General features: G+C 39.5%; 1 protein-coding gene and 1 long non-coding RNA gene across 2 annotated transcripts; both read left to right on the forward strand.

Annotated features, from left to right (window-relative positions):
* Nucleotides 1–8,786: 8,786 nt before the first annotated feature.
* On the forward strand, nucleotides 8,787–21,772 carry LOC108704325 (reticulophagy regulator 3). Its single transcript, XM_018240821.2, has 9 exons — nucleotides 8,787–9,417; nucleotides 11,370–11,476; nucleotides 13,722–13,752; nucleotides 15,203–15,329; nucleotides 15,942–16,026; nucleotides 16,439–16,576; nucleotides 17,070–17,140; nucleotides 18,168–18,300; nucleotides 19,075–21,772. Exons 1-9 carry the CDS (start codon nucleotides 9,179–9,181, stop codon nucleotides 19,518–19,520), a joined length of 1,377 nt encoding a protein of 458 aa, XP_018096310.1. The 5' UTR covers nucleotides 8,787–9,178; the 3' UTR covers nucleotides 19,521–21,772.
* Nucleotides 21,773–24,599: 2,827 nt separating this feature from the next.
* On the forward strand, nucleotides 24,600–36,265 carry LOC108704326. The gene is made up of 5 exons (XR_005964149.1): nucleotides 24,600–25,927; nucleotides 29,600–29,782; nucleotides 32,078–32,158; nucleotides 33,442–33,669; nucleotides 35,576–36,265. It is a non-coding gene; the product is annotated as an uncharacterized LOC108704326 (long non-coding RNA).
* Nucleotides 36,266–72,089: the final 35,824 nt, after the last annotated feature.

The raw sequence follows: 72,089 nt of genomic DNA on the forward strand, positions 1-72,089 counted from the left end.
ACTGTCTGTCTTCCGTAATGAGGTATGCCTTCTTCCCTACATTACAGTCGAGCGTGCACTAACAGACGGGACAGTAGCGAAGAGCTTAGCTTCTGGCTTGTGAGTGTAAAAGGGTTTTTTACTTTAGCAAGGTATATAATCATTAAAAAAAAAAATCCTACCTTCCGTACTTCAGGCGTGCCCATTCTGATTATTTTCCCTATGTCTTATGTCTTCCTTTTTTTTATTTCTATAGCGCCGCCACATCATCTTCCCATATCGTCTGGCTTCCTTTTCTTATTTCTTTAGAGCCGTCACATTTTACGCAGTGCATTACAAAGATTATATTTCATTCACATCTGTCCCTGCCCCACGGGAGCTTACAATCTAAGTTTCCTATCACATTCACTCACAGTTACTGTAGGTCAGTTATATCTTAATCTTTTGGCTCACACACACACTTTACGCAGTGGTTTACAGAGAGTTTACATCATTCACATCAGTCCCTGCCCCACAGGGGGAGCTTACAATCTAACAGGCACTACTGTCTGTCTTCCGTAATGAGGTATGCCTTCTTCCCCACATTACAGTCGAGCGTGCACTAACAGACGGGACAGTAGCGAAGAGCTTAGCTTCTTGCTTGTGAGTGTAAAAGGGTTTTTACCTTACAAGGTATATAATCATTAAAAAAAATCTTCCTACCTTCCGTACTTCACGCGTGCCATTCTGATTATTTTCCTATGTCTTCTGTCTTCCTTTTCTTACACTCGCCAAACTTTTTTAAATCAATAAATGGGACAAACAATAAGGAAACCTAATATGCCATAATCCTTCTTGCAAACATTTACCCATAAGACAGTTTATACCGAAGAGATAACTCAAAGAGAATAATTGCAATATTCAATATATTTGGTCATGTGTGAAAAAGATGTGGATGTAGACAAGGCGCAACACTATTTAAAGTCAGAAGTAAAAAAAAATTAATAGCGGGTCTCTTCACTTTGCTCTAGGATGGTCCTAGAGCAGGGATCCCCAACCTTTTGAACCCGCTAGCAACATTTAGAAGTAAAAGGAGTTGGGGAGCAACACTAGCATGAAAAATGTTCTTGAGATTCCACATGAATGCTGTAATTGGCCCATTTGGTAAGCCCCTATTTGGGATTGTCACCCTACATTGAGGCTCTGGGCCCCCCCTCCAGCCGCTAGAGGGGGAGAGAGGGCAGCAGCGAGCAGCAGCAAAGCCACCCTCAGAATTGGCCTTGATCACCATTTATAGATTAACAAGGTGCCCCCTCACATTAACAGAGTTGTGTATAAATCTCATAAGTGAGGTTGTAAACTGATTAAGGCAGTATAAAGAACTAGCAATTTAGAGAGTCAGGGATAAATATAATAAAGCATAAAAATAAAGCTTGCCACAGATCACTAGTTCTCTTTTCACTTACATATCAAGGGTTAAAACTAAGTTTACTCTATACCCCTTTCTGGAGAACTAAGGTAAATTGTATTTATTCTTTGATAAATATAACCATAATGTGTTTTTTAATTATTTAGGGGCAAATATAATACACCATAGTTTCGCCAGTAAGGAACTTCCCAGCTCTCTATTTACCTGTGTAGGATTATGAATGAGATATGCTCTGTATAAATATGCTCATTAAACTGCACATAAGTGAATAAAGAGCTGTATATTCCATCTGGAAAACTAGGCTGAGCTCTGCTTTTTCCTATTTGAATAAAGGTTCCCAATTGTATCCCTATTTTAGAGAACACAATAAACTTCATTTAGGGGTATGTACAGATGGTCCATTAGTACCTGAGAACACAACAATTTGAAAATGAAGAAAAATTGGTCCTAATTCAAAGAAATGGCAGGCACTATAAATGCCAGTAAAGCACTAAGGCCTTTAGCATTTTCTCTCAGGGGAGAGCACTGGCAGACAAATGCCCCTCTCCACCTGTCACTGCTCCTAAGGGCATGGACACACAATGTAGATCTTTGCCAAGTTTTCAGCATGGTTCACCCGTGGTTTATAAATAAATGCTGGCCGATGCAAAGATACGCTAGCAATTTAAGCTTAGGTAATGGGTAACTTACCTCTAGCTTATTTATGTGGTGGTCAGCTTTTTTAAAAACCGCAGGCAAAAATCTGCATGTGTGTCCATGCCCTAATACTAATGACAAGCCTTTAACTGAACACAGATTAACCCCTAGGATACTAGGTTTTCGGAAAGAAAAGATTCTGACTAATACAAAATGGGTAAATATGTCTTTCTACTCCAGAAGTTACAGTTCTTTGCTAAAATTATCAACTTTTATAAAAAAAAATTCTGAAATTTTTTGAAAAATATCCTCAAAGTTTCCAATTTCCAATATCCTATCTCATACAGGTGATTACGTAACCAGATTAAACATTCTGAATATGAATGCCAGGGGTCCACTGAATAGATTAATACCCAATTTGCATAGGTTATTCAAAGTATGTGGCATGTACATAATCCATATTGTGGCATGTACATAATCCATAATTAAAAATGATTGCATAGGCTAGCCTAGATATTAGCAGGTAGGGGGGATAATCTGTTCAACTGTCTATAATGTCTGTTTAACTCCCCTGCATTCCACTCATAACTAACCCATGTTTTGAATCAGTCCTTTTGGAGAAACTGTGGTGTGGGGAACACTGGATCCACTTTTAGCACAATACCTAAGTGGTGTGAATGGCCATGATGCTCTCATATATTTAAAATCTCATAAAAATCAGAAAATATTGAAGGTCTCTTACCTGCACATCTGCACTCTTCAGCTTCCTCTCTCACACTGACACAACTGACAGATACCAGATATTGTTTAACTGGAGCAAGCATTATGACATCAATGCCATCATTATGACATCATTGAGTAAGCCATTATGACATCATTGGTCACATGATCAATTATAGAAAAAGCTAGTAGGAAAATAGTAGAATGTATCTAATCAAAACAGTTATAAACCATATACTTGTTTTGGGCATATCAAGGAATATTATCGATCAGTGCTTCTTCATAAAGGAAAGGGCCACAAGGCCTCTAGCCTAATGTACTATCATGCCTATTGGATCTTTAAACCTTTGCCTTCTAAACCACCACACTAACTAGGCTCGGCTAGCATAGATATTAGCAGTTAGGGGGGGATAATCTGATGCATTCAACTGTCCTATAATGGCTGTTTAACTCCCCTGCAATTCAACTCATACCTAACCCATGTTTTGAATCAGTCCTTTTGGGAGAAACTGGGTGTGGGGCACACTGGATCCTCTTTTAGCACAATATCTAAGTGGTGTGAATGGCCATGATGCCCTCATGGTATTTAAAATCTCATAAAAATATGAAAAATATTGAAGGTCTCTTACCTGCACATCTGCACTCTTCCAGCTTCCTTTCTCACACTGACACAACTAACAGATACCTGATATTGTTTATCTGGAGCAAGCATTATGACATCAATGGTCACATGATCACGCATTGAGTAAGCCAGTTGTTGATCTGCAGTGAACATTATGACATCAGTGGTCACATGGTCAATTATAGAAAAAGCCGGTAGGAAAATAGTAGGATGTATCTAATCAAAACCATTTTAAATCATTTACTTTTTTTTGGGCATATTAAGGAATATTATCTATCAGTGCTTCTTCATAAAGGAAAGGGCCACAAGTCCTCTAGCATTAGAATCATTAAACAGCATGGGAAGCAATCCTGGGCAGGTAGTTGCATTCTGACCATTGCCACAAGCCACAGCAATCAAAACACAGATGGTCTATTTATTATGCTGTGTGAATAAAAAAGCATTCAAAATTGCCACACATTGGCAGGCATTGCCACATTAAAACTTGTTGAACTTTTGGCTAAACAAGTTGTATTTGGTGTTACAGGCAATATAATAATACATTGTATGAGATTATGCCTCCTTAGTATGGGACAGGTTAAGCCATTGTTGCCCACTCTCCTGTTTTGGTAATAGAACCAAAAATCACATTAAGTATCATAGGATTTTTCACATCATGCCAAGTTTGTGGCAAACAGCCAAGATAGAAGGAGCATTCATAATACTTTCTTGTGCCATGATAATGCTAGTGATGTCAACAGGGCCTGCAAGTCAGGTTCTATTGTAGCTGTGATGCTTAGTGCCACATTGCATTTTCTCCAGTAGTGTATATATGCTGGAGATAACTCAATACTCTTCTGGCCAGACATCAACATGTGACACTACCCTTAGTCTTCTTTGCCACACAACCCAGACAAGAGTGGTAAGAAGGGCAGCTCACTTATATGTCCTATACTCTTGCTGCTGGTACCAAGTACTTTGCCACTGTGTGTCTGTACATGCTGTCTTAGTGCAGTTTATCTGGATCTCCTGTGTGCCTGTATGGATGGCACAATACTTCTTCTTACTTAATGGTGTCCTTCCTCTTCCTTACTGGTGTCCTTCACAAATATCAGAGCAACAGACTGAAAACCCAGGACAGACCGACCAACCAAGATTGCACAAACAACCAGGGAGTGGGACTTGCACCAGAGTTTCAAAGGAAATCCAACTGCTTAATACTGGCATTAGAAGCAAATGAACAAGCTTTGAGCATGTGTTGGTAGATCACTCTACTGACATCAATAGATCACATTAAATGTAGTTGCATGTCTAAAAATAGGTAAACTACATATAAAAATTGTAGTTTGACTATCGTGTATGAGGGGAATACTGCCTACTACATTTTTTGTTTGAGGAGCTATAGCCTGATAGATTCTCGTTATTATTTGAGGAGATATAGCCTGACTTTTTTTCTAACTGCTACACATTGACTACATTTTACTGTCATAAGTAGGTGTATATGAACAAAATAACTTTATCTTTATCTGATCAGATTTTACAGTAAAGCAGAGGATTTGATTTTGGATCAGCCCACAAACTCTTGTGCTACCTGTAAGGAATTATTTTGATCATGTTGTATTTCTTCTTCAGCATGAAGTTACTAGCACATGGCGATACAGCAAATACCACTGGACTATACAAATGGAAACACTGATGGAATTTAAAATAATTACAATCATTTTAACAATGTTCTGGATAGTTGTTTTATAGCAGTTATTTAGCTCCTTTTGTTGCAGGCAATACCTGAATTTCTGTAAGACATTTTTATATAGATATTTAATTACAGAGCATGGAGTCCCAGCAACTGCTGAGGTGCCCAGGGTGTGTAAGGGCCCCAAGAAGTCAAAACTTCTGAACTTATTCTCAACTGTCCATAATATAGATATTTAAACAAGGAATGTGTAAATCTAATTGTAATGTATGTTTAGACTACATTTAAGTCTTTGGAAACCTACTTGTCTATATTATAAGTTTATTTTAAATTTGTTATAAATATTAAAAGTGTGATATGTCTCAGTGGCTCTTCTAGAAAACATGACAACTTGTGTCACAGTTGTAGTATTTTTTTCCTTTTCAAAACTCCCTTGGTTTTAGATAAAACATTTGTTACTTCATAGCAGGAACAGGAATACAACGACACAAACAATTTCTTTTAATATTTATTTTGACTCTCACTTGCATTTTCCTTCATGCCAAAAATAACTTTTACTATTGAGATTACTAGCCAACCCTGATAAGCAGTGAACAGTGACACATTTTAAAAAAATTATATCAATTTATGTCTCCCTGGAACGATTTTTGTTACTGTAAATTTGGCCTTCATGGCTGGGGAAGGAATACCTACTTGGGTTTTTGTTAGGGCTCCACACCAAAATAGATGAGAACCCAATAAAACAAACGAGTCAACACATAATGCTTATTCATTTATTTACTGAGTAAAATGTAAAGGTACATATTTGTGAAAGTATGGGAACCTGTGGGGTTCTCAATTCATTTGATGGGGATAATAATCAGGTGTTTCAGTCAACTGGATGATAAGCAAGTGTGAGTTCTTATTTTAAAATTAAAATATTTTAAAAACGGAAACGTGGCTTTTTACTATGCAAGTCTTCTCTTAGCAACAGAGGTTAGTTAAAGTGTGTCATGGCTGAAACATATGAAATTTCTTTGAAAAACAGAACTGTTCCTAAAGAGTTTGGCCTTCGTCAGTTCCCTGTCAGGCAGATCATGAACACATGACAATTCAGTCCCACTTTTCCCCTCCCCATGTGTGGTCGACCAACAAAGAACTAATTTAGAGCATGGCAGGTTATACTTCAGAAGATCTCAGGCTAAAATCTAAGGAACCAAAGGCTTCTCTTGCATTTGTGAATGTCAGTGTTCATGGGTATACTCATCAGGAGAACATTCAACTACAATGACTAGCACGGCAGGATTAAAAGGAGAATGCCATTATTAGCCAAAAAGAACATTGCTACCTGTCCATACTAAGCTAAAGACAATGTTTGACCAAGACAATTTAGAAGGATACTGGATGAATGTTCTATTGACAGGTGAGGACTTTTTGGCTTCAATGATAAGATTAATGTTTTGCATGTCCAGGACAGCTTTCCATCATTAAAGAAACTCAGTGATCCAAACTTATCTGAAGGCAACTTGGAAACACCTGCCCCACCATTATCCTGCCTTCTTCTGCACTCTCCACACTACTGCTTCGGGTGATATTGGAAGCCTTCAGATTACGATTCTATGCATTTCAATGAAGCAGGTAGGTTAGGTTTCACGGAAAACTACCGACCCTGGATAAAGTGGGAGAGGCCTAAATCCTACACATACAGTGGAGTTGACATGTATGGGAATTCTGAGTTCTAATAGCAATTGCCTCAGGACAATGTCAAGGTATGGCCCACGAACTGTAGAGTCATGCACACTTGACCCTAGACAATGTTTATCTACAAAAAAAATGGTTAAAGCAGAAGTTAAGTTTAAATTGAAGTCCGTAATTCCTTAGAAATATTATGGAAGGACCTGAAAGTTGGAAGTTAATGTGAGGAAACCATGAACATCCTTGAGCTGAAGCACGGACTGGGTGGTACGCTATTATGCTCCTCCAGGTAGCAGCAAGTCCACTATTCTGGTCACAACCAGGGCCATATATACCATATATGTGTGTGAGGGCCAGTGCCTTAGGCATGTAGGCTGGCTGTCCTGCGCATGCACCAATCTCTGGCACCAGGGGTGGGATGAGGCCTGGTGCCTAGAGCAGAACCTGATTTAAAAACAGCCTTGATCACAACCTGTAGAGTAGTACTACTACTACTCAATAATGTGAACGGGGATGTTCCTGCAGTTGATTATTAAACTATAACTCTCTGGATCTGTGGGGGTTGTTGGCGTTGTAGTGTATCACACCTATGTGTACAGAGACATTAGTTAACCCCAACTTTTCACTGCAGACAGCAGTTGTAAAACTGCTGGGAGTTACAGTTTTGCAGTAGCTTGAGACCATTATTATTCCCTTTCCTGTGGAGGGACTGGGAGACACTAGGAGGAAAGCAATGACGAGACTGTGCCTCTATAACATCACAATGTGCTCCCCTGAAAGCTGTATTTGCTAAATAGCTGAAGGGCGGCATGTTGGATATCTCAGGCCAGAGGAGAGAATCATATCCTTAAGCAGGGTCAGAGTGGCCTGGCGGGATATCGGGAAAAAAACGGTGGGCCCTTAACCTTAATGGGCCCCCGCCAGGCCAGTCCCCTCTCCCATTCGGATACTACATAAAAAATGTTTTTTAGGCGTCGTGCAGCGCCATCTGCGCATGGCACCATTCATGCAGTTGGCCGGGCTGTGCCTTCACGCAGGCGTGCTGAGTGGCGCTTTCATTCATGCGCGCTCGGTGCGTCACAGTAGGGGGCCCCGCCACGGCATTAAAAATGTCAAGTTCGGCCAAAGCCCAGACGTGAGTGTCCCAGACTGCTCCTGACATATGGACACAGCGGGTAACTGAAAGACCTGGCCTTGTGCCAAGGGAATTCCCATCCCACCCAATGATGTGAGCGCTGCTGAGAAATATATATATATATGTATAGAGACATGTGCACTAATATATGTGATTCTCCAAGGGAGAAGGACATACACACGGGTGTGAGTTGTACAAACTGATACATATCTCATATACAGGATAATATTGTTACTTCACTGTTGGACTGAACTACTGGAGGCCAGGTCTGGACTGAGAATTAAAATAGGCCCTGACATTTCAGGTACACAGAGGCCCAATCAGCCCACTAAATACTGACTTTCTATGGGGGCCTTATAGCAGCCCCTCTGGCATTTGCCAGACCCCACAGATTGCCAGTCCGAGCCTGCCAGAGGCCCCAAACCAGCTGCCCCTATCTGTCGTCCCTTCTACTACTGTCAGTTTTATATGACTTGCCTTTATATATATGTTCCCTGCTTTAAAGGGAATCAATGGAGGGGGGGGATTATGATTCGACACTGGGTGGCTCCTAAATAAAGCTCTGGCATAGTGCTGAAATATTACTCAGGTAACGTTCCATTATTCACATTTCCAGAGACCCGAGTCCGAGGGGTCGAAGGGGGACCTTGGGCAGCAGTCCCGGTGGGCTCCGGCCACCCCAGCCCGAACCTGTCCTTAACCCTTAAAATGATATCTGAAACTCCAGTCAAACTGGCCCTTTAAATCTCGATTTGTCCCACACAGCCCTTACACATCGGCTACTGCACATGACTATCGTATTTAATTGGTAGCGGCTAGTTCCTATCCTCAAGGACCTGACATCACGGTCATGTGATCCTACCATGTGACGGCTCCACTGCGGATTTTACCCATTAGGGCAGGTAGTAGTCGCTACCTTGTGTGCAGCCAGCAGCCATGTGTGAGGCGGAGACAATCAGTAAAGTCTGCTTGACGTCACCTAGCATTGAGTCACAAATGTCTTTGCGGGCAATTGTAATGATGGGCGGGGCCTTTGCGCTTGAGTCTAGTGGGTAATTGGGCCAGAACCAGTGACGTAACGGCACAGAACATAAACAACAAAAAAGCCCAGAGAGGCGGATATGGTAAATGACAGGTGATGGCATTGCGCAGGCGCAGTTGGCAGCGCGATGAGAACAGACAGGGGCAACGTTTAAGAAGTACTTGGCATTTGGCCGTGGTCAGCCCCTGTCCTCAGTGTGGTGCTGGGCGCTAGGTGGCACCTGTTTCCCCTCATCCAACTCCTCAGTAACTGGTTGATGTCAATGGCGGTATCTTGGTGACAGGCAGGGAATGCAGAAGATGGCGCAAAGAGTGGGGGAGGAGGAGCAGGGAGCCTCTGGGCTGAGGAGAAGCGGCGCGCAGTGTGTAGAGGCCCGAGAAAGAGACGAGCGGGTCCGAGACTTACAGGAGATGTTACAGCAGAGCCTGAGCAGCTACGAGCCGGTACTTAGTTACGTGCAGGCCGTACTCGTGTGGGAGAAACCCCGGCACAGTGCGCTGCTCCACCTGGGCCTCAATGCAGCTTTCTGGTGAGATGTTGCCTGTAATAAAGAATCTGTATTAATAATAATAGTGGGGGCGGCGCTTGGGCAGGGGATCCCCTTTATAAAAAACTGAGCAGGATCTGTAGATTGAACATTCCTGTTTCACACGATATGTATCACGTGACGCTACAGTGTTGGGGCCACGCTGGCCATTATATATCCGCCAAAACCGGGGCCTGCATTCCTGTCTAAAAGTCTTTTCAGTCTGTCTGCATTTCTGAGCCCTCACTTCTTGTATAACCGACCCTGTGACCCGCACAGCTCATGAGCAACAGATTGATGCGTCACTTGTCAACCATTGCTTTCTGGGACTTGTAGTTCAATGGCTGCAGTGGTCATGGACCCTTCCTCCCCCCAACACCACGTGTCTGACCTTGACAGCTAATGTGTAAAGCTTCTTTCCCTTTTACTGTCCAATGTGGCAATGAAAGTGATAGAGATCTGTGTAGTGTATACAATTACTTTATTACCTTTTCTTTCCTTTTTCCTGTTGTTTCTCTGGCCTCTGACCATTTCTCAGTGTATTAGTGTTCTGTTGATGTATATTACATGATACAAAGCATAATAATGGGGTCCGTTTACTAAAGTGTGATCAATTGGACTTTTAAGTTTCCGCATGTTTATCGCTGTGTCTTTTTCTGGCAGAATATTCGCAGCGACTAAGTTTCCTAACATCGATGCGCAGAGCAGTCATTGCGATCATTTGCGGAAACTACGTTAAAGGGATACGGTCATGTTTTATTCAAAACGCATCAGTTAATAGTGCTGCTCCAGCAGAATTCTGCACTGTAATCCATTTTTAAAAAGAGCAAACAGATTTTATTATATTCAATTTTGAAATTTGACATGGGGCTAGACATAATGTCAGTTTCCCATCTGCCCCATTCAGGACCCCAAAATATGTGTATGTGTAATGTGGTTTCTTTAAAACAAACAAGTGAATATTTGCCCGTTTTAGTTTTTTATAAATAGTACATGGATTTTTTTTTTTTTTTAATTTTGTTAGAGCCTCGGAACAAACTGTAAAATAGCACACCGCAAACCTCTTATACCCTTAGAAAATAGTTGTAAAATCAAATTTTCCCAAATTAATCAAAGTAAACAACTAGGGGTTGCACCGAATCCATTATTTTGGATTCGGCCCATCCCCCGAATCCTTCGTGAAAGATTCGGGCAAATACCGAATCGAAATCCTAATTTGCATATGCAAATTAGGGGTTGGAAGGGGAAAACATTTTTTACTTCCTTGTTTTGTGACAAAAAAGTCATGCAATTTCCCTCCCTGCCCCTAATTTGCATATGCAAATTATGATTCGATTCGGCCAAATCCAAATCAAGCTGAAAAAGGCTGAATCCTGAACCGAATCCTGGATTCAGTGCATCCCTATAAACAACACCCTTTCACAATCAAAAACTAACATTCCCAGAAGTGGTAAAACCAGTTATTAAACAAGGTGCCTAAAAAGGATCCCTACTAATAATGCAATCAAGGATTAAAAAAATAAATGTATGTATGTTTTAATTACTGCCTAGAGCGGGGATCCCCAACCTTTTTTACCCATGAGTAACAATCGGATTTAAAAAGAGTTGGGGAGCAACACAAGCATGAAAATAGTCCCTTGTGTTGCCAAAAAAAGGCAGTGATTGGCCATTTGGTAGCCCATATGTGGACTGGCAACCTACAGGAGGTTATGTTTGGCAGTACACCAGGTTTTTATGCAAAAAAAACTTGCCTCCAGGTCAGGAATTCAAAAATAAGCCCCTGATTTAAGGGCCACTGGGCACAACATCCAAGGGGTTGGTGAGCAACATGTTGCTCATGAGCCACTGGTTGGGGATCACTGGCCTAGAGCAACTGCAGTTGGTAGGGGCTAGAAAAGAAAATGTAAAAGGTGCAACACATCTAATTATTAAAATATAATTTTATTTATTTGCAGGTTTTTTGCTTTGACCTCACTCAGAATCCTATTTTTGGTAGCATTTGGGCTAATGATAGTCATTTGTGCAGACCAGTGGAAGAACAAGTTATGGCCTGAACTAGGAGGTAAGAAGGATTCTAGATATGATCGTACATTACGTGTGTGCTTCTGTCCATTCACATGAATTTATGTAGTTAAAGGGATACTGTCATTGGAAAACGTGTTTTTTGTTTTTTTTTCAAAACACATCCATTAATAGTGATGCTAAAGCAGAATTCTGCACTCAAATCTTTTTTTCAAAAGAGCAAGCTCTTTTTTTTTTTTTATATTCAATTTTGAAATCTTGACATGGGGCTAGACATATTGCCAGTTTCCCAGGAGCCCACAGTCATGTGACTTGTGCTCTGATAAACTTCAGCACTCGTTACTGCTGCACTGCAAGTTGGAGTTATATCTCCCCCCAACCCCAGCAGCCCATCAGCAGAACGATGGGAAGGTAATCAGATAACAGCTCCCCGGTAGATATAAGAACAGCACTTAATAGTAAAAATCCATGTCCCACTGTGACTCCTTCAGTTACATTGAGTAGGATAAACAACAGCCAGCTTTCTGAAAGCACATGACCAGGCAAAATGACCTGAGATGGTTGCCTACACCAATATTACAACAACAAAAAAATAAACTAATTGGTTGAGTAATTAAAACATTTAGGGAAAAAAAATCCATACCATAAAAATTGTGACAGTCCCTTTAATGTATTGCTGGTTTTACCCACAGGGTAAGGGTTCTGATGTTTTCAGTATGATTCATGTATCTGCTCAGAATTATGTGGAATGAATATGCAACACTTTTTTCCTATCTGAGCACTCTCACCCTCTTTACATGCCAGGGCAAAACTGAAAGTAAGTTCTAACTGCAGTTTTCCAAGAGAGCTTATCGGCTCACAGCAAAGCCTTCCCTGGGTCAGGATAGGCCAGGATAAAGACAGTCCCCATATTTCCTACTCATGCAGATAAACCACAGGCTGCTTCCTTTTTTATGTTTTTAGCATGATCATATATTTTATGAAAATTATCTGTTATGAACATGCAACATAATGTTCCTATCAGAGCACACACACATGCTTTATTGGTCTGGAAAAAATTGAAAGACGATGATTCTGCCTAGCAGATCATAGTCGATCAGACTCTGGGTCAAAAAGTCAAGCAAAATATAGTATATCATTTTTGTTCATGTTCTTGTACTGGGATAAAGGTTTCTTATACAAGTTTGTCAGGATGCAACAACCCCCCCCCCCCCCCCGTGCATCCAAGGGATGATTATTATGGCCAAACCACCCAAGGAGTCATGATGGATTTCTCCATACCAGTGTGATTATTCCTGTTCCCAAATTATTCAAAACATCCTGTGATATGTTTGTGAAGTGTTGAAGCTCTCACAAGGTACATTGGTCTTTTTTTGGCAATGCATTGATTTTCCATGTAGGGAATTGGAGGCGTGTATCCTAATTTGAAAGCCTTTGGCTCTACCACTGGGTGGGTCATGAGCAATACTTGATACAGCCCCTTCTAGCAGTGCCCCACTGAGGACTTTCTCTGATAAGGCTTCTTGTAAATGCAGTCACCAGGCTGGGTAGAATAACTGTTCCTCTAGACAGCCAGAATATGTGCCTACATATGTGACTACAGGCCACATCTTTGAGTAGTCAAGTACATTGAGGTCCTTGGTAGATGTTTATAGTATATTATTATACACTATAATAAATGTAGAAATGGCCATGCTTTGGCTCAGTGCATTCCCTTGCATAACATAATCACAGAGAATTAGTGAGCCTGACCTTGAGAAAGTAATATTAATTAGTAAATTAATGAAAAATGTATTTTTTTCTTTGTTCCATTCCACAACCTGCTACATAATGTATTTTAGTGACAATTGTCTCCATTGTCCAACTAACTAGTCATTTAACCATTACTTTTTTTAAAAATATTGTATCCTTTATATTGCATGCTTTAAACATTCTCCTCCATGGAGAGGAAATACAGAATATATATATATATATATATATATATATATATATATATATATATATATATATATATATATATATATATATATATATATATATATATATATATATATATATATGAAACTTAATAATGGTAAAAATAGTTGCAATAATCCAGGTACAGCACTCACATCCAGTAGAAGCCAAGAGGGCCTCATTGAAGCAGGAGTTGGTACATAGAACTTGTTTGAAACCCATGGAATCAAATTGCCAGTGCAATATTGGCCTAATTTTTTACAATAGTTTTGCCATATTATCTGCATTGCGTATTCACTTTCTCACCATTTCTATTTGTGCCTTTTCAGCTGCGAAAGCCAACGAACTGGACAATGACAGGTGAGATAGTAATACTGTACTGCCTTATTGCTTTGTTAACCAGACTGGCGTTCTTTAAACTAGATGAACCTTACTACCTACCTTAGTTGCCAGCTAGTGAACATGGCAGTCCAGTGCTATTATTCCTTGACTAGAAGATGCTTCTGGGGTTTGAGAGGTTTAATGCCAGACAGCTGAAACATGTTATTTATGTTCATCTCTGTTTTGCTTTATTTTATATAGAAAAAAACCACTATATTCAATATGCACCTATAAACACTAATTCTATTACTGTGGATCAAATATGATTGACATGATTGTAGTTGTGCTCTCAGAAGTGTTGCTAGAAGTTCTGGAGTACATTATGCCCTTGGTGTACAGATCTGCAGAGACCTTATGAGGGAACAGGACATCAGTTTAGATTGTAAACGTATTGTGAAGGCATGAATTATTATTGCTGTTGGTGAGCCTAGGGAAGGTTTATTACTTCTTTATTCCCTGGCAACTAATGCAGAAATATTTTATTTCAATTATTTATTTTAAACCAAAACCTAATGAATATGGCTAAAAAATGTATATCTTTATATATACTGAACTGAGTCCAGAGGTTCAGCAGCCCTATAGCAGTATCAGGCCTTCAGATTTTTGAACTTTATAAACTGCCGTTTGTATGCCAATGGCATTGCACATGCCCATTGTGCTTTGGGCCTTTTTTAACTTAAAGGAGAAGGAAAGGTCTTCTAACTTGAGGATGCCAAATGTTAGGCACCCCCAAGTGATCACATGTACTTACCTGAACCCTGGGCTGGTGCTCCTATCAGAAGAAAACTGCACCAGCCCAGGATGCTTCCAGTGAGCACCACGGAACGATTAGCTTTTGGGTTTCTTTTTGTTTTTCTTGCGGCTGCACATGCGCAGTAGCGTGAAAAGCCGAACTTTAATGAAAAAGTTGTCTATTTCATTCTACTGTGCATGCGTCTGCCCTTGGAAATTTGAAGACAAAGACAATCGATCCATGGTGCTCACTGAAAAAATCCTGGGCCGGTGCAGTTTTCTTCTGATAGGAGCACCGGGGTTTCAGGTAAGTACATGCAATCACTTGGGAGTGCCTAACTTATGGCACCCCCCAAGTTAGAAGACCTTTACTTCTCCTTTTTAGGGCTGTCAGAAATTATAGCAAAATTATCAGAAAGTGAGGTTACATTTGGCATAGTAGCTGATGCTACAGGACTTAATATCAGTTAGGATCCAGAATGCCCTAGGGGTCTGTTCCTCTATACCTGTGGAGCATAAGTCCCCAGGGTTGTGTACTGAGAGCAGCCCAGAATGTATGAGTCTTGGGTATGTACAAATGCTCAAAACATAAGATCTGGCATGTTTAGACTATTTCTTCTATGAGTTTTAGTTGTCATAGTTTAATACATGTGTGATAAAAGATTTGTTTTTATAAATTAGTTTTTGTGTGTTGCAGCTGGGGCTTCGTGCATCCAAGGCTACTCAGTGTCCCAGAGCTATGCTATCATGCAGCTGATACATGGGTCAGTGTGAACAACTTTTTGAGGAACCTTCTGCTCTTCAAAACTGAAAACCCGGGCAAGGTAATTCAAATTTTGCATACTATGCTAAACTACTCAAACAATTTTACATGGCTTTAAAGTTTCTGTGAGATGTGTTGAAAACTTGAAATGGTGACACACACACCCATCCCCACAGCCATCTATCATGGAAAATAATTTAAAAGATAGTTTCTTGAATGGAAAAAGATTATAGAGTTTTGTCGGCTTTAAAAGTGACCAAACATAGAAAGATCTATTAGTTTGGCAGGGCTGCCAAACAAGATTTATGCCCAGAAACAGGTCTCTCGCTCCCAAAGAATCTGGCTGAATAATTGGGAATTATGTAATTTTGACCTATGTAACACCAATAATTGTTCATTTGCAGTTTGGAGTGGCTGAGTCATTATCCATTATAGGCCTGTGTGTGACCCACATGTATGGATTGCTGTTTATATCCTATAATAATATTGTGGCTAATTGTGGGGCATGCACCCAAATACACACTTTTGAGAATTGATTAATACTTACTATAAATAAACACTATAGAACAACCAAGAATTGGTTTGGATCAAGAAAAGTATTTACTGAATTCCTCCGTTGCATGTATTTATTGATGGATCTAAACATATTGCATGTTTCTTTTCCCATATACAGTTCTGCCTTTTGGTCTGCAGCTTCCTGACATTCCTAGCTGTTCTTGGTGGATACATTCCTGGTGTTGTTCTGTCATATTTGCTTTGTAAGTCGAACATCTTTGCTTGAAGTAATGTACATTTGTACCAAAAAAATTAATTTAAACATATTTAGGGAAAGACCTAGTAAATCAGTAGTTCATCACAGCATAATTCTAACAGTATTTCATTTACACATTAAAACCAGCTAATAATATTTAGTTCTGCCTTCTGCCCTCTATTCTTCTTCTAAGCTGGACCTGGGGTTCAGTACAGAGGTGATCATGTAGGAGACAGAGAAGTAGAATGTGATAAAAATAGATTTCACAATCTATTCACAGTGTTTGACAAGTGATATCCTCTTCTCTGTTTTTCAAACATCATGGATATGCCATGAGGTCCTTGCCCTATTGCCCTTGGCAAAACCCAACCCTCTGCACTATAACTCATTATACTGGTTTTTTTTTTTGCCACCCACAGTACTTTTTCTTCTGCTTTGGCCTCTTGCCATATATCACCAGCTGGGGCGGCGTATATACCAGAAGCTTGAACCAGCACTGCAGCGGTTGGACTTCAGTGTGCGTGGTTATATGATGTCCAAGTACAAGGAAAGGCAACGTAAGTAACTAAAATTAAAACCCTTGTACCTTGGATATTGTATGTGTGAAGCAGACTGCAGTATGGAGGTTGGCTTATGGACCTATTTACACAAGACCAGTTGATTGAGCTTATTTTTAATAGGAGTGTATGTTCCCCATTTAACTGCGGCAAACTGAAGGAACCAAGATTTGGGACTGAGGCTTATCTAAAGCAGGCCACACACTGTGGTGCTTCATAGTTAATGCCAAAAATTAACTTAGTTAGTTGATGGTCCCAGTCAGATTACTATAAAAGTACAGTCCAATTAAATAACACAGATACAGCATTTTGAGGCTTGAAAAGGCCACATGTACTAGACAATGCATACACTGCTATATAAATAATGTCACTGGCATAACCATTAGTGTGTGCCAGTGAATGAATAAGCTTACCTTATATAGTTTTGGATATATTTATATTTTGCTTTAGAAATAAATACCTCTTACACCAATTTCTGTATTTCTGTTTCCAGAGCATAATCGTGCCCTTCCTCCAACTGATGGTAGTGATAGTGAAGAAGAGCTTGCTGCGTTTTGCCCTTCGGTAAATGGCCAATTTTCTATTAAACATTCCAATGTTTGATATTTTTATACTTTCCTTAAATAACGTGGGCAGGTTGGCATAATAGTTATTATACATCTGTAGCCTTATGAACCAAGCATACTCTGGTTTCACATTCTATAAGCATGATCCAAAAGCTTAGAGCCAACATTGCCTGACCCACCTCCAGTTTCATGACCATAAGTTTACTATTTGGTCAAAGGGTCTTTAAAAGAGAACTATAGCTGAACCAAAGAAGTAGCCTAGAAATGTTGTACATTATGTTTAAGGTTTCTGTACCAGCTCAAGGCAACCACAGTCCTTTAGCAGTAAAGATATGTGTCTCCAAAGATGCCCCAGTAGCTCCCCATCTTTTCTGCTGATTCACTGCACATGCTTTGTGTTTCTGTCACTTACTGAGCTTAGGGACCCACTCACAATATACAGTACACATAGAATAGAAATTTCACAGTATAAGGCTGATTAGTACTTAATACAGATAACTACTACATGTCCGCTTAGAAACCAGTGCAGTTAGCATCAAAATGTAATAATCAGCCCTGTAGCATCAGCTTATATTACAGACAAACCTCATTTTCTGCTTGATAATTTGCAACGACCCTTAAGCTTATCTTCTCAACAGCCACTCAGAGCCCACTGAACATGTGAGTGTCACAGACACTTTCCAAGCTGGTGAACCCCTGTGACAAGTTTGAAGTCCTGGATCATTGCTGCTATTGAGAAGCTGAAACTTTAGGCTGGTGTAATAAGTGCAGTATATAAAATATGCCATTTTTAGCCACATTCATTTTTAGGGTTTAGTTCTCCTTTAAAGGTGTTGAGTCCTCTGGGAGAAATACATCTATAAATAGGGGAAAGAGCCTGAATTTTTTTGCAAATTTTAATTTCCATAGTTGGCAATTAGTAAATATGGCCCTTTTTTCCCAAAGCCTTATGGAGCAATAAGATGAGCACATGAGCATATTTATTAATAATTTTCCCATTGCAATATTTTTGTATTGATTTCCAGCTGGATGATTCAGCAGTAGCTAAAGAACTGACCATTTCCGACTCCGAGCATTCTGATGCAGAAGTTTCCTACACTGAAAATGGAACGTTCAACTTATCAAGGGGCCAAACGCCTCTTACAGAAGGTTCCGAAGGTAAAACAACAAGCAAAGAGATTTATTTCTCCAACTCTGTATTTTAGAATAGTCGCAGCATAAAGACTAAGAATGTAGACGTGCAAGAAGGACTTGCAAAATAGTAGCACTTTAAAATTTGGATGCAAAATACTGAGGTGAAAATAAAAACATGTTGCCTAGAAATGAATAATACTGATAAGGCTCCCTGCAGCAGATTGTGGTCGCTTTGGGGCAGATTTATCAAGGGTCAAATAGTAAATTCGATTTTTAGAGTTTAAAAATTCACACATTTGAATTTTAATCCCCCTTTTCGAATGCAAATTCGAATGTGAGATTTATCACACGTCGACATCTAAACAGTCCTAATTCGAATATTCCCCACCTAAAACCTGCCGAATTCATGTACAAGTTAATGGCAGAGATCCGATGAGCCATTTGGAGATGTTAATAGCCTTCCTGACATTCAAGTTTTTTTGTCGGAGAAAAGCTCGATTCTTACGAATAGAATACGATTCAATTTTTCCCGTCGGAACCATTCGATCGAATATTCGATATTAAAAACTTTTTCTTAAATAACCTCCCAGTCTAATTGTGAGTATATTCGAATTTAAAAAAAATCCACATGAATTCGAAATTCGACCTTTCATAAATGGGCTTCCTCCTGTACTATGTAACAAAGGTCAAGATTTCACTGGTTTCTCCAATGAATAGATCACTACACATACAGTATTTATGCATAGCTTTAAGCTATGCAGTTTACTACAGACAAATCTAATATTTCATCTTTTCCAGATTTGGACCGCCACAGCGATCCAGAGGAGTCATTCGCTCGTGATCTCCCTGATTTTCCTTCGATAAACCCAGAGGCAATGGGAATAGAAGATGATGATGAAACTAGCATTGGATTACCAAGCACAGCTCTTCACCCACGTCGCTCCTCTCGCCAACTGTATGACGAGCAAGAGTCGCTGGATGCAGAGCCATCACTGGGTGGCTTCCCAAGCACACAGAACATCACAGAAAACATTGCTGGACTTGTGACCAGGGGCATGATACAGCTGGCACTGGCAGGAGCTAGCCAGCAAACCCACACTTATGCTGAAAATCCAAGAGCCAAACCGTATCAGAGAAACTCCAGTTCTGAGCTGGACACTGATGCAGAAGCTGATGACTTTGAACTACTTGACCAGTCTGAGTTGAGCCAAATGGACCCATCAGGTTCACAAGCCCATCAGTAACGCAAACCATCATGATGGGATACAGACTGGAAGTTCTTCCTAACTACCCTGAAAGCAGTGTAGTATTATTATTATTATTATTAATATTGGTGGATTTGGAGTTTTGGTTTTTTTTGCCCTTCAGAAATCTTTATTTTATGCCACCTCGTTGGACCCAGGCGTGTGGACTTCATTTCTGATTGCAGACAGATATACTGTCTGCTGTTTTATCACTGTGAAGTCTGTACGCATAGTGAACCTAGAATAAATAAATACACACTATTTTAAAGGTGATTTCTACAGGATTAGGAGATCCATGCATTAGGTAGATGTGTAATTATTCTTTGGATTCATAAACAAGTAGTGTTTTTTTTTTTTTTTTAATTAATTGTGTTGGCCATTCAAATGTTTTTATAGACAAAATGTTCAGTGTTTGTTATCCTTATAGTATAATGGAGAGGAATGTGATATCTGGTTCCTATGGATTTGCACTGATAAAAAAATCTTGCTTTAGCACTTAAAAGACCAGCAATGAGAACAAATGAGCATTATCCATTTCAATACAAATACCATTTGCTTCTGTTCTGGACACATTATTTCTCTGAAGCAATGTATTTAATATCAGGTCTGCTTAGTTCAGATATCTTTTTCTGTTGCCAGCCCATGGTCTCATATATGCAATAAGCTGATGGCATATGGGGCATATTTTTTTACCAGTGTACTTCAGCCAGTGGAAACTGCCCCTGCAGCCTTTCATTCACTTGAATAGGAAACATCTGAATGCACTGGTATTAAGTCTTTGAATGGAAACACCAGTACTGGTGCTGTTGTGCATTTACGTTTAACTGAAAACATTATGTAAAGTTGTGTTATTTTTGGAAACAGAGTTATTGGCAATTTCTGAGCTTAAATGGGGGAACTTAATTCCTGATACACCTCTTGTTTCCCTTCAGGCAAACTGCAGCAGCCTCTCTTGCTTTATGGCAGAGTTTTTAGATATACACTCTGAATCAGAGTCTGTGTCTTATGGGACAAAACCGGATTGAATTCCTGAATAATGTTTACTTCTCTGCTGCTTTGAATACCAGTAGCTGAGGGGAAAGGAGATAAGGAAACTTAGTTGAAGGTATGCAAGATGCCTTCTAATTATTAATCATATACATACATACATACGATACATACATACATACATACATACATACATACATGAAATCTAAACCTCTAATGTAACAGAAAACAAGAGACCATTTAAAAGGCAACGGTGCACAGGGTGTAGTGTTGTTGAGTGTGTTCCATTGCCCAAAACTTGTGGTATTATGCACGGGTAATTTTGTAATGACAGTATTCTTTGTGTATAGAAGGCGGCGGTTACTGTCTTGGGCCCTTTTCTACTGGCTGAAATATACAAGTGGAGGAAAGTGTCTCGTGGGTAGGTGGAAAAAGTCCATTAGTTGAGGACCACATGAGGATTTAGGTTTCGTCCTGTTCTGAAGGTCTGACCCCATATTTGATTGGACCGTTGGCCTGGAGTCATTACAATGATTGGCCCCCACTTTTGGCTGAATGTTTTTTTTAATTTATTTTAATATTCCTCCAAATGTCCTTCAAAATAAGATTTATATTAACCAAGGTGGGGCCAAGCCGACTGGGTGCCCTAGGCAACCCGGACAGCAACCTGGCCAGCCACCGGGGGAGCGAGCAGAGTTGCGGAGAACTAGTGGCAACAAGAAGTCCCGGACTATAGGTAGGCAGAAGGCTTTTCATAAGGAACCTGCCCTGAACCCCCCTAGTCATTGAGCCCTAGGCAGGTGCTTCTTCTGCTTATCCCTAATTCTGGCCCTGATGTTAACATCATACTTTCTAGAAAACCCACATTCTAAAAAGTACACGTTGCATGAGCATTATGTTTAAATGCATTTGCGTCATTTCAATTTTCTGATGTTGTTTTTTTTTTGCGCACTTAAAGCTATAGCGCATGTTTCCAAATGTGTGCAATGATCCAGCCTGTATCTGGCATTTTAACATTACATTTCCATGGAACTAGGTAGGGTGAAACGTTGCTCTTCCAAAAGGTTGTTGATGGATTCAAAAAATCTAACTTCTAGAAGGTGTAATAGTGTTGTGCACACTGTGGCTTTAGATTTGTTTTGGTAATAAGGCTGAGCTTTGTTTTAGGTCTTTGTGAAACCTTTCTTAATAGAGGTCGAGTCTGGCTCCGCCAGTCTCTCAAGGTTAATGCACTTTTAATCCTGAATATACTTTTGATTATCGTTTCTTTTTTGTGACTCCGTTTCTTTCTGTGTGTGACATTCCTTTATCCCCTCTCGAAAAACAAAAAAATAATCAATAGAATTACTGATTCTGAGCGTTACACCAAAAAAAAAAAAAAATACACAACCTGAATTCAGTGGCAGATTTATGGCAGAAAACAAAGACAGAACAAAAACTTTAATATTTTTTCAAAAATCAATAGCATATTTAAGAAAAAACCTTGTTCATAACAATTGCAGTAAGTCTAGTGCAAATGAAAACAGCCATTTAATTCATGTCAGTGAGCCTGAAAATTCTCTAATGTTTTAATTGAATGCAAAAACCATGTACACTTTTGGAAAGCTTCACATACACATCGCTTTGACTTCTCAAGAAATTCGGCAGTTGCCAAGGTTATTCAAACACTTTTTCATTAGATAAATCTCAAAAATTAATGTTAATCATTCTCAAATATATTTGAGTTCACAGTTTTTTACACAATATTTATTATTGTGGGAAAATAGGAATTCCATAAAAGGCCGTATCTAAAACATTTCTGGTTATTAATGAATTTTGTTTTGTAGTTTAGACAATTCTGTCTGAAGCTTCAGTTTATATTATTGGGTTCCAGGGCAAAACACAGCAAAGCTCATGGAACAAGATTTATTCTTTTATACTTGTTTTTGTCTGTGTTTTCCTCTTCCCACACCCCATGGTTTATTTTTATCATTTTCTCACACCTCCTTTTTGCTTTTTTTTCAACAAGACAAATTCTATTGATTTCAAAAGAGAGAACCCATAGAGACTTGAAATTTCCAAAGCTGTCCACATGCGGAAATAAGATACATTCCATTAAGAGGATAGAGAACAATATTTGCCATTCTGTGGCTCCATATCTCAAAAGATTTTCCAATGCGAATAGTGGCGTAACTAGAGTTAGCCGGGTCCCCCTGCAAAAAAAAATCTTCAGACGGTCCTGGCGCACTCTGATCCCCATCCGCCTTACCGCTTCCTGCCTTTGCCCTGCCCATGTCCCGATTCCTATAGAGAAAGCAGACCCCACAGTCTAGGCCCCCCTGCGATTGGAATCATTCCCTGCCCAGATTTGGTTGGGCATTGTGGCCAATTTAGATCATACCCCCGACCATATTGGGATGTTTCAACATGATCCACAAGGATTGCAGGATTATCTGTCCTGGTGTAAGCGTTCCATTGGTCAACTGAAAGGCAGTGAAGAGGAGCTGCAGTTTTAGTAGAACAAGTGCCCAAACAACAAGCAGCAGTAAACTGTGTGCTAAAAACTGTGAACTTTAGATGTTAACACAAACCATTCACAAGAACTGTGAAAAGTGTTTATAATTGCCCTGCAGTATCCCTGATGGCGGCTGCCAGATGGCCATGTGTCTCCAGAGACCCTTACCAAGAAAATCTCCATATAAATATACCTACTGATTAAACAATTTGGCATGAGTATATTTGATATTGAACTCTGAACATAGTGCTGTAAAAATAGTGCATTGGCAGATGAAGTGAATAGGAGATGCTGCTCTTCTTCACTTCCAGATGCTCCAATAATGTGCTTCTTGCACAATAGAAAGGCAGACTATGCTATGTGTGGCCCCTGGTGTGCTCTCTGTCAGCCTGTGTCGAGGAGTGTGCTTCACTGGGCCTTTAGTTCCGCTCTGGAATTATAGTTTGCAAAGACATACTGCATTGTTTTCCTTGTAAGACTTTGCCATTAGCCTGCATGGTGCAAACTGGGTTCCTCCAGCCTCTAGGTTAGTCTGCCTGCACCTCCCAGTCCATAATGACAAGTAATTGTCATGTTGCCATCAGGTAGCCTCACCCTGTGGCAGGCAGGAGGTCTAAAAAAAAAACATAATAGCAGCAAGGACATGCTGAACTATTTTTCATGGGAGACATGATTCCCGTAGGGTTGTGCAAAATGTGGCTCTCCTGGCCTGCAGGAGTCTGCTTGCACCCTGATAGTAGCAGACATGTCAACTTGGAACTGTGGCAACCTGGAGGGTTTTGTGAAATTAGTGGATGTGGCTTATCAGAAGGGCTGGATGATGTCACTGAGGGCATGAGCCATTCTGACATCTTCGGCTGCCAACTGTGCATGCACACAGGTACATCTATGGCAGTTCTTTGCACATGTGCAAGTCTAACTAAGCTTAGGGAATTCCAAAAGGCGGGTGAATGTCCTATATTGACAGGAAGCTGCGGGTTGGAGGTCTGTAACCATGCAACTCAGGGTCATGCTGGGGTGTTTGAGGCCCATCGGCAGCTACCCCAGGGGCCCCCACACCCCCCTCTAGGGCTTCCGCCAAGTGGGAAGGCTCAAAAGGGCCAGGGTTTTTTCCAGCATTCCCTGGCCCAGTCCAACCCTGACATAACTCATGGGAAACCCTACATTTATGTAGTACAGATATCTGGAAACCCGGTATCCAGAAAGCTCCACATTATGAGAAGGCCGTCTCCCATAGACCCCATTTTATCCAAATCTAATTTTTAAAAAAGATTTTCTTTTTCTCTATGTAAATAAGACGGTACCTTGTGCTTGATCTAAGCCAAGATATAATTAATCCTTATTGGAAGCAAAAACAGCTTATTGAGTTTATTTAATGTTTAATTTATTTCTTTGTAGACATACGGTACGAAGATCCAAATGATGGAAAGATCCCTTATACAGAAATTCCCCCAGGTCCCGAGCATTCTGGATAACAGGTCCCATACCGGTACTTGATCCAAACTAAGATAAAATGAATCCTTATTGGAAGCAAAGCCAGCCTATTCAGTTTTTTTAATGTGTACATGATTTTCTAATAGATATAAGATATGAAGATCCAAATTAGGGAAAGATCCCTTATCCGGAGAAGCTCAAGTCCCAAGCATTCTGGATAACAGGTCCCATACCTGTGTTAACATTCAAGGTGCAGGCAATGTCAAGCAGGGGCAGAAGGGCTGCAGTACAACATATGTGTTATATTTATAAATACCTTGTACTACAAACAATAAAAGCATAGAGGTAAATGTGTGTTAGGCAAGAGATGACAGCAGAGAGGAATACAACACACCAGTGAAATGCATTGTGGGATATGTGGTTTCTGTAAGCCCTAGGTGAATTTGTTACATTTGGTAACACTGAGTTTTGATCCCTCCTCCCCTGCTCATATTTGCCATGATGCAGAAAGAAAGGAGAGCTGTGTTGCTGTTGTATTTCATCCTATAAAACAGGTATTTATTCCTCTAAAAGAATAATTGCTATGCAAAGCAAGGTTGCCCGTTTGGCGGTTTTATAGCCAAATTGGGCTTTTTAAAAAAATAATTGGTGGGTTTTAAAAGTCCAAACGGATTTGGGCTAGTTTTGGAAGTTGCCACGGGTTTGGACTTTTAAAAGCCTAATTTTTTAATGCAAATTGAGTTTGAGTGATGCTGTCTGGGCCTGCCCCACTGCCCCAGCTCCCATTTCGCTGTGCTGGATTAATTGTTGCTGCTGGTGGAATCTGACTGAGAAAAACCCACTAATTCTACTAACCTCCCAGAAGCCCGGCTGTGGTTTCAACTTTCTGTGTCTCTGTGAATGTGTAATCTGTATAAGGTATGGGAAATTGAACTAGGGCTAGTTTTGGGCTTCTTTTAAAATGGCTTTTGGCTACTTTTTGGCTAGTTTTTTAAAGTCTTTGGCTGGTTTTGAAATGTAAACCTGGCAACCCTGATGCCAAGATCTATTAGCGGTGCTTGTGTTGCATAAGACAAATAGATTTAGGTGTGGAGGGTGGACATTCTCTATAAAAAAAATAGCTTTTACCTGGGACTACTATGGCACGACAACAAACTGGACACCCTGGGCCCATTCACACAGTAATTAGATCCAATTAGTGCCAAATTATATAGGGGTTTTATAGGCCCACAGTGAAGATAAATATGGGCTGGTGATATTTCTCCCTGGCCAGGGCACACTAGATCTTCTGTTATTCTGCTAAACCAGTCTGACTGTAAATAATTCACAAACCACAGAAAATAAAATATAGAGAGAATTGCAAGTTAAATTGTACTGTCGTCATCCTCTACTTTATTATTTATATTTGTGTGTATTTTTAGCCTTTTTTCTGCTGTTGGCACAGTGGTGATCTCTGCAACCAGGAGACTGTCCATGTGCTCCCTGGATTTGTGTGAGTATTCCCTCATAATCCAAAAACACAACAGTAAAATAAAAATTCTGGTGTAACGTGTGTTTGCGTCTGCCATGGAAATTACATTGATGTACGTGTGTCTTTTTTCAACCTTACTTACTATGTTACATTGACAGCTCCTAATTTCCCTAAATGATTAGTTTCCTTTAACGATTAAACAATTTAGTCACAAAATAAGAATTAATAGTCATTCTTGTGCTGCCCAGTCTTTCATTTACACTGCTATCTTCTTGCTAAAACTTGCTAAACAAAAAGTACACTGAAAGCTGGGTGACGTTTTGCCTATAATATTATGTACATACTATGTATATTATTATGTAATATTTCCCTCACCTCATCTGTGGTTTGCAAGACCAAATGCTAAAACCTTCACTCTGCACAGGTGATCACACTATCATTCACTAACCAGGGACATATGCCCTACGACCAGTTGAGGGAGCTTTTTAAAAACCACACATTATAGAGCAGCGCCCTTCAGTGACTGTTTACCTTTGAGAAAACGCTTAGTGTGATGTAGAGAGTGATATTCTGAGAAAATTCGCATTCGGTTGTCATTTTTTATTACATGTGTTTTTTTAATCTCTTTATTCAGCAGCTCTCCAGTTTGCAGTTTCAGCAATGTGGTTGCTAGAGTCCAAATAACCTAGCAACCATGCACTAATTTCAATAAGAGACGGGGCCCCATTTGAAAACTGGAGAGAGTCGGAAGAAAAAAACAAATAACTAAAAAAAAAAGAAAAATAAATAATGAAGACCAACGGAAAAGTTGCTTAGAATTGGCTGCTGTATAACAAACTAAAATTTTAAGATAACTTTTAGTATGTTATAGAATGGCCAAATCTAAGCAACTTTTCACTTGGTTTTCATTAGTTATTTGCAGTGTCGGACTGGGGGAAAAACCCGGTGGGCCCGACCCTTATTGGGCCCCTGCCAGGCCAGTCCCGATCGTATTTGCCAAGAAAGGTTTTTTATGCGCCGCGAAGCGCCATCTGCGCGTGGCACCTTTCACTAAGGAGCGTCGCGTCATAATGTGGGGGTTGGAGGGGGCCCTGGACAGTAGTCCCGGTGGGCCCCGGGCCCCCCAGTCCGACCCTGGTTATTTGTTATGGTTTTTTAACCATTTGTCTTTTACTTCTGACTCTTTGCAGTTTTCAAATGGGGGTCACTGACCCTGTCTAAAAACAAGGCTACAACATTACTGTTATTACTATTTTTTATTACCAATCGTACTGTTCAGGGCCTCTCCTATTCATATTCCAGTCTCTTATTCCAATCAATGCATGGTTGTTAGAGACATTTGGACCGTAGCAAACAGATTGCTGAAACTGCAAACTGGGGAGCTGCTGAATAAAAAGCTAAATAAGTCAAAAATGACAAATAATAAAAAATAAAATCCATCTCTTCCTCCTTTTAAACTGAGCCTCACACCTTAGCAACCCAAGTTATTTTAGGTTTCACTCTCGTCTAATTGCAAACTGGCATCATGATTTTTGGCAAAAAAAAAACAAAACAAATATACAAATTTATGTCACATGGTTAATGGGCACAAAATGCAATTAACCTTGTCTGTGCATGGCAATAACTCATTGTGACGTTAAACGGATGGGTCCCATTTAAATTAACTTTTTAGTATATTATTGAATTTTTAATTCTAAGCAACTTTTCAGTTGGCCTTTTTTTATAGTTTTTGAATTAATTGCCTTCTTCTGACTCTTTTCAGATTTCAGATGGGGGTCAAATGTATTGTTATTGCTACTTTATTACTCATTTTTGCTATTCAGGCCCTCTCCTATTCATATGCCAGTCTCTTATTAAAATCAGTGCATGGTTGCTAGGGTAATTTCGAGCCTTGCAACCACATTGCTGAAATTTCAAACTGGAGAGCTGTTGAATAAAAAGCTAAAAAACTCAAAAACTATAAAGAAAATGAAAACCAATTGCAAATTGTCTCAGAATATCACTATCTACATCATACTAAAAGTTAATATAAAAGGAGAAAAGTCTGTGATCCCAGGAGATCATTAGACAGTAGAATACATGAGGATGAGGAGATTGACATTTGGAAATGAGACTGTATGGAGTAGTCGTAGTCCTAGCGTCATTTGAAATCAACAGTCTAACAAAGAAGGAGGTTATCAATATTCACAAAGGGAACTATGTGACCCTGGAGTTGTAATGGTGCAAAAACACTACCCCCTTAATAGTCATTTAAAAAGCACTTGCTACTGTGAGCTCAAATCCCTTCCATTCCTTTTATGGGCTTTTGCACACAAGAATCATTTTTAGCATAGAGAAAGAAAATATAATTCTCTGCAATGTTGTAATTTTGTACATTTTAGGACCTCGCCTAGTCATGCGGTTGCTAAGGTTATTTGGACCCTAGCAACTGGATTGCTGAAATTGCAAACTGGAGAGCTGCCAAATAAAAAGCCACAGATAATAAAACATGAAAACCAATTGTAAATTGTTTCAGAATATCACACTCTACATCAAATTAAAAGCTAATTTTAAGGTGAACAACCCCTTTAGGTGGGATAACCCACAGACTGAAGTTCACCCTAAACACTGCCTGACCCCATTTTTCATTCATTTTTTAATTCATATTTAGTCTCTTCTCTCTACATTTTCTTTTTTTTATCCACTCATGTTCACCTCCTCCTTTCTCTCCCATTGTGTTTTCTTTCTGGTATGCCATTATCCTTTGCCTTTTCTTAGTTTTCTGCCCTTTTACTATTCCGTGTTTTCTTTCTTTCCCAAACTACAGCCTTCCTCTGCTTCCCTAGTCTCTTGCACCTTTCCAATTTCTTATATGACCCCACTCAAGCCATTTGCTTCTTTTCTTTGCTGTATAAAACTATTCAGCTAGTGTTACACAGTGCTACACTTCCTTCCCCTCCCATTTTAGTGAACACCTACAAGCATGACATTGGCCTGTTCAAGTGAATCCCTCTCTCCCTCTCTAACATGATATTCCTAACTTTGTGTCTGTCTTGCACTTGCAGTGACCCACCTTTGCCTAGTATTACCGCATTAGACGTATGGGTCACCCAGAACTAAGTGCCAGATGTCCAACTTTTATGTTGCAGTTATTATTTTTTAAAAAGTGACACTTGAGAAAGGGCTGTATGGGCCCAAAACATGTTGTGTCTCAGAGACTGGAATAAATAATTATAAGCAGTTTATCCTGCATTTTGAGTCCTCTCCTCTTACTCTCTATAAGATTAATATTGAGGAATTCTGTGGTACAAATAGTTTTAATTATTCTATACTAGTAGGGATGGGCCTTGTTTCGCTGTAGAAATGATGCCCATAGACTTGTATGGCGGCGTGCGTCAAAAAAAAAAAAAGACGCGCTTCAAAAAAAATTCGCCGCACGGCAACATTTTTTTGACCCCCATAGACTTTAATGGGCGTTGGCGACAGTTCGCCGGCGCCAAATTTTTGGCGAAACTAAACGCCTCAGATTCGCCCATCTCTATATAAAGGCAGTGTAGCTGTGAAAAATATATTTTGCAAAAATATTAATCCACTTTCCTCATACTCAATATGGCAGTGGTATTGTGAAATATGGACCATATCCCAGTGAACTGAAATACATTCAAAAATGTCTTGAGATTGTTTTATAAAGGTTTTTTTCTTGTTTTCCTCCAGATTTTTGCTGTGTGTATGTGCCAGCGAGTGCACTGAGCATACAGCCTTCAAGCTATGAAGTGGAATGGTGGGAAGGTCCCAGTAATAACCATTATAAACACAATATTTAGCCCATTAACCCAGTGTGAGAATGCGTGGTGGAGAATCCATACCTGCAGGAGGACTGCTGTGTTTAACTCACAGGTACAAACGTGCTGGGCAGTGTAAGGAATAAGAATTGCAAATGCCATGTAAGGCAGGTTTTATTATAAAACTTGAATTCTCCCATTAATTTTTCAGTGTTTCTTCATTGCTTATATGTTCCATTCTCACATCCCCCCCCATGTTACCGCTGTCAGATGTGACCAATACCCAGAAAAGAAACACAAACACCATGACTTTGGGGTTAATCTGTGAAAGACACAGCTTTATTAATGATAATATAAATTGCGCTTTTTGATCCAGAGGAAGGCAAAAAAAAACCTCTGTGAAGCTTGTGTGAATTTGCTTCAATAGAGGGAAAAATTCCTTCCTGACTCCTTAACGGCAATCGGACTTGCTCCCAGGATCAATGCGCCATATTGAATTAACGGAAGCAGGGTGAAGGAGGGAAATAGAATGGGATATGGCAGAATACACACAGGTGCTGTTAAGCTCCTAGCTGCATTCCATTGTATTTTATTTGACTCCAGGCAGTCTGCAGACCCCGGCATCTGCAGTCTGAGGAATGGAGTGAAAAGGAATGCAGGGTCGTCCGTGTGACTTAAGGGTACTCCTGTGTACTTAACCATATTTTGGATGACAGAGTAGGCAGTTCTGGGGCAGAAGAAAAGAAATGTGGGCTTGTTAAACTGTGGGGGGGGGGATGAAAGGGGAGGTACTAGCTTAAGCAAGGAAAGCAGGGTGAGGGAAATGGGTTTAGGGGTGCTTCTGTGTATTAATCCATATTGATGGAAGGAGAGGAACTGTTTGAGAAACTGTGGTGGATGGAATGGGAGGTTGGGCTGGCTGAACTGTGGTCGATGTAACGGAAGGTAAAGCTTCAAGGGAGGCAGGGTAAGAGGAATATGGCAGAATACATTTGTGCACCTTTATACCACAAGGTGAATTCTGCATTCCATTCTATTTCATTGGACCATAGGCAGCCTGCAAAACCCGGCTTTTGCAGTCTGAGGGATGGAATAAAAAGGAATGCAGATTCTACTGAGTGGCTTAAGTGTGCTTCTGTGTATTAAACCATATTTTGAAAGGAAGGGGTAGCACCACTGGTGGAACTGCGGTAGCTGCAATGGGAGGCACCACTGGTGGAACTGCTATGGATGCAAGGGGCAGCACCCCTGAGTGGTGAAAAGTAGGTAAGGCTTTACTGGTGGAATAAAGAGAGATAGAGGCACCATGCATGAGATTGGGGTGGATGGAAGAGGATGATCTGATGATGGATTTGTACTTACAGCTTAGACAGTGGTACAGCGATATTAGTTACCAACAAAGTAAAGTACGCATCTTGATGGAGTGAATAGTACAGCCAAGTGGTGAAAGATGTTAGTGATGTGGCTAGATGGAAATGATGTTAATAGAAGATGAAAGTTGGAGTGGATAGTACAAGATGGAAAAGGTAGTAGTCCAAGATAAAGGTGCCAGTAAGATAACACCAAGAAGAGATGTTTGGGCAGATGATGGTGAGTTGAAAGAGACAACTGATGTTTAGCTGATGGTTTCACTGCTCACATAAAAATGTGTTGTCCAGCGATGTCACTTATGCCTGCCATCCGGGACTTTGATAGGAAAAATCCTGAACGATGTAGTTTCCTAACGGGACTCGCTCCTGTAAGAATTGCAGGGTGGTTATTCTGCAGTCCTTAAAGTCCTCAGCCGATTGCTGCAAGAGAGAAAATAAGGGAAAATTAATACTATACAACTATCATTTATATTGTAACTATAGTGTTAGGGTAACTATTTTGTCTTTTCTTTTTAGTTAAAGCCTTATGAGAAGCCCCAGTAAAAATTGTAGTTTTATTTATTTTGTTGCTAGGGTCACCTTTAACCTAAGATCCAGTTATTGGTTTGACTGACAGATTGGAAATGAATAGTGAAGATAAGTAATGAAAAGTACTATAAGTGGTAGCCTCATAGGGCAACAGCCTATTGGTACCAGAGTTCAGTGTCCCCCAACAACCAGATAACATTTTAAATTTGAAGTTAAAAACGGGCAGAATTAAAAAGCATACTTCAAAACCTATATCGAAATGAAGATCAAAGGTGCCAAGAATTGTCCATTATAGGACACACTTAAATCTTACATGCTTTTAAATGGAATTAAAAGTTGTAAAGAAAGAAAATAGAACACCTTACACGTTATTTGTACGGCGGCCTTGTGAAAGCTATCAACTAGCAATTAGGCAGGTTATTTATAGACTTAAATGGCTGAACTTGATTGACGTGTTTTATTTTTTAACCTGACTTACTACTTCTACTATGAAAGTAATATTTGTTTCCCAGTTTTCCCTCAGAGTCGAACCGCAACAGGCATCCCCACTAAGAAAGTTCAAGGATACATTTCTACTTGAGAAGACACACTGAGTGAGTAGTAATGATGGTTGCATAATAATTAAGGGGATTCCTATCCAATGTACTTGTACTTACAGCTTCTGGCTGGAACGGTGGTGGAACTCTTTGGTTTTCCAGATCTTCCCAATCAATGGACTCGTAAAATGGATCTTCTCGAATATTTCCATTGATCCCAAGGCGATTACAGGCCTTCTTCATCAGAAGCTAAAAACATAAAGGGCAATTTGCCATCATAAATTTGTAATTCTATCAAATATTATGTGTGTGTAACTGGTATCCAGATTATCTAGAGATCACACTGACATGTCTAACAAAGTGTGTTAAATATAATTCCTCCAATTGCTTGCCCAGTTCAAGTACTATTGGAATTCTCCTCTCTTCGCCTCCCATACAGGATATTTATCAATAATCCGCTCATTTTAACCATTCCCACAATAATATCCTTGTTACTTTGGTTCTGTTATCATACCCTTCTCTGTAGTTTAAGATATTATATATAACCCTGTCTGTTTAAAGTACCCAGTAGCTCCTGCAGGATATATACAATTTACAGAATCTCTTGATAAATGAGGCATGTGTTATAATAACTGTTTCAAAACCAAATCATGAGGGTACATTGGGACATCAGCATAAGGAATGTCCAAAAAACTACCAGAGCCTACCTTATGCAGGAGACGGGACAATTTATTGCTGAGCCAAACTGGGTAGGAGGGTTGATCCCGGAGGATAGATCTTTTCACCTCATCCAGACTATTTCCTTTGTGGAATGGGAGCTGACCAGTAGCCATTTCGTACAGGGTGATGCCAAAAGACCACCAGTCTGCAGCTGCATTATACTCCTGGTCTCTTATCACCTTGAAACACAGAGAATATTAGTTACCAACCTGCCAAATGCTCTTAGTACAGTTCTCTTATATCAAGCTGATTTCTCTTTTTATCCTTGCACAAAACATCTATATCCCTGTAAATTACTTTGAGACACAAAAAGAAACCCTAAATTCATAAAGCCATTAAAGGACAAAGGTAATATTTGTATACGTTACTTTGCAAATGTTATAAAAAATATCATTGCTAGGTTTAAAAAATATGCCCCCCAAAATATGCCCCCTCTGAAACTGGGCTTTATATTCATTTTCTTTGAACAGTAAAAATAATAGATACAACATTTCAACAAAATTTCTGTCTTTTATTACAATGAAAGGGGAACTGCAATACTTGCCTGCAGCCAGAGGCTGGTTCTCAATTCCCAGAATATATGAGGCATCATCTGACTGACCCTGTATTATCATTTATAGATTGCACATAGCCCCTCAGAAATTCTGCATTTGCCCTGAACGATACCTTGTAAATGAACTGATCTGTGTTTCTCACCTCTGGAGCCATGTATGCAAGACTCCCAATTCTGCCGCTGATGGTGTCATTGCCAAACACTTTTTCTGCTGCCAAGCCAAAGTCCACGATCTTAATTTGACCTTCACTGCTCAGCATGATGTTGTCTGGTTTGATGTCGCTGCAAGGTAAAGGTTAGTACTCAATGTGTGGGTAATAGGATTTTTTGGAGCACAGGCCCCATATCAGCAGGAGGAATAGATCCATTGCTAGATACAATATTACATTCATATGTTTATAGAAAACACAAAATAACCATATAGTAATAAGTCAAATCAACGGGACTTGCTGTATTTTTCTTTTTCCTTGACGTTTAGCTAGTCATCCAACGGGCTTTCTTAATTCAGAAATAATTTAGAAAGAAAATCGAATGGCTAGTGAAATGTCTTCAAGGAAAAGCAAAATACAGCAAAAGTTCAGTTGATTTAACTTATTACAATAGATATACCATGACCTGGATGAATGAAAACCTTCACAGACACAAAAGGTCCATAATTTTACTTACCGATGAATGATGCCACAGGTATGTAGATATTGCAGTCCACAAATCATCTCTGCCGAGTAGAAGCTTTTAAAAATAGAATATTTTGTTATAATGAAAGCAAATGGCTCACATACGGAGCGCAGACCAATTCATGCCGAAGACGCCTGTTGTAATATCAATGCAGCTTTATTTCTGCATACAATGTGATACAAACAGTGGGTGTGTAGACAGTCCTATGCGTTTTGTGCCCCTTTACCAGGCACTTCCTCGGGGGACCAATATTTTGTTATCCCCATACTAAGTAGCTACAATAAAATTAGTCTAAATTTGGAAAAGTTAGTATTTTATTCTTCAGCTGAATTACATCCCCAACAAAAGCAATATTTCCCAAATATTCTGTATCAGGAACATCCTTTTCTTTTCTCTATTGCTGAAGAAAACCACTGCTATACAATGTACTGTATGATAATAAGCAATATTACACAACATATGCTAATTCTGTGTTTCCAGTGCCTGCTGTAATTTCTGCATCAATCATGTTAATTTATTGAGAACACTTGGATCAAAATGAGACAAAGTGCTATTAGTAGCTGCTATCGTTTATACCAACTAAAGTCACATATGCCTTAGGGCTCACTGTAACTGCTACAATTGTCATGGATAATGCAACAGAAATGCAACATTCCTTCTGCTGCTAAACCAAAGTCCACAATCTTCACATGTCCTTCCTTGTATGTGAGAGATTAAATAAATTATCCAGTACTTACTCAATTCTATCTATGACTATTAAAGCCACTAATGAGCAGGTGGCATTCTGGTGTATGGGAAAGGCGCTACCTATGGTGCATCAGCTGAGTGAGTATCTCATGAGAGATCACATTCTTCTTGCTGTGCAGATGTGCCATAGGGAGCGCACACACCTTATATTATGATGGAATGTGGCTTCTAGACATTTAGTTATGGGCAGATAAAACCCTCCTCTGTATCTAAAACCCGTTATCCTATATGAATATATGAGGCAATTTTGCATGTCAATTTTAAAGGGTTTATTTACCTTTAAACTATCTTTTAGTATGATGTAGTGAGTGATATTTGCATTTGGTTTTGATTTTATATTATTTGTAGTTTTTTAGTAATTTCGTTTTTTTTCAGCAGCTCTCTAGTTTGCAATTTCAGCACTCTGGTTGCTAGTGTACAAATTACCCTAACAACCATGCACTGATTTAAATAAGAGACTGGAATATGAATACTTGAGGGCCTGAATAGAAAAATGAGTAATAAAAAGTAGCAATAACAATAAATTTGTAGACTTACAAAACATTAGTTTTTTAGATTGGGCTAATGACCCCCATTTGAAACTGGATAGAGTCAGAAGAAGAGTCAGTTTTTTTCAATAAATAATCAATTCAAAAGTTGCTTAGAAAAGGCCATTCAATAACAAATTAAAAGTAAATTTAAAGGTGACCCACCCTTTCAGTATTTTTTCCTCTACTTTAACTGTACCTGTTCTTTCTTCCTCTGACATAAAATACTCACATCAGTTTTCTCATTTTCAGGTGTTTCCTCTTTCTGATCTCCATCATGAGACTTCCTCCACTTGCATACTCCATCGTGAAGAAGGCGTGGGTCTGGTTATAGAGACAAAGGAGGAGATAATGAGCTACAGGAACAGGTAGCAGTGTATGTTTCTAAAAAATGGCAGCAGAACATGTGAAGCTTCATGGCCTGCGGCATTTTGCCCTGCTGAGAAGCACCACAACCTGTCTGCTGTACAGTAAGGCATTTTAAATGACATGATAAGGGCCTATGACATGTTTGTTGAGATGCATCAATTAAAGGATGAGACGTGTAGAACAAACATCGCCTAGAATACAGATCATTAGTTAAATGAATTGGGGTTTGTTACCTGGGTTTGAAAGGCTGCGTAGGCATGGCACAGATATGGATGCCCCGCAGCAACCCTGAGCACTCGCGCCTCCCGAACGATGATCTCCATGTTCTCCTTCTGTGGCTTCTTCAGGATGCTCTTTATGGCCACAAGTTGTTTGGTGGTGGCTGTGGAAGCCAACGCCACCTGAGAAAAGCATTGAAATAAGAAAAGGTTAGAAGTTTTAATTGGGGACATTTCTGCAGTGTGTCACTGTGACGGAATTAACTAAAGTACAGGTATGTCACCTGTTATTCAGAATGTTTGGGACCTGGGGGTTTCTGTATAATGGATCTTTACATAATTTGGATCTTCCTACCTTAAGTCTACTAGAAAATCATGTAAACATTAAATAAACCCGATAGGCTGGTTTTGCTTCCAATAAGGATTAATTATATCTTAGTTGGGATCAAGTACAAGCTACTGTTTTATTATATCAGAGAAAAAGGAAATAATTTTTATTGTTTTAATTATTTGGATAAAATGGAGTCTATGGGAAATGGCCTTTCTGTAATTGCGTTTTCTGGATAATGGGCTTCCGGATAATGGATCCAAACAAGGAAAAGTTGTGCTCACCACTAATTTTTAAAACCATTAGGCGGGGGTGCAATGAGGCTGTGACCACAAAATACATATAGACAAATACAAGAGGTCCTCTGCACTCAATCCATTATCAATATATTTAAGACATTCCCGGATAACGGATCCCATACCTGTATCACTATAAGAATGGGACGTAAAATAATCAGTTTATTCCCACTAGCAACATTGCAGGGCACATTTGAAACAATTGTTTAATTATTTTGACTTGATTTTAATGTAGTTTTGTTGGCCCAATTTTCATCAACTGCTTACCTTTCCAAATGCCCCTGTCCCAAGCATACAGTGTAACGTGTAGCTGGAGATGGTAAGTGCGAGGGGTTTAGTAGCTGCACAGCACGGCCTCTTCTGGCTGCTTCCTTCTTCTGAAAGAGAAGAGATTCTATTAGCTGCAGATACTGAATCATAATTAAGACATTTCACATAGTGTTACTAGCCTAGTTAGGTTCTACGTATATATCCTGTTTCATATTTAAGCAATTTTAAAATTGGTAGTGCAAAATTGCACCTTTCTTGTTCATTTAAGTTGCACTTGTGCAGATATGCAAGTTAGGGGCAAGTGGGGGGACACCTACACTCCTCCCCCACCCTTTTAGGAATAAAGCTCTGCTTAATGCAGGCAGTGCTGTATTCATGGGCAGACACAGGTCTTTTTGATGCATTTTTAAAGCACAAATAAGTGCAGCTATTCTAAAAAATCCTGGCCCGGGTTGCAGAATTGGAAAAGTATGGCGGGTTGTGGACATTTGTGCACTTTGCACCTTGACTTATAACTTGCAAATGACCCCGTCCTCTGGGTAAGTGTTCAACTTTGTATGGAGTTATGTAAACTATATAAACCCATAGTAACTAATCAGATTACAAGCAGGTGACCTATAAATACTTGCTTATAATTGGGCGGAATGGGTTATTAGACTTGGTGACTTTATTACATTAAACCCCTATGTTTTTTTAAATGTAACACTTCAACCTAAAACACTAAAACAGTCACGCAAAGTAAAAACAACTGTCTTCTACAAGGAAAATACTACATATATACTTATAATTCTTTTTACCCTAAAATATGCGGTTGAGAATTTTTACTCCCCTGTGTGAAATGAAGCATGATAAAGTCCACATAATAGAAAATGTCACTTAGATCATTTGGGGGTAATGCAATTGAAGGTGCAAAGTTTACTGTTGCCTATAGCAACCAATCCAAGCCCCATATTTACTATTAACCTGCTTGAAAGAAAGCATCTGATCTGGTTAATTTATGTTTCACCTGTTTGATGACAAAGGACCAATTGGCTGCTTTGGGCTACTACTCCTTGGCAAAGTTTGCACATTTCATTACATTAATGGATCACTTCATACAACAGACATGTCCCTTTGGTATTACATATGCAAATACATCTACCTGACACCTATACCAGTCTGAAGTTGAATGAAATTGAGTAATATAGCATTGATTGCAATACAGTGAGGTCTATCTATTAGCTTGAACATTATATCTTACAATATGGGACCATTATTCCATATTTACAATCATTTAATATCATATTCAATCCTGATCCCTTACCGGTGATGCTGCTGTCATCGCTGCTTGTGCTTCTCGCCCTCTTCTTGCTGGTTTCCTCTCTCTTCCTGCTCTTCTTTCTTCCGCCAAATTCTTCACTACTTCTTCTTTTCCTCCCTGATGGTTCTTGGTTTGCATGGGAGCCCCCAGCAAACCTTTCGGAGCTCATTTTGCCTAAACTCTTGCCAAGATCGCAGTAGCAAAAAAAATCGCTCTGTCTCTGTGAAAATCTCAACCGACCTGAGGATTTTGACAGTTGGTGACTTAGGCACAAACTGTCACTGAGTCTTTGGCTCGTCACATGACCATGGCAGCACAGACAACCAGTACCATTTTACTTTTTCATAGAGATCTTTACAAACTTCTGTCATTTTTGTTCCAAACCAATATTTATTTCACACTTATAGTTGCATCCTCATTGGGCATTATTATAGTATGCCTTTATGTCATTATGTTATTTGATTGCTTGGCACACTGTAGCTGAAGGGATGCTGCAGGGGCATTAAATGCAGTTGTTAAGCAGTGATGATGTATACCTTGAGTTATACCTGCGCCATACCCTGCGCCAGACAGAGAAGGATACAGCTCATACCACTTGGCTGTACCGGGTATGGGTTTATATTCATTCTAATGCATTCAATACCCAGCTGTATATGGAGTATTGTTCTGCTCCAGAGAGGTTGCCATTGCATTCTGCATTATGAGGATTTATTTGTATTGGAAACTGCACTATGCATACAGCACACTGCTTGTGTGTCTACTTTAAAGCCCAGCTTGTTCCAGAACCCTAACATTATATAATGTATCTTTATGTCCTCCTTACAAGACAACCAGCATGTTGGTTGTTGTAAAAAAAAACTTTATTTTAGGCCATCACTTTGATTTTATTAACAATAAATATTTGCTCAAGTTACACTTCAGCACAATAGTTACCTATCAGCACAATATTGACATTTCTTGTATTTTCATTTCTTTTAAACATTTCACCCAAAATGTGTTTCTTGAGACAATTTGCAATTGGTCTGTATAAGATGTTTTTATGGTTTTGAATTGGTTATATGGGACTTAAAATATTCAATATAATATACACATTGATCTCTTCAATGGGAACCTGCCACAATGCAGCCAGTGCAGTGGACCTGGGAAGTTAATATGTAATAACATAAAATAAAAAACAAAACATAAAAATAAAATGGCCCTTCTTCTTAATGATTGCCAGTGGTGGAAACAGCAAGATGAAGGTTCTTGTGTCCAGGTAATAAACATTCTGGTCTTGTTATAGGATGCCCGCAGTTCCAAATAATAGTAGCACTTACAGACCATTCTACAAAGGGGGATTCCTGAGTTTTTGGGAAATTCTTGCATTTAGGGGATACTGTGGGTGATTTATCTAATGCAATTTTGTCTAATCATTTCATTGAGGTGAGTTGATTGCACACATGTTCTGTTGTCAGAATATGATACACATCTATACTCCCAGTAAGCGTGGATAGTGTAATGAGCAGACTGCACTTTCCTCCTGCAGCCCTCAGGGGCAGGACATATAAAGACTGGATGGGAGAGTATATCATTTTCAGCACAAATGCATCTGATTCCAGGTGAAGTGCAGCTGTGTCAGTTTTGATGCTGGTTCATCAGGTAATGTCAGTTGGAACTCCACCTGGCAACTTGCAGGGATACTAACTACCCAGACATATAAACACATTGAGAAGTAATAGGTACTTACACTCTAGGCAGATGATATAAAATGAGAGACAGGTGGTTATGACACCCCAGGCACACTCAAAGTGCGAGGCAACTACTGACGCCCCCATGCCCTCCCAAAACATGGCAGGATAAATACTGTGCCAGCTTCAAGATAAATGCCTTCAGAGCACATGGCAGAATGATTGCAGTGTCAGGATGCTACCAGAACATTTGGCCAGTTTTAAGATATTGTTTCAAAGTGGGATAAATGCAGTGCTAATTCTCATATATATTATATATCAAAACATTAAGCAAGATAAAGTACCAGTCCCATGATTAAATTACCCAAAAATCTACGCCATGGTAAAAACAGGGTCAGTTTCATGTATAATACCCCCACAACACATGTAGGCTAAAGGGGCAGTATTCCCCCCTGTTAGGGCAATAAATACAGTTTTTGCTAAACATGCTTTTTCCCTATCGTATTAATCCAGCATAATGAGAAAATGCAGAATGCCATTAAAGTGGAACATTTGGTACAGTAAATATAGTGACTATATAATGCCCCAGAGCATATGTCAGGACATATCAGGATTTTAGCGAAGGGGGTGGTAGTTTCCACAAAGAGCAAAATCATGGCCATGTGTTCTTATCTCCCCTTATTTTCCCCTCACATTAACTTACCCTCTATACTTTTTATGCTCCTTTGAATCCCCCTTCTGTATAGTTCCTTTTTAAGCTTTCCTGTCTCCACTACTCCCTCTAATTTCTTTATTCTTCACTACTAATGTAGGATTTTTACCATTTCAGTCCACATATCATTTTTGGCCTCTCAGCTGTAGCCCAGATCTGAAAGACATTTCCAGGCCATCGACAGCGTCAGTCTGATGATGTGTATTTGCATAGAATTGTTGAAAATCAGCAGAACTTTCTCATTCTGAAGCCCTGCTTGCATAGTAGTATATATTTACCTGGCTTAGTAGACTTGTTGCCATCTGTGACATCAAATGCTTTATTTCGCAAAAAGGTTTTTTTTTTTTATTCCATACCAAATACCATGTACAGGTATTAACAGCAATTAAAGAACAGGTGTAAAGTACTGACAAAATGTGTTAAGGCTGTGAGTAGCGAAAGACTACAGTGCGTTTTTTTATTTGGTGATTTTGTAATGCTTTTAGAAACTTTATTGCTTTTTTTAAAAGTATTGATTGTTAATTGTGCTTGTGAAATATACACTGCACGGGGGGACTAGTGTGACTAAAAGTCTGACTGCTGATCTGAGTTCAGTCATTTTGCTTTGCTTGGTTTTGTTGGACTTTTGGTAATTTTATTGCATTCTGCATTGTTTTTGTTATTTGATTAAGATAAAAAAAAATTTTCTTGCAATATTTTCATTTTCAGTCTCCACATGTCATTTAGTTTTGTAATCTTGTGCATACTGGGTATCATATTATTCAGAAGTGCACTGGTCTCCATATGCTGCACAACAGGGCCAAGTCAAATGGTAAGGACACCCAAGGCAGGACTCCAATCCTCCACTGATGCTGTGCTGGTAGCCAGAGTTGCAGAAGGACCAGATCTAGTGGTAGGTAGGCAGAAGAAGAATGTGTGTTGTGCCCCCCCCCACCATTGCATCCTTGCCTCTTTTGTGTAACCCTAGTTCCGTCATGTGTACTCACGAGTGAGCTTGCCAGCACTTGTATGGATGCACTAGTAACATTGCTCTCAAGGCTGCCATGTTAGCACTAATGTGTACACTCCAGTCCCATCATGGACACACAATTCAGCACACTCATAACTGCATTAGAACCTTCTAAATTTGAAAATAACTATTTTGCTACTATTACTAGACTGGATAGCTCAGCTGTGCCAGCACTACTAACTTCGCAGTCATCAGAGTGGGCAAACACATGTTTATCTCAATGGGAGCAAAATATTTGTCAAGGCAGTGTGCATTAGTGTCATATTTTGCAGATTTCCTACTAAAATTCAGATGCATAAATGCCATAGGCAGCTTTTGTTTGGGGGGCCAGGCAAGGGAGTGGGGTCATTTGCATACCTTGTCACTGCAATAAATTAGGCCAACCCCACCTTCTTAAACAAAAATCCCATTTTAAAGGAATTGTTCAGTATAAAAATAAAAACTGGGCAACCAGATAGGCTGTGCAAAATAAAAAATGTTTCTAATATAGTTACTGTAGTTAGCCAAAAATGTAATCTATAAAAGCTGGAGAACTGGATGTCTAACATAATAGCCAGAACACTACTTCATGCTTTGCAGCTCTCTTGGTTTCCACTGGTAGTAACCAACTTGGTTACCAGGCAAACCAATCAGTGACTTGAGGGGGGAACATGGGTCATAGCTGTTGCTTCTTTTTTATTTTTTGGTTTTCACAATAAACCATAGAAATCAATATGATAACAAATAGTATGCAGAATAAGAAGATTAATACAATTACATATTATACAGAATGTATAACTTAGTTGCTTTTGAATTGACCTGGATGCTAAAGATCAATTGCAAACTCACTGAACAGTTATGTCCCATGTGGCTACTCTTGAGTTAAGTTCTCTTCTATTATGTTAGACATCCACTCACTCCAGCCTTTATAGATAACATTTTGGGCTAATTAACTATATAAGAAACATTTTTTTTTATTTTGCTCAGCCTATCTATTTGCCCAGTTTTTATTTTTACACTGAACTTTTCTTTTAAAGCCACTCTCTTTAGGCTGAGAACCTTAAAGTGCATCTTTAAAGCCAGGGCATACAGAGCATAGTCTCTACACTGCTTTTTAGCTGCAGGCTGAGTGAAGCGGATCCGCTCCCTTCTGCCTCTACAGAAATCTATTTTGAAAATCACAGCCTCCGCCTGTGTGTTGCTTACATGGAGCAGAGATTGGCACGAAATATTATTGTCTGCATAGAAGCTGTTTTGAAAAATGATGGGCTGTTGGGCACCGTTCTAGGGTCTTATAGTCTGCTGATAAATAAACAAACCTCAGTGTTTGGACAAGGCAGTAAGAGGCAATATGGAATAAACAGTGGCATCTAGTGGTTGGTACACTGCAAACACCTAAAAATAAAACATGCACGTTTAAATAACAGGGTTTTTCTGAAAAGAAATAAACATAATTATATTTTTGTAATTGAGCTGGATCATTAGCAGTCCTCTGGTCGTCTCACGTCTGTTACTGCCACAAAGGATGTGACCCTGGATTTAAAGGTTCCTCATGTAATAAAATTAAATGACTAATCGGTAACTTTATGAAGTGAAGAGAAAGCTCTGGGCAGGGCCAGGCCATGCCAACAGTGCGCACTAGGCACCCGGTCAGCTCCGGACTGCTTGCACACGCAATAAGAAGAGAGGGGAAGGGCAGGGGATGGAGGTAGGGGCATTACATATGGGGAAGAATGAAGGTGGCATAGCAGGTGGAGTTGATATGGAATATTAAGTGGAGGTGGAGAGTAGCATATTAATGGGATGGGTAAAGGACATTGATATTTGAGGTGATATTAACTGGGGGTGATGTGTGAAGTGGAAATAATTTGGAAAATAGGGGGTGAAGTAGAATATTATGTAAAGGAGGTATAAGGTTATATAATTTTTACTGGGAGAATGGGGAAGGTGGTATATTAAAAGGTTGGGCAGAGGTTGCATATAAAAGAAGGTGAGGTTATAGGAGGCATATTAAACAGGTGGGTGAAAAATGTTATTTAACTGGCATGGAAATGTGAGATGGGATATTATACATACACAGGAGAGATAGAGGTTTGAAAATATAAAATAGAGCAGAGATGGATGGAGTGTGAGAACAGTTTGAGGAGAGTTGAAGGAATGGAATATTAACTGAGGGACAGTGAGGGGTAGTAAATGAACTGTAGAAAAGCCCACTAACGGCTGGGCGATATCGGGTGAATCTGAATGCTGAATGTTCAGCCCTGGGGCTGAATGATTGGATTACAATGCTGCGGATGGCTGCCGACGGGTTGCAGGACCGCGTCAACTAGCCGATCTGGTCCTGGATAACTGAAAAAAAAAATCAAACTTGACCGATCAATATCTGGACGATATTTGGCCTGAAATCGTTCGAGAGGACCCGTCGGCAGCCCACACATGGGCAGATAAGCTGCCGAATCGGTCTAAAGGACCAATATCGTCAGATTTAATCTGCCTGTGTATGGCCACCTTAAGGCAGTGAGGAAGTGAGGTGAAAAACACTCCCTCTTCAACTCACTTTCTAGGCCTGGTTCTGCTATAATTAAATATTATAATTAATTATAGTAATATAATTTGCTGCTTGTTGAACACAGGTCCCACATCAGCAGGAGGATTAGACCCATGGCTAGATACAATGTTAAATCCATATGTTTATAGAGAACACAAACAACCATAATTTTACTTACCGATGGATAACGCCATGGGAATGTAGATCATGCAGTGCACAAATCATCTCTGACCAGTAGAAGCTTTTCAAAATACAATATTTTAGTTATCTCTATACTAAATCTATAGTATAGCCTACACAACTGCATTTGTTTTTTTAGGAAAGTGAAATATACTGTTTTGTGAACCTTAGATGCTAAGAAATTGGCATTAGTAGCTGCTATAGTTTATAGCAAATGAAGTCACATGTGCCTTAGAGCTCACTGTAATTGGTATAATTGTCATGGATATGAAAACAGAAAAAACGCAAGGGACTTTTCCCCACACTAGATGTATCTGAGACGATCTGCAAATAATATAAATAATTATACATCAAAGTAAAATAAAAAGCGATTTTTATTCACCAACATGCCATATTAATCAAGTAAAATTAAAAACATTTAAAAAATAAGCAGCGCTGCATATAAAGCTGAAGGGATCCCTTCTGTAAGGACAAAAACCCCAAGAGCTGATTATATTAATCAGCTAAGGGAAAAATTCACATGCTGTTATATATGGTAATAAATAATCCGTTGGTAATAGGAGAAAGTGATGGAGGGGCTCTGGAACAAAAATGCGGATTTTCACCCGCAAACACCCTGGCTCAATTACATTCAGCTAGGTGAATCCATCCTGTTCCTAATAAGGAGAAAGTTCCAAAGCTTGAAGACAAAACAGCATGCAAGTATTCCCCTACTTCGTATAATATGAAAAGAGGTTTGCGGGGTGGGCCCCTGAATGTTTGATGCTTGTAAACCCATGTTCAAGTAACTCCAATATTGGGGTTAATGCTTTCTAAGCGTGCTGGAGTCTGTGTAGGTCTGTGGGTAGGTTATCTCACCTGTAATAAAGCAGTGGCGACTAAACAGTCCAGATAGTCCCAACTAGCGATGTGAGTATCGCAACATATATTTTCAAATGTTACTAACAGCCGGCGGGTACTGTGTCCACCGCTCTCTGCAGCGGTCATGTGACCCTCAAAAGGAACATTAGTTGTACCGACCGTATAACAAGTTGCGCTCACGGATGACTTCAAAGATCCTTAGATTAGCCGTGCAACATCGCTACCCCAGAACTCCGTTGTCACACCAGAATGCAGTCCGGAAAGGTCTTCTTGCAGCGGATGCAGCGCTGAACCTCGACAGCTGTTTTGCCACAACTCGTGGCTTTGTCCTCTTGGAACTTTCTCCTTATTAGGAACAGGATGGATTCACCTATCTGAATGTAATTGAGCCAGGGTGTTTGTGGGTGCAAATCCACATTTTTGTTCCAGAGCCCCTCCATCACTTTCTCCTATTACCAACGGATTATTTATTACCATACTGTATATAACAGCATGTGAATTTTTCCCTTAGCTGATTAATATATTCAGCTCTTGGGGTTTTTGTCCTTACAGAAGGGATCCCTTCAGCTTTATATGCAGCACTGCTTATTTTTTAAATGTTTTTAATTTTACTTGATTAATATGGCATGGTGGTGAATAAAAATCCCTTTTTATTTTACTTTGACGTATAATTATCTATATTATTTGCAGATCGTCTCCAGGGTCGGACTGGGGGACCCGGGGCCCACCGGGACTGCTGGTCCAGGGCCCCCCGCCCCCCTACTGAGCCGCACCGAGTTCGGCTGCTCAAACGCCCCAATGCGCATGCGCGAGCGGCGCTTCTCGTGCGCATGCGCGAGCGGCGATGCGCATCGGCGAAAACTTTTTTTCTCCAAAATTTTTATATGTAGAGGGGGTCTGACACTGATCGTCTCAGACACATGTAGTGTGGGGAAAAGTCCCTTGCGTTTTTTCTGTTTTCATATTGTTAATTCAGTGGACACCCCAACACCTGTAGTCTGTCATAATCTCATTAAGCCTTATCTGAGTCACTTTTGTCATTGTTCATTGTCATGGATATAACACAACTGTAATGTTATATTGAGCTTGTACGTGAGAAACAAATACATTATACAGCACTTAATGCAATACCTATCAAAGCCACTAGTGAGCAGGTGGCATTCTGGTGTATGGGAAAGGCGCTACCTATGGTGCATCAGCTGAGTATCTCATGAGAGGTCACATTCTTCTTGCTGTGCAGATGTGCCATAGGGAGAGCACATGAACCTTACATTGTAATGGAGTGTGGAGAGTTTTTGGCGGCTAAAATACATGGTGGAATATTGCATGTCAGTTTAAAGTAATTTTTACCCACTGTACCTAATCTTTCTGCCTCTTGCATAAAATGCTCGCATGACTTTCCTCATTTTCATGTGTCACCTTTTGCTGAACTCCATCTCAAGGCTTCCTCCACTTGCATACTCCATCGTTGAGAAGATGAAGGTCTGGTTACAGAGACAAATTAGGAGAGGCTTAGCCACAAAAAACAGTACAGCATAGTGCAGTGTATTTTTCTAAACAATGCAGCAAAACTTGTGATGCTTTGGGGCTTGTTACATTTTGCTCTGCCACAAGCACCACAATCTGTATTTTGTGCCTCCCATTAGTTTAGATGGGTTACACCTGAAGCCTTCAGTACACTGACATTTCAGCCTCTGAGAAGCTTGTAAGTGAATAATCCAACTAACACCTATAGTGGAAGATTCAGACAGGCTATGGCTAATATGTGCTACTGCTAAATAAAGTATTCTGGTTTCCTCTCATTTCCTCCAATGTAAAACATTCCTTGAGACAGAAGCAGTACATACTTCTATATCAGGGCCGGATCTAGGAGTAGGCAGAAGAGGTAGCTGCCTAGTGCGCAACAATTTGGGGGCACTGGGCAGCTACCTCTTCTGCCTACTCCTAGACCAGACCTGGCACTATGCCCCGCCTGGAAATAGAAACCAGCACCGACTCCTGCCTGTCCGACTGGGGCAGTCGGTGCGCACTGCTATTTATCCCCTTCAGATGCTGAAGTGCAGGCAGAGAATGCTGCTTACGTGTGCTCGAAAGTTATTACTGCGCATGCGAGCGCTGATGCCATGGACACACATGCAAGTGCTGATGCTGCGCATGCGCAGGCGAGCGACACTGATGTGCGTGAGGCTGAAATGGGGGGCGAACTAGCCGGCTGGGCTGCCTAGGACGCCCTGCCGGACAGGCCCGCCTCTGTTCTATATGGTCAAATTAACTGCTCATCCCCATACAGAGAAAACTGTAGATTTACATTGTACAATGTTTTAAAAAGCTACTGTCTCGTTATTTATAATCTGCAAGTAGTTTTTAATGTTGTGCTTCTGGATAAGCATAAGGACAGCTCTAGTATTACTCATGTCATTTACAAAATAGAAAGTCAGCTAAGGGCCTATGACATATTTGTTCAGATATGTTAATTAAAGGGATCTGCGCGAGACACACAACTGAGGAACAAACATCCCCTAAATAAATTGGTGTTTGATACCTGGGTTTGGAAGGCTGTGTTAGTATGGAATAGGTATGGATGCCCCGCAGCAACCTCCTGTATGATGGACTCCATGCCGTAGTTTCGCCAAAAAAAAATTAGGTGGCGAAGTGCATAATCCATGCCTGGTGAAAAAATGTGCTTATCACTAGCAATCTATACATGGCTTTACAATAAAAATGTATAAAGTCTATGGTAAATGTTTATCGGACAGAAGGGACAGTAGCCTGGTGGCAATCACTGCAGTTAGTCCCAGGTCTGCAGCTGCACAGTCTAGGCAGGTCTGATTATGGGTCTATGCAACCTCCTTATGGTGATATGTCTCCCTTTGTGATGTTGTAGCTATTAAAGAAAGAACCATCAAATGTGCCTGGGCTGGGAATGGGCCCCAGAGACATTAAGATGCTCAATGAGTGTAGAAATAGATTTTTTTTTTTTTACTGATGTTTATGTATTTTTATTCAAAATTGTTAACTGAGCAACATTTCTGTATTTGAACCTGCTTAGTTGTCTTACACCAAGATGAGTGACCGTCTGTGAGAGTCCCAGGCCAGTGATGTATAGCTGGCCTGTAGAACAGGGGCGATCAAAGGTCTGAGGCAGCAGCCCCAATGCCACCCCACCTCTCCCACTCTACACTTAAAACTTTAATGTCAGAGCGGGTCAAAGGGGGGGCCATATATCTAGTGCAATGAGCGATATTAGCAGAGACAAATTTCCGTGTTGAAAACCGGAAATTCGGCTCTTAAAGTTACAAGAGGCGGTTTTTTGCCGCCCTGGATAACTGGCTGCTCACTGCTGCCTGAGGCAAAGTTTTTACCTTGCCTCATGGGTATAAGGCTGAGAGATTCTCCACATGGCATTGTCATTATCACAATAACAGCTTCAACAGCTTCAGAGAGTGATTTTACAAAATTTTTGATTTTTTTTTATACTCTAGAGATAGCCTTGTGTTGTTTGGCGTAATCCCTTATATATTTATACATGTATATATCTTAACCTTAAGCAACTTTTCAACAAAACTTTGTCAGTCTGTATTTATACTGGAAATCTTCCCTAACCTTTACCAGCTTAGTTGCTGTTCTCTGGATTTCTCTAGTCCATTAATGCTCCTTTTGAGTAGTAGGGACCAAATCTACATTGCATATTCTACATGGGGCATAGTGCTTTGTAAAAGGAAATAAATACCATCTCCTCCTGTAAATCTACAGCTTTCATAATACTGGACAATACTTTCCTTGTCTTGCTGAGTCATGCTTGCTATAGATAGCTGTGTTCTCCCCAGATTTGGAACCCCTAAATATCATCAAGAACGAATGTGAATCCTCAGATGATCACTAACAGCACAGCTGGGAAGTGCACACTTGCTTTTTGGTAAGTTGATTAACAATACCAAGACAGATTGAATAGGGTCAGACTGGGGAGTCTGGTGGCCCACTGGGACTGCAACTTCAAGGACCCTTTGTGCAAACTGAAGGGCCAGGTGTCCAACCACGCACCACTCCCCCACTCCCATGTGCAGCCATTTAATTCCCTCCCCCTTAATTGTGACTGTCATCAGGTCTGGCCAAGGGAGAGGGAATGTGGCTCATAGATTAAAAAAAAGGTTTGGAGTTCCTATAGACTTCCATGTTAACCATTCTTTTCAGTGCCCTGCATGGTGGAAAAAGGGGTAACATAATAAAAAGTGAAAGTTATCTGTAACCCCTGACCTGTGGGTTATGGATTTGACTCCAATATAATCCACTAACAACATGGTGCTGGGTCTGGAATACCTAGATAATGATACACATTGAACACAAGCGATCATATTGAACAGAGCTAGTGTCAGTTGCACATTTGACAGCAACCTGGCTGGTCGCAGCACTCAATAGGCGCTTGCTTGCGTGAATGGACGCAAACATGGATGCGCATGCGTGCATAGAAGCCGGGCAGAGTGGCGAGAGAGAGAGGACCGGACTGGGGGTAGGAGGCAGCGAAGGTTCATACCTGGCACCCCTAGATTTGCTACCCTAGGCACATGCCTCCTCTTCCTACCCCTAGTTCCGACCCTGTTTGGCAGGATGGAGGTTGGCACATCATATTCATAGGCTGTATCATGCTATCATGGTTGTGTTTATGCCCGGTTTGAGCAGCCTCAAGCAGCACCAGTTAATCATTCCTGACTAATTATTTTGTGGATTGCTGATGAAACTATGGCAGAAAAATTTTGTTTTTATGTTATTGATTATTTATCCCAACCAATCATATTTAGAACATATAAATAAGATCTGATGTAAACATTGCATTTGGGTTTTATATGCGTATGTATCTATGCAGGTGCACAACACATACACAAACACATATATACATGAAATTCATATACCCTTTGGCAAGCTGGCATGTTTCCAGAGGCATACCAGTGCCCTGATTCCTGATACTCAGCTTGCTCCAGATGCCCTTCCACCTGCCTCAGTCAGTCATTAGTGTGAGAGAATACATCCCTTCTGCTGATCCTTGTCTCTGTCACAGTTCTTAATTACATTGGAGGTGGTGGAACCCAATCCTGCTGCAGACGTCTCACTCAATCCCTCTCTTATGCACTGTACTGGCAGGGAATGTTTTGTTGCTTGGTGCTCTGTAACTGTACCCTAATCCTTCACTGCAGTTGTACCTGCTGCATCCTTCCAAAAGTGCTCTTTTTACTTACATGTATAGTGATTTGCTGTTGCCATCATACAGAACTAAGGCTTAAGGCTATAAATGTTGTATCTTATATAATGGACTTCTGTAACAGCCCAGAGGCACCACTGCTCTGCCATGCGATTTGTGCCCCAGAGAAGCCACAAAATAGATAAAATGCTGCAACAATGTCAAATGTGGGTTTACAGTGATCACCCACCTCTACTCTTTCTCTACATATTATAACTGGGGTAGTGGGATAAAAGAAGAAGAAGAAGCCTTTCTCTTTCTTTTGAAAAATCAGAAATTGTATGTGCAACTTAAATTTTGGTACCATTTAGGTTTGGGGAATTCTACAAACTTCTTGCAAGCATGAGATAATAATGTGAATAAGTTACAAAGGTTATTGCAATACCCGGCCTTCATTTTTTTATGCTTTTCCTTGAGAAGCCAGTAGTTCATAGTCTTAAAGTAGATTATATTTAGAGTCTAGTGAATTCAGAGGAAGGCAAAAAACATCTCAAGCTGTCTTCAATTTTCTTCATAAGGAGGAAAAAATCTATTCTGATTCCAAAATGACAATCAGTCCAGTATTTGGATGACCATTGTATTAGGCGCAAAACTCTTTCTTGAAGCTATTTAATGTATCTGCCCGTAGAGTGATTTCCACAAATTCAAAGTATCTTCAAAATGGATAAAACCCTATTTTTATACACTCTAGGGATATCCTTGTTACTCTTCTCTGGACTTTGTCTATTTCATTAATGTGCTTTTTGAGTAGTAGGGACCAAAATGACACTGCTTATTCTAGATGGGGCCTTGTCAATGCTTTGTAAAGGGGGAGAAATACCCTCTCCTCCTATAACCCTCATAAAACCAGACAATACTTTCCTTACCCTTGTTGCTGCTCACGAACACTTTCCAGATTTGGAACATCACCAAGAAACAATATGAATCCTTAGATATGGGGTCCCCAACCCTTTTTCCCCCTGTACCACATTCATATGTAAGAAGTTGGGGAGCAACACTAACATGAAAAAAAAGTCTCCGGGGTGCCAAATAAGGGCTGTGATTGGTAGCCCCTATGTGGACTGGCAGCCTACAGGAGGCTGTGTTTGGTTTTTATGCAACCAAAACTTGCCTCCAACCTGCTTTCGGGTCATTGGGAGCAACATCCAAGGAGTTGGTGAGCAACATGTTGCTCACGAGCGAGTGGTTGGGGATTTCTGCCTTATGTTCCGTGAGTTGCAGATAAAAAAATTATTTATTATATAGAAAATATGATTCACAAATCAGAATAATACATGTAATACAACAGAAAAGGGATGATGAATCAGTTCCCTCTAATGGCAATGTACATTAATTCAGTGATCACTTAGACTTAGAGCACAGCTAGGAAGTGCACTGCGCACATTATGGTACGTCAATTAACAATCACAAAATTACTGATCTTCTGTCTCAGGAAAGATAGATTATACAGTATATGGCAGTGCTGTACAACTGCACCACTGCTATCAATTGAATGTACAGAAGATTTTTTTCTATTTCCAAAGGCTGTAGGATTAACATGGTATTTGTAATTGGACAGCTGCCTATCCAGCATCTACCTCTCAAACCAGGGTATTTAGATGGAGCTGGTGCTCTCTTTGCTGCTGTAATGGCTCTTCTGATCTGATGTTGGTTTCCCCCTAGTTGTTGGAAAATTGTTTGTGGGATCTGCTTCCAATTATACATAAGATATTGGGCACTGATGTTGGGGATCAAGCCTGGCTTGCAGTCAGCATTCCATTTAATCCAGCAGATGTTGAGTTGGATTGTAGTCAGGGCTCCATGCAGGTCAGTCAAGTTCCTACTGTCTCATTGCAGGAAATGCATTCTGTATGGACCTCTCTTTGTTCGTGTGCATGGGCACAGCAGTAAGTACTGTATATTTGTTATGCTACATTCTTTTTTTAACCTTACAGAGATATTAACACATAAAATTAGTTGTTTTAAAAAAAATATCTATTTGGCATTTGTATGATTTGAGTTACGTGGCTAAATGCATATAGTTAACAGTAGAACAGAGTGGATAAAAATGGAAAAATCCACTAAATATAAACAGTATTAACTTACAGTATTCATGGAAATTCTAACATTATATCTATAAAGTATATTTAGGGGGTTATTTATCAAAGGTTTAATTTTTTTATACCTCGAGTGAACTCGAATGGTTTATAATTAAAGAAAAAACTTGAATGGAAATAACTAGGGATGCACCGAATCCACTACTTTGGATTCGGCCGAACCCCAAATCCTTTGCAAAAGATTTGACCGAATACCGAACCAAATCCTTTTTTCATATGCAAATTAGTGGTGGGAAGAGGAAAAATGTTTTACTTCCTTGTTTTGTGACAAAACGTCACGGGATTTCCCTCCCCTAATTTGCATATGCAAATGAGGATTCAGATTCAGTTCATCCAGGCAGATGAATTAGGCCGAATCCAAATCCTGCAGAAAAAGGTTGAATCCCGAACTGAATCCTGGATTCGGTGCATCCCTATAAAAACCTCAAATCAGTGAATTCAAGGTTAAAGGGATACTGTCATGGGAAATTTTTTTCTTTTCAAAAGGAATCAGTTAATAGTGCTGCTCCAGCAGAATTCTGCACTGAAATCCATTTCTCAAAAGAGCAAACAGATTTTTTATATTCAGTTTTGAAATCTGACATAGGGCTAGACATTTTGTCAATTTCCCAGCTGCCCCAAGTCATGTGACTTGTGCTTTGATAAACTTCAATCACTCTTTACTGCTGTACTGCAAGTTGGAGTGATATCACCCCCTCCCATTTCCCCCCCAGCAGCCAAACAAAAGAACAATGGGAAGGTAACCAGATAACAACTCCCTAACACAAGATAACGGCTGCCTGGTAGATCTAAGAACAACACTCAATAGTAAAAACCCATGTCCCACTGAGACACATTCAGTTACATTGAGAAGGAAAAAACAGCAGCCTGCCAGAAAGCATTTCTCTCCTAAAGTGCAGACACAAATCACATCACCAGGGGCAGCTGGGTAATTGACAAAATGTCTAGCCCCATTTCAGATTTCAAAATTGAATATAAAAAAATCTGTTTGCTCTTTTGAGAAATGGATTTCAGTGCAGAATTCTGCTGGAGCAGCACTATTTACTGATGCGTTTTGAAAAAAACATGTTTTTCCATGACAGGATCCCTTTAACAACCCAAAAACTTGAAATAGATTGAGTTTTCGGTGGGAAAAAACTTGAATCGCACGATTGATCAAAAAAACTCACACCATGAAGGTTATTAACACCTTCAAATGGTCCAATGGAACTCTGCATCGACTCCTACATGACCTCAACAGGTTTTAGATGGTGTATTTTCGGATACAAGCTATTTCCAGGGTCGGGGTATAATACATATAGAAAAAAACGTGAAAAACGCAACTCGATCCTTAATAAATCTGCCCCTCAGTATGCTTCATATAGTAAACTTAAAGGTGATTGTAAACATAATTATAGACAGCAAGGGATTTTTTCCCAATAGGACACCCATTTAGACTTCAGGAACTTTCATTTGAAGCAGTGTAGGTTGTTCACGATGAGGGTAACAAGGTTCTGGAATGCCCTGCTGGGTGATGTTGCAATGGCAGAATCTGTTAACTCCTTTATGAGTGAGTTGGATGATAATATTCAGGGCTATTGGGATCTTAGGATTCTACAGTTTGTAAAGATATTGGTATACTTAGTTATATATTTGAGTTTAAGTATGCACTTAAGCACTTAAACATGATGGATTTTTTTTTTTTTTTTATGGGGGACTGCCTTTCAGTTATTCTGAGCTTTCTGGATAAGGGGTTTCCAGATAACAGATCCTCATCCTAGAGAAAACGGAAATCATTTTTAAAAATGTGGATTATTTGAATAATGGAGTCTATGGGAGATGGCCTTTCCGTAATTCGGTGCTTTCTGCATAATGGGTGCCATATTTGGATTTTTGTAACTTCAAACCTTGTTGCTCCACATCACAGAAAGATCTGTTATTTTGAAACTCAACAGTTTTATATGTACACTATACATTTTACAGTATATATTCAGTAAAGCTCACAGACATCTGTAACCCTAATAGTATTTTCAGTAGATGTTCCAAATATTTTTTGGAACATCTAAAAAATGGCATTTGTTTTCTCTTCAATAGGCAGTTAAGCATTATGGTGCTGTTAGCTTATATTTTAAATACATTGGGGCAGATTCACTAAAGTACAAAGTGGCTAACGCTAGTGTTAATTTGGCAGCGTTACCATCCGCAGGTACATCGCCTATTCACTAACAGGCGCAGGCGTCAATTCGCTAGCGAAAGAGACCGTCGCTAGAGCTCGTTCGCACTCTATCACCAGGCGACTTTTCGCTCTGGTGAAAGGTCGTTACTCGGCAAATTCAGTAAAGTACACATTTTACTGAACGTTACCTCTTTTACCAGATTTGACTTCGCCACCTCAGACCAGGCGAAGTGCTTATAAGAAGCTAGATCTTCCTCAATCTTCTGTCACTTACATCATATCCTGTGTGCCGAAAATGATTTAAAGTTCAAAAAACGCTGGCAACTTTTCCTTTTTTAAGCGGGATTGCCTGCAAAAGTCCTGTATTAAACTTTTTTTGGGTAACCGGTTTTCTCCAGACATTTCACAACATATGAAACATTAATTTTGCAGTGGGCTCATGTATAGGGCATTATATGAATTCTCTTGTCTTTATTAAGGTTCTCTGGACATTTTTAATAAAAACGTGGTAACTTCAAGCATTTGCACCAACATTTATAATAAAGACCTCCATACATCTTTAAATTACCGGCCCTAAGCAAATTGACCTAAGCGCAAGATCAAAAATCTTCGCTATGAAATGCTCAAACTGCAGAAGTAACGCTAGTGAAAAGTTGCCAGCGTTCGGCGTCCATTACGAAACTTCGCATATTAGTGAATTGGTGTAGTTGTAGCGCATTAGCGCCTGGCGAGGTGTGCGAAGCTGACACTGGCGAAAATTCACCTGTTAGTGAATCTACCCCATTGACAGCAATTGGAACAGAAGTAATAGTATATGATCTTACTACACTTAAAAGATATTCCTCTGAATGCAAAAACCCACATAGTAACCAAATCATTGTACAGTGCTCTGTTACACCAAGCAAAAGTGTTAATGCCTGACCAGTATTTTCTTAGCAGTCACTTGCACCAGAGTTGTGACATATTATTGGCATCTGATGCCAATGAAACACTTTCCAGGAGGTAAAAAGATTAGGATTATCTAGCTCTTTTCAGGCAGATTACATTGCCCTCAAAACATGTCTGCAGTTGTTCCTCTACAGTCGCAGGCAAGCCAACCTGGAAAAAGGAACTGGCAAAAAAAAATGTTAATAAGAGTCCTTAAATTATTTTAGTTTGCAAAATATCTGCATGCATACCTCTAAAAACTCAATGGAACACAACAAAAGAGCATTTTTAACATTAGTACACTGATGTATCAAGGAGAATTAAATGATTCACTAAGATTAGCAACATACAAGAGGTCTTTTATGGCTGCAAGTGCAGTGTGCAAAGTGCAATTTTAAACATAATGATTACCCACAGCGTTTTTTCTCATAATTCCAAAATCATAGCAGTTGCAGTGTACTGTATTATCTGTTTTGTAGCATTTTAAAATAAATGTGTTGGAGGCAGTTTTAGGTTGAATGTCTATTTTTCTCCTAGATACTGGACCGCATCACTTTTTATTTGATTTTATTGACCGGACTATGGCCAGCTGAAGATGGGGGATAAATATTTATTTGCTGTGCTAGATATTCTTGGAGCTTTGGATGGTATAGCATTTATATGCCTGTAACCCTGTTATGAGATAAAATGGCTCTGGACAAATGTTGGACCTCAAAGGGGGACCTATAAAAAAAAAAAAGGTACCGAACACCACTGTTGTACACTTTGTTATACTGCTTTAATTGTCTTGTGAACTTGATGAAAATATGTCTTTTTTAGCCCCATCTACTATGCTGCCATGAATACTACTAGGGATGCACTTCAGTTAATAGTGCTGCTCCAGCAGAATTCTGCACTGAAATCCATTTCTCAAAAGAGCATACAGTTTTTTTTATATTTAATTTTGAAATTTGACATGGGGCTAGACATATTGTCAGTTTCCCAGAAGCCCCCAGTCATGTGACTTGTGCTCTGATAAACTTCAGTGACTCTTTACTGCTGTACTGCAAGTTGGAGTGATATCACCCCCTCCCCCCCCCCAGCAGCCTAACAACAGGAAGGTAACCACATTGCAGCTGCCTAACACAAGATAACAGCTGCCTGGTAGATCTCAGAACAGCACTCAATAGTGAAATCCAGGTTCCATTGCGACAGATTCATTGAGTAAGAGAAACAACAGCCAGCCAGAAAGCAACTCCATCCTAAAGTGCTGACTTTTTCTGAAAGCACATGACCAGGCAAAATGACCTGAGATGGCGCCTACACACCAATAATACAACTAAAAAAAATACACTTGTTGGTTCAGGAATGAAATTTTATATTGTAGAGTGAATTATTTGCAGTGTAAACAGTGTAATTTAGAAATAAAAGTGACATCATAAAAATCATGACAGAATCCCTTTAAAGGAGAAGGAAAGTCGTTTACCACTTGGGGGTGCCAAATGTTAGGCACCCCCAAGTGAATGTATTTACTTACTTGAAACCCCGGGCCGGTGCTCCTATCAGCAGAAAACTGCACCGGCCCGGGGTTATTCCAGCCAGAACCACGGAGTGCTCCTCTTCCTTCTTCTTATACCCAGCCAATAAATGGCTGTTCAAGTGTGGGATACGTTTTCTGGAAACCCGTTCTGCAGAAAGGTCAACTCACATAGACTCCATTTTATCCAAATAATCCACATTGTTTAAAATTATTTCCCTTTTCTCTCTAAAAATAAAACAGTATCTTATACTTAATTCAGACTAAGATATATTTAATCCTTATTGGAAGCAAAACCAGCCTATTGGGTTTATTTAATGTTTACATAATTTTCTAGTAGACGTACAGTAAATTATGAAGATCCAAATTAGGGAAAGATCCATTATCTGGAAAACCCCAGATCCCGAGCATTCTGTATAACAGGTCCCCTACCTATATATGGGTCAAGGAAAGATGTTCTTCAACCATTCAGGTTGAATGAACCAAATGAACAAAATTAAGTGACATAAAATGCACAGCTATTTTTTTCCATTGGGACCCATGTTCTGCAGTGAAAAAACAAGTCCAGTGGTTTGAAAGTGTGCTGCCGTTGCAATATTATTATAATGATGTTGCTATAAAGAGCAGGGAATGATTATGGGATCAAAGAGAGTATACTTGCGTTCAAAAGCATTATCAGACACTTATGGGATATGGTAATCTTTACAGAGCTTGTTCATTCCCATCAGTCCCTGCCCCAGTTGAGATTACAGTCTAAGGTCCCTATAACATTCACACACAGTGTGGAAACCCATTTCATAGTTTTTTTTTTTTAATATTTGCCTTCTTTTGACTCTTTCCAGCTTTTAAATGGGGGTCACGGACCACACTAAAATTTTATTTTATTATTCTTTTTTCTATCCAGACCCTGCTCATATTCCTTGTTGAAATCAATGCAAGGTTGCTAGAATAATTTGGCCCCTAACAACCAGATTGATGAAATTACAAACTGGAGAGCTGTTGCATAAAAAGTTAAATAACTCAAAAAAACACAAATAATAAAAAAATTAAAATCAATAGCAAATTGCCTTAGAATATCACTCTCTACAATATAGTAACAGTTAATTTAAAGGTGAATAATTCCTATAACATTTTATTTATAAAAAAGGTTTTGCAATTATATATTATAATATAATATATTATAATTATTATAATAAAGAACTGAAAGCCATTCCTTAAATTTGCATCTTGTCTCTCTAACTTGTCCCTATAGTTTTTTTTTTCCTTCGGATTCACTAATGGGAGGAATGTAATATAAGTCGCTAATGGGAAAATTGTTTGTAATGTAAATAAATATTCACCTTATGAACGATTTTACCTTTGTGCAAATGAAACGAACACCTTGCAAACCCTATACCTCTCACGCGACAGTGGGATAGTGTAGCAAATTTTATAATTTCAAAGAACCACTATTCTGTTGTTTCAACAAAGAATACTTTGTATTTTTGGATAAATGAGTGTGTTGGAGGTTAATACACAGAAAGTAAATTTTGCATAAAAACCCTGGGTTAATGTTTCTACATGGTAGAAAATGTATATTTGTCATACAGAAATATTGCTGTGTTATCTCTAGGGTTCAGATTTATCAAAGGTCGAAGTGAAAATTCTAGTTAAAAAAATTAGAATTTCAAGCTACTTTTTGTGTAGTTTGACTAGGGAATAGTCCAAATTCGATTTGAATTTGAAAAAAATGTGAGTTTCGAAATTTATCATGTACTGTCTCTTTAAAAACTCGACTTTGACCATTTGCCATCTAAAACCTGCCGAATTGCTGTTTAAGCCTATGGGGGACCTCCTAGAACCTATTTGGAGTCAATTGGTGGACTTTGAAAAATAAAAGTTTTTATTGGGAAAAACTTATAATCGTATGATTCGAATGCACTATTACTTGGATTTGTATGATTCGTATTCTATAGATAACAGACCTATTTGATCGAAAACGGACCTATTCGGCCAAAAAAAATTTCAATTAAATTTTGGTTGGTCTTTTTGAATTCGAATTTCGAAGTTTTTCAAATTCTAAATTCGACCCTTGATAAATGTGCCCCTAGGTGTCAGCATGGTACAATATTATATATTTCATCATACACATACTGCTTCAGTAGAACTGAAATGCAGCATTAGCTTAGTGGGTAGATATAAAATCTGTTTACAAGATATATGTATTAAAAGAAATTCGCTTTTCCCATGCTTTTTATAGTTTGCTCATTAGAGAAAAACACTAATTAAAATAAGGCCGCGATGGAAGAATTAGGCAGCTTCAGCACTATCAATCTTGGGACATAAAAAAAAAACTGCTTGATGTGTCCCTTTTTAAAGCTACTGAGTTCAGATTTTGCCTTGAGAGTGGAAGCCCCTGCTGCCATGTAACATGCTGCAGCATCACTGCTATCCGAGTCCCCTAGTCTAAAATTTGCCAGGCACCCTACAGTAGGGGTAGACAGAAGAGACACGTGCCCAGCACGCAACAGAAGGGGGCGTTAGGCACTTATCTTCTAGTTTAAATATTTTGAGTTTTCAAACCAAAACAAGTAGGAATTTAACAAAAATGCAAAGCTGTAAAACGAGACCTCTCCAAACTGGTTAGGGAGACTCGAGCTATAGAACAGGAATACAATAATGTTAACAATTGGAGTGTCTTGTTTAAATTTTACCAGAGTGAACGTAAGAATAAAAGTAAATTAAGGCACGTATCTTGTCTGTCGCCTACCCTAGTCTGACCCATTGTCCCTTGTTTTACTGATGCTATTGCTTTGTTGTCAGTGTGCATACACATGGTCATTCACACGTGCCTGCAGTGTTGGAGGGGGCATGATGACTTGTGTGTTGCCCAGGACTGCCTAGTATGGTGGACTTGGACTTCATCCATGTAGCCCCAGCCAACAATCTATTTCACCTCTTATAAATGCATTAAATGCACAGGTGTGCATGGTCCCCTTGTTTGAATAACTACTGTATGTAGCTCTATTCTGTTACTGCAGAAAATTTAGAGGGATTTTCCTTCCTTGTGGTGCTATAGGGGTCCTGTGTGTCCGCTACAGGGGAGAGCGGGTACACTATGACAGATTTGGCTGTAACATCCCTGCCTGAGAACTTGTATGAGCCACAATCACACACACAGAGGAAAGTTTGTTTATTTTGAAGATACTGTTCCTTTAAAGAAGTGTGATACATACAGCCTGTCAGCCAGGAGCAACTTTACATAATATTTCAGATGTTTTTATCTCTGTGCTGCTGGGGGAGGGGATTCCTACTTATGTAGCAGTTTCTTAAGAGCCCTGAGAAGCACACCCTTTAGCTTTCCATGACCCGAAAAGAGCACATTTTACACGACAATATTGACTACGACAGTCTACCCACAGGACCTAGACAATGGACAATAGATATAACAGGACTAGGAATGTAAGATATACTTAAAATGTATAAACAACTATGGCGCACCCTACCTTCAAGTATATATAGGGAAATGTTTCTTAATTGGTTGCACAGAACCTATTTGACCCGGAAGTGCTTTTTAAAATGCATAGGAGGGAGAGTAGTGATTGCCCAAAATGTGGACAAATCAAAGCTGATCTTATACACTGTTTATGGGCCTGTCCATACATAAGAAGGTTTTGGAATCCGGTACGAGACTATGCAATAAGACACTTGGTTAACTATGTCCCACTATCAGCAGCTTGGGCACTTTGGGGCACAATTCCGAACATTCATACCAAAATAACTCGGGGAGCAAAAAGGCTTCTATTGATTATAACAGCAATGCCAAAGAAAACAATATTACAAGTCTGGATATCTAGTACCCCCCACTGTCAAGCTATTCCTGGAGAAGTTAGTCAGAGTTTTTTATATGGATTGGGTAGAAGCATCGATAAATAAAAACGCAATAGTTCAAAGGTTTTTCGAAACTTGGGAGACGAGACGAGACAAACAGTAAAGGTTAAGCTACATGAGTGCTTGAACCGGACTGGCAATCTGTGGGTTCTGGCAAATGCCAGAGGGGCTGCTATAAGTTGCCATAGACAGTCACTATATTTTGGGCTGGTGGGAGGCTGTTTGGGCTGCTGTGTGGCCTGTTTGGGCCTCTGTGTACCTGAAATGCCAGGGCCTATTTTGAATGTCAGTCCAAGCCTGCGTTCCACTACACAGAATGGTATATCACAAGAATTATGAGTGGAGATCCTCCAAATAACCTGTGACTGGACATGCACTAAGATGAGGCTTCCGGCACCGCAGCATTAGAGACATGAAGAGACCTGTAAAAAGAAATAAAGAGCAATTGAAATGATTGTCACTCTTTTGTTGGTTATAGAAAAGGTTAATTTGTTATCTATGTTTACAAGTTTGCATAAAAAAATAAGACTATCCTGACTTTACAACCTGCATCTAATTCTCCATCTCTGTGTACACTAAACATGATGGAAACTCAGACTGTATAAGCCAGGAATTAACAGCATTGACAACGTAAAATGCATGATCTATTTGTTAATACCTTATGCTACTGTTAATATATGCATCTGATTTGTATACAATGTCAAGATGGAAAGACGAATGCATATACTTAGAGATCGAAGAATTGTACAAGATCATTGCTTGAATAAAAAAAAGTTATAAAAAAAAAAAAAGTTGGCGCGCGCAGTGTGGCAATTTTTGACCATGCCCATTTTTGTGGCCACATCCGCTAATTACCATGTTCATTTTACAAAATTTGGCAGGTTATGAAAGTCTGAACATATTTCTGTGGTTTTTCTTTTTCAGTTTACAGTTTTGCTAATGAAGGTGAATTGCCCTTTAAGCTGTGAGTCTAAATTCTCCCAAGTTACCTGTTATCTTATATTGTTACAATTAGTTGTTTGCTTATCTGAAAATTGTTACAAAAGTATCTTATCTGCAACGGTGGCTGTTCTGGGCTCTCTGCCAAAAGCCACTTAAGTTAGAAACATTGTTTCTTCTTCTGCCTGTTCAGTGCAGAGAAAATCGTGACTTTCCGGTACAAACGAGGGACTGTGTGTTGAACTGTCAAAAGAGGGACTGTCCCTCTAAAAATGGGACAGTTGGGAGGTATGCTTCCCCTCCTTGCACAGAACAAAAACAGAGGAGGAACAAGTAATATACTTACTGTAGCGCCCCTAGTAACTTGCATTTAAAGTCCTATGCTTGCATGACACCCATAATGTCGCTGATTTTTTTTTTTGCATGTTGACAATTTTTTGTAAATGAGGCCCATTATCCTAATCAGGTATGGGATCCATTATCATTCCTCCCAACATTTGAAAATCAGAAAGAGGGACAAAAAGTCCTGGTGTGCGCAGTGTGGCGAAAATATTTTGGCCATGTCCATTTGTGGCCACACCTCTAAATGCCATGTCCATTTTACAAAAGTTCTGTTTATGGAAAGTTTAACCCTTTAAGTGCCACAGAACGTAGAATCTACGTTCTGTGGATCAAAGGACCAAAGTGCCACAGATCGTAGATTCTACGTTCTGCAGCACTTCCGGGTTTGCGAGCGGAGGAGCGGCTGTTAGAGCCGCTCGCTCCGCTCCTTCACGATCCCCTGCCCCTAGACAACGAGCAGAGCAGGGGATCGTGTGGCCCCTGGGGCGCGATCGCCCAGGGGCCCCAAAGCAGCAGCAGGGACGCGTTTCCTATGCGTCCTGCTGCTGCCTGCGCTGCACTTCCGCCCAGCTCCGCCCCCACATGGCTGATGACCGTTGGAGCTGCAGATCTGCTGCGTGGAGCCCTCTCTCATCGATCTGAGGCATCTACCCCAGGTAAGTGTAACATTTGCACACACAAAAACACACAAACACACCAACACACACTTATTACAGTAATATACACTTACATTCACACTTACACACACTCACACATAGATTTTTGGGGATTGGGGGGGTCACACACACTCACAGCACCCATGTACACTTGCACACGCGCACACGCGCAAATAACATGCAATTTACCCGTTGGGCACACGCATATGTACATATATGGCTTTGTGGCTTTTTTTTTTTTTTCTTATCGCATCGTCTCTTTTTGGGCTAAAAAAAATGTTTTATTGCAGTTCCGAATAGCGTATTCGCTAACCGTACTGTGCAATAGCATTTGTATGTTATTTTGGTGGTTATATTGCAATTTTGGGTATTTTGGTGCATTTTTAGCCATTTTATTGAATTTTTAGCCATTTTATTGCATTTTCAGCTCTGCATTTGTGTTGTTCACTTGTTTCTGTCCGTATAATCGATTTGGCCCAGCTAAAATATTCAAACGGTAATTCTGGTGGCCGATTACACTAGTGTGAAAAAAAAAAGCATTGATTTTTGTGGTTTTATTAGTTTTTGGTGATTTATTTGCATTTCACACTGTTCTGTGTTATTTTGTTTTGCCTATGTAAATTTTATCTACTATATATCCATTTATGGGTCTCTGTGCGCCACATAGTTTGGTATATCTATGCATATTGGGCATCAAAGTGTTCAGTAGACCCCTGTCGTTCATATTTAGGATGTTTTATGCTGATACGTTACGAAATGTGGGGCACATAATGGGGTAAAATTCAAGCTTTGTGACGATTTTCAGAAATTTGATAAAAACCGTTATGTTCAGCATTGCTTTGCAGTTTGGCAGTTTGCAGTAGAAACACTTATTTACCCATTTTGGATTCGTCAAAATGTGTACTTTCTGAAAATATATGGTTTTCTGGGGTCTCTGTACTGTTAGGGGGGTCTAATGTCGCATATTACACACACCAGGTGCTTATATTGCAGCAGCCAGCGCGTCAGCTGTGAAAATGTCTATACATATTGTCATTTGGGGGTCTCTGTGCGCCACATAGTTTGGTATATCTATGCATATTGGGCATCAAAGTGTTCAGTAGACCCCATGCGCTCATATTTAGGATGTTTTATGCTGATAAGTTACGAAATGTGGGGCATATAATGGGGTAAAATTCAAGCTTTGTGACGATGTTCAGAAATTTGATAAAAACCGTTACGTTCAGCATTGCTTTGCAGTTTGACAGTTTGCAGTAGGAACACATATTTACCCATATTGGATTCGTCAAAATGTGTACTTTCTGAAAATATATGGTTTTCTGGGGTCTCTGTACTGTTAGGGGGGTCTAATGTCGCATATTACACACACCAGGTGCTTGTATTGCAGCAGCCAGCACGCATCAGCCGTGAAAATGTATACACTATTGTCATTTGGGGGTCTCTGTGCGCCACATAGTTTGGTATATCTATGCATATTGGGCATCAAAGTGTTTAGTAGACCCCTGGCGTTCATATTCAGGATGTTTTATGCTGATAAGTTACGAAATGTGGGGCATATAATGGGGAAAATTCAAGCTTTGTGACGATTTTCAGAAATTTGATAAAAACCGTTACGTTCAGCATTGCTTTGCAGTTTGACAGTTTGCAGTAGGAACACATATTTACCCATATTGGATTCGTCAGAATGTGTACTTTCCGAAAATATATGGTTTTCTGGGGTCTCTGTACTGTTAGGGGGGTCTAATGTCGCATATTACACACACCGGGTGCTTATATTGCAGCAGCCAGCGCGCGTCAGCCGTGAAAATGTATACACTATTGTCATTTGGGGGTCTCTGTGCGCCACATAGTTTGGTATATCTATGCATATTGGGCATCAAAGTGTTTAGTAGACCCCTGGCGTTCATATTCAGGATGTTTTAGGCTGATAAGTTACGAAATGTGGGGCATATAATGGGGTAAAATTCAAGCTTTGTGACGATTTTCAGAAATTTGATAAAAACCGTTATGTTCAGCATTGCTTTGCAGTTTGGCAGTTTGCAGTAGAAACGCTTATTTACCCATATTGGATTCGTCAGAATGTGTACTTTCTGAAAATATATGGTTTTCTGGGGTCTCTGTACTGTTAGGAGGTCTAATGTCGCATAATACACACACTGGGTGGTTATATTGCAGCAGCCAGCGCGTCAGCCGTGAAAATGTCTATACATATTGTCATTTGGGGGTCTCTGTGCCCCACATAGTTTGGTATATCTATGCACATTGGGCATCAAACTGTTTAGTAGACCCCTATGTTTATATTTAGGATGCTTTATGCTGGTAATGATACATGGACAATACGATGCTGGAAAGTTGAAGCTTTGAGGCAATTTTCAGAATATTTTACCAAAACCGCCAAATTTGGCAAAGCCTTGCGACTCAGTAGTTTGGGGCAGAAAGGCATGGGTACCCATTTTAGATTCTGTATAATGTGTACTTTCCAAAGATATATGGGTTTGGGGGGTAAACATATATTTCTGTGTTTTTACCCCACAAAAATGCAGTCAATGTGTTGATTTTTCATTAGCTGAAGTTAGCCACAGGACTATTTGTATGCGCTAACTTCATTTTGGGGCCTCTAACTGCCATATACTTTGGTAAACCTATACACAGTGGGCACCAAACTGTTTGGAGGACCCCTGGCAATCATATTTAGGGTGTTTTTTTTTGGTGCGTAACGATACATGGGTGATATGGTGCTGAGAAGATGAAGCTTTGAGGCAATTTTCAGATATTTCACCAAAACCGACAATTGTGGGAAAGCCTTGCGACTCAGTAGTTTGGAGCAGAAAGGCATGGGTACCCATTTTAGATTCTGTAGAATGTGTACTTTCCAAAAATATATGGGTTTGGGGGGTAAACATATATTTCTGTGTTTTTACCCCACAAAAATGCAGTCAATGTGTTGATTTTTCATTAGATGAAGTTACCCACAGGACTATTTGTATGCGCTAACTTCATTTTGAGGCCTCTAACTGCCAGATACTTTGGTAAACCTATGAACAATGGCCACCAAACTGTTTGGAGGAACCCTGGCAATCATATTTAGGGTGCTTTTTCTTGGTGCGTAACGATACATGGGTGATATGGGGCTGAGAAGTTGAAGCTTTGAGGCAATTTTCAGATATTTCACCAAAACCGACAATTGTGGGAAAGCCTTGCGACTCAGTAGTTTGGAGCAGAAAGGCATGGGTACCCATTTGAGATCCGGTAGAATGTGTACTTTCCAAAAATATATGGGTTTTGGGGGGTAAACATATATTTCTGTGTTTTTACCCCACAAAAATGCAGTCAATGTGTTGATTTTTCATTAGCTGAAGTTACCCACTGGACTTTTTGTATGCACTAACTTCATTTTGGGGCCTCTAACTGCCATATACTTTGGTAAACCTATGCACAGTGGGCACCAAACTGTTTGGAGGACCCCTGGCAATCATATTTAGGGTGTTTTTTTTTGGTGCGTAACGATACATGGGTGATATGGTGCTGAGAAGTTGAAGCTTTGAGGCAATTTTCAGATATTTCACCAAAACCGACAATTGTGGGAAAGCCTTGCGACTCAGTAGTTTGGAGCAGAAAGGCATGGGTATCCATTTTAGATTCTGTAGAATGTGTACTTTCCAAAAATATATGGGTTTTGGGGGTAAACATATATTTCTGTGTTTTTACCCCACAAAAATGCAGTCAATGTGTTGATTTTTCATTAGATGAAGTTACCCACAGGACTATTTGTATGCGCTAACTTCATTTTGAGGCCTCTAACTGCCAGATACTTTGGTAAACCTATGAACAATGGCCACCAAACTGTTTGGAGGACCCCTGGCAATCATATTTAGGGTGTTTTTTCTTGGTGCGTAACGATACATGGGTGATATGGTGCTGAGAAGTTGAAGCTTTGAGGCAATTTTCAGATATTTCACCAAAACCGACAATTGTGGGAAAGCCTTGCGACTCAGTAGTTTGGAGCAGAAAGGCATGGGTACCCATTTTAGATTCGGTAGAATGTGTACTTTCCAAAAATATATGGGTTTTGGGGGGTAAACATATATTTCTGTGTTTTTACCCCACAAAAATGCAGTCAATGTGTTGATTTTTCATTAGCTGAAGTTACCCACGGGACTGTTTGTATGCGCTAACTTCATTTTGGGGCCTCTAAATGCCAGATACTTTGGTAAACTTATGAACAATGGCCACCAAAATGTTCAGAGGAACCCTGGCAATCATATTTAGGGTGCTTTTTCTTAGTACGTAATGATACATGGGTGATATGGTGCTGGGAAGTTGAAGCTTTGAGGCAATTTTCAGATATTTCACCAAAACCGACAATTGTGGGAAAGCCTTGCGACTCAGTAGTTTGGAGCAGGAAGGCATGGGTACCCATTTTAGATTCTGTAGAATGTGTTCTTTCCAAAAATATATGGGTTTGGGGGGTAAACATATATTTCTGTGTTTTTACCCCACTAAATTGCAGTCAATGTGTTGATTTCTCATTAGATGAAGTTACCCACAAGACTATTTGTATGCGCTAACTTCATTTTGAGGCCTCTAACTGCCAGATACTTTGGTAAACCTATGAACAATGGCTACCAAACTGTTTGGAGGAACCCTGGCAATCATATTTAGGGTGTTTTTTCTTGGTGCGTAACGATACATGGGTGATATGGTGCTGAGAAGTTGAAGCTTTGAGGCAATTTTCAGATATTTCACCAAAACCGACAATTGTGGGAAGGCCTTGCGACTCAGTAGTTTGGAGCAGAAAGGCATGGGTACCCATTTTATATTCGGTAGAATGTGTACTTTCCAAAAATATATGGGTTTTGGGGGGTAAACATATATTTCTGTGTTTTTACCCCACAAAAATGCAGTCAATGTGTTGATTTTTCATTAGCTGAAGTTACTCACGGGACTGTTTGTATGCGCTAACTTCATTTTGGGGCCTCTAAATGCCAGATACTTTGGTAAACTTATGAACAATGGCCACCAAAATGTTCAGAGGAACCCTGGCAATCATATTTAGGGTGCTTTTTCTTAGTACGTAATGATACATGGGTGATATGGTGCTGGGAAGTTGAAGCTTTGAGGCAATTTTCAGATATTTCACCAAAACCGACAATTTTGGGAAAGCCTTGCGACTCAGTAGTTTGGAGCAGAAAGGCATGGGTACCCATTTTAGATTCTGTAGAATGTGTTCTTTCCAAAAATATATGGGTTTGGGGGGTAAACATATATTTCTGTGTTTTTACCCCACAAAAAATGCAGTCAATGTTTTGATTTCTCAGTAGCTGAAGTAAAGTCCTGAACAATTTGGATGCGCTAACTTCATATTTGTGTCTCTAAATGCCAGATACTTTGGTAAACCTATGATAATGGGTATCAAACTGTTCAGTGGACCCCTGGCAATCATATTTCAGGTGCTTTTTCTTGGTACGTAATATAGTTTGGGATATGCGGAGCAGCAAAATAAAACCTTTGAAATGATTTTTCAAAATTTTGAATTTTATTTTGAAAAACCGCTATGTTCAGACAAGCTTTTCTGTTTGGTAGTTGGGAGTAGAGAGACATAGTTACCCATTTTGTAATCGGCAGAATGTGTACTTTTCAAAAATGTATGGTTTTCTGGGGTAAACCTATGGTTTCAGGATTTTTTGCCTTGGAATCTAAAGCATGCCGTTTTCTGCCTTAGTGCTTTCAAAATTCAGTAATATACTGCCGGGAGTTTTTGCTGTACAGAAATCCTAAATCTCCCTAAAACTATACATATCTGGTATTGGCACGTTCGAGAGACATAAGGCTTTCCAAATACGTTGGATTTTCATCTGTAAAATGAAATATTTTTCTGGTATAAATTGATATACGATGAAAAATGGTAATTTTTCATTTTTTTTTGTTATTTAGCACTATAAATTTTTTTGCACAGGTGGAAATACATGAAAACTCAGGCAGATTTAGAAAGCTCAGTTTCTACCGAAAAAAACAATGTATAATTTTCCTAGGTAAACTATAGGTTTCCCCTCAGAAAATGCCCCTAAAGTGAGAGAGCACAAAATGCTTAAAAACGGCTGGCATTTCGCGTAACCAAAATGTGAAATTCTGCTGGCACTTAAAGGGTTAAACCCATTTGTGGGGGTTTTAGGGCCATTTTTAATATATATTTTTACAGTTTTTCTAATAAAGGTGATTTGCCCTTTAAGCTGAAAGTCTCTGTTCTCCTAAGAGACCTGCTTATCTTAAATAATTACAATCGTTTATTTGCTGATCTTAAATTTTTACAAATGTATCTGTTAAGTCCAGGCACCAAGTATTCTGGGCTCTCTGCCAAAAAGCCTCATGTTTAATTAAGTTTTAGAAATGTTGTATCTTTTTCTGGCTTCAGTGCAGATCAAACAGAAACTTGGGACATTTCAGTCACAATTCAGGACTGCAGGCTGAGCTGTCAAAATCGAGACTGAAAAAATGGGACAGTTGGGAGGTACAGGTTATCCGGAAAGCTCTGAATTATGGAAAGGCCGTGTTCCATAGACTCCACTTTATCCAAGTAATCCAAATTTTTAAAAAAGGATTTCCCTTTTCTCTGTAATAATAAAAGATAACCTTGTGTTTGATGCAAACTAAGATATAATTAATCCATATTGGAAGCAAAAAAATTTAATGTTTAAATGGTATTAAATTACAGAAAGATCTGTCATCTGTAAAACCCCAGGTCCCGAGCATTCTGGATAACATGTCCCATACCTGTACCTGTTTATAGTGGGTACGTTGGTATTGCCCATACAGAACACCAAACATAATGCAGAAAGAACTGTGGAAGGATAAATATAATCACCTGTTCATGATTGAATATTTCAATCATATGTATTTATTTGAGATTAAAAAAAAAAACATTCCTTTGAGGAAAATGTAGCTTTTTGTTCCCAGCAGTTGACTTAAAAGAGCATTATCTGGCACAATTATTTCCCTGGCTTCTAAGTTCTTGGTCAAAAAGCATCCAACTGATGAGCCACAATAGGAGAGCCAGAATTGTCACCGGATGTGCCTCTCTTGATTTGCTGGAGTAACTATGTAATTAGAGCTTAGTCAAAAGTTTATTTATGGAATGTTTAATATGAATATAATGCATTCAGTGCCAGTTGGATTATAGTACAAGATGGCTCTCAGAGGAGATACGTGAATCATTTTATGGCACCATAATATGTAAAACATATGAGTACCTCCTTGAAAGGAGAAATGAGTCACTGCTTCCCAGTTCCAAAAATGCTTCCATTAGGAAAAAGATTTACATGAAGGTACTTCATCTGTGGAGCTTCTCTGTGATTAATCTATTGGATTATCTGGGTTTGACTGTGCCAAATTCTTCTTATGAAACTGTCTTGCCCATAGATCCAAACACAAGATATTCAATGAGCCTGAAAAAGTGTATGTACATTACTGTATAAAATGTGCACTGCAGTATAATAGTAATATTGTTAGGCCACCAGGATCAGGAAATGAGGACTATCGAGTACTTAACACCTGCACAACAAAGTAAAAGTAGCAGAGGGGTCAGACAAAATAATAATCAAGAAGTCAAGTAAGGGCAGAGAACAAGATTTTGCAATTCAAATCAGGCTAAAAGTCAATGGGACTCATTTATTAACAGTGGGCAAATGTGCCCATGGACAGTTACCTATAGCAACCAATCAGTGATTAGCTTTTTGAAGCCAGCTGCAAGTAGAACAATTAATGCAGCAATTTAATTGGTTGCCATCGGTTACTGCCTATGGGCAAATTTGCCCAGTGTTGATAAATGACCCCCAGTGAACCATAAAATCAAGAAGATAATGTGCACCCTGAAACTACTAGCCATATACAAAAGTTGTATTCAAGCAGACGATTTTGTCCCCTGTGCCCCCTAATTGTCTGTAGATGTTGACAAAAACTTAACTTCACATGGTAAACAATTCACCACTGGGGCTTCTGCTGACCATAATGATGCAAGATCATTTACTAATGAGAATGGTTATCAGAACTATAGGGCATAATTCTCTTTTCTTACATACAGAGATTATTTGAAGTTTTTATTCAGCCACATGCTCTGAATACAAGTGAGCCCATGACTAAGTGCCCTGAATGGGTGTGAAACACGTAGGGTGGATGGAAATGCAGATTTATATATTTTTAACTTTGTATAAATAAAATTATTTTTTAATTGAACTTCTCTGGTCCCGTGGATCCGTTTGAGTGCCGGACGGCCCTGTCTTTTCTACATATCTCTTGCCGTACCGCTCCCTAAACCTGGGCGTCTGGGGCTGGTGCACCCGGACCACATTCACTACTTGGTGAGTCATTTACATTTTATTCTGGAGCACCTTGTTCTCTTCTAACTACTCTGAATACAACCCTACGTTGGTGGACTATAGCTCCCAGCATGTTAATATGTTAAAGGGGTTGTTCACCTTCCAAACAGTTTTTTCAATTCAGTTGTTTTAAGATTGTTCCCCAGAAATAAAGACTTTTTTCAAATACTTTCCATTATTTATTTTTTAAGTTTTTTCCAAAATCTAAGTGTAAAGTTGAATGTTTGTGTCTGTGGCGTTTGAGTCTGGTAGCTCAGTAATTCAGGTGCAGACTCTGAACTGTAACAATTTTGCAACATTGAGTTGATACATTTCTCAGCAGCATCTCTGGAGTATTAGCGACAATTGTATCAAGTCTAACAGCTGCCTGTAATGAAACCCAGAGATTCTGCTCAGCAGGGACCATAATAAGAAATGTATCAATTAAATGTATCCATTTAGAACAGTTTACAGGATCGGCGACCCCCCCTCCCAGAGCTGCTTCAGAAGGAGAGAAATGACAATTTACACTTCAATATTAGAAAAACCGTCACACATAGAAAATAGAAAGTCATTGGAAAAAGTAGTTATTTCTGGTGATCTATCTGAAACCAACTAGTTGTTTGAAGGTGAACAACCCCTTTAAAGTATTTGGGATTTGTAGTTCAGCAACAAGTTAAAGGGGTTGTTAATTTTTGAGATAACTTTTAATGATGTAGAGAGTGATATTCTGAGACAATTTGCAATTGGTTTTCATTTTTTATTATTTGTGGTTTTGAGTTATTTTGCTTTTTAATAGTTCTTCAATTTGCATCTTAAGCATTCTGGTAACTAGGGTCCTATCAACCATGCATTGATTTGAATAAGACACTGGAATATGAATAGGAGAGGCCTTAGAAGGATCAGTAATAAAAAGTAGCAATAACAATACATTTGTAGCCTTA

Source organism: Xenopus laevis, chromosome 9_10L (assembly GCF_017654675.1).
Source record: "Xenopus laevis strain J_2021 chromosome 9_10L, Xenopus_laevis_v10.1, whole genome shotgun sequence".
Taxonomy (NCBI): Eukaryota; Metazoa; Chordata; class Amphibia; order Anura; family Pipidae; genus Xenopus; species Xenopus laevis.

Coding starts and splice junctions, on each gene's coding strand:
- LOC108704325 (XM_018240821.2), top strand. CDS start 9,179: ATGCAGAAGATGGCGCAAAGAGTGGGGGAGGAGGAGCAGGGAGCCTCT. Junction 9,418..11,369: donor GGCCTCAATGCAGCTTTCTG/GTGAGATGTTGC, acceptor ATTTATTTGCAG/GTTTTTTGCTTTGACCTCAC. Junction 16,027..16,438: donor TGTTCTGTCATATTTGCTTT/GTAAGTCGAACA, acceptor TGCCACCCACAG/TACTTTTTCTTCTGCTTTGG.